The following is a 70981-nucleotide window of genomic DNA, read 5'->3' as shown; positions in this document are numbered from 1 at the left end:
CAGGAGTGGGGCACACTCCCTCTCTCTCTCCCCCCAGAGTGGGGCTCACTCTCTCTCTCTCCCCTGGAGCGGGGCTCACTCCCTCTCTCTCCCCCCAGGAGTGGGGCTCACTCCCTCTCTCTCCCCTGGAGCGAGGCTCACTCTCTCTCTCTCTCCCCCTAGGAGTGGGGCTCACTCTCTCTCCTCCGGAGCGGGGCTCATTTCCTCTCTCTCTCTCCCCCCAGGATTGAAGCTCACTCCCTCTCACTCCCCCGGAGCGGGGCTCACTCTCTCTCTCTCTCCCCAAAGCGGGGCTCAGTCCCTCTCTCCCCCACCGGAGCGGGGCTCACTCTCTCTCTCTCTCCCCAAAGCGGGGCTCAGTCCCTCTCTCCCCCCCAGAGCGGGGCTCACTCTCTCTCTCTCCGCAAAGCGGGGCTCACTCCCTCTCTCTCCCCACCCTGGAGCGGGGCTCATTCCCTCTCTCCCGTCCCCCCAGGAGCGGGGCTCACTCCTTCTCTCTCTCCCCCGGAGCAGGGCTCACTCCCTCTCTCCCCCACCCCCCCCCAATTGAGGCTCACTCCCTCTCTCCCCCAGAGCGGGGCTCACTCCCTCTCCCTCTCCCCCGGAGCAGGGCTCACTCCTTCTCTCTCCCCCACCCCCCCAATTGAGGCTCACTCCCTCTCTCCCCCGGAGCGGGGCTCACTCCCTCTCCCTCTCCCCTGGAGCAGGGCTCACCCCTTCTCTCTCCCCCACACCCCCACCAATTGAGGCTCACTCCCTCTCTCCCCCGAAGCGGGGCTCACTCCCTCTCTCTCTCCCCCGGAGCGGGGCTCACTCCCTCTCTCTCTCCCCCGGAGCGTGGCTCACTCCCTCTCTCCCCGGTGGGGCTCACTCCCTCTCTCTCCCCCGGAGTGGGTCTCACTCTCTCTCTCTCTCCCCAGGAGTGAGGCTCACTCCCTCTCTCTGCCCCAGAGTGGGTCTCACTCCCTCTCTCTCTCCCCCGGAGCGTGGCTCACTCCCTCTCTCCCCGGTGGGGCTCACTCCCTCTCTCCCCCGGAGCGGGGCTCACTCCCTCCCTCTCTCCCCCGGAGCGTGGCTCACTCCCTCTCTCCCCAGTGGGGCTCACTCCCTCTCTCTGCCCCGGAGTGGGTCTCACTCTCTCTCTCTCTCCCCAGGAGTGAGGCTCACTCTCTCTCTCTCTCCCCCAGGAGTGGGGCTCATTCCCTCTCTCTCTCTCCCCAGGAGTGGGGCTCATTCCCTCTCACTCTCTCCCCAGGAACGGGGCACTCTCCCTCTCACTCTCTGTCCCCGGAGCAGGTCTCACTCCCTCACTCCCTCTCCCTGGAGCGAGGCTCACTCCCTCTCTCTCCCCGGAGCAGGGCTCACTCCCTCTCTCTCTCTCTCTCTCTCTCTCCCCGGAGCGGGGCTCACTCCCTCTCTCTCTCCCCCGGAGCAGAGCTCTCTCCTTCTCTCTCCCCCGGAGTGAGGCTCACTCCCTCTCTCTCTCCCCAGGAGTGGGGCTCACTCCCTCTCTCTCTCCTTGGAGTGGGGCTCACTCCCTCTCTCTCTCCTTGGAGTGGGGCTCACTCGCTCTCTGTCTCCCTCCCAGGGGTGGGGCTCACTCCCGCTCTCTTCCCCAGGAGCGGGGCTCACTCTCTCTCTGTCTCCCTCCCAGGAGTGGGGCTCACTCTCGCTCTCCCCCAGGAGTGGGGCTCACTCCCTCTCACTCCCCCCACCCCCCTGGAGCGGGGCTCACTCCCTCTCTCTCTCCCAGGAGTGGGGCTCACTCTCTCTCTGTCTCCCTCCCAGGAGCGGGGCTCACTCCCTCTCACTACCCCCCCACCCTCCAGGAGCGGGGCTCACTCCCTCTCTCTTCCCCCAGGATTTGGGCTCACTCCCTCTCTCTCTCCCCAGGAGCGGGGCTCACTCCTTCTCTCTCTCTCCCAGGAGCGCGGCTCACTCTCTCTCTCTCCCAGAAGTGGGGCTCACTCCCTCTCTCTCTCAGGAGTGGGGCTCACTCCCTCTCTCTCTCTCCCCAGGAGTGGGGCTCACTCTCTCTCTCTCCCCAGGAGCGTGGCTCACTCCCTCTCTCTCTCCTTGGAGTGGGGCTCACTCCCTCTCTCTCTCCTTGGAGTGGGGCTCACTCACTCTCTGTCTCCCTCCCAGGAGTGGGGCTCACTCCCGCTCTCTTCCCCAAGAGTTGGGCTCACTCCCTCTCTGTCTCCCTCCCAGGAGTGGGGCTCACTCCCTCTCACTCCCCCCACCCCCCTGGAGTGGGGCTCACCCCCTCTCTCTCCCCCAGGAGTGGGGCTCATTCTCTCTCTCTCCCCCCAGGATCAGGGCTCACTCTCTCTCTCTCCCCAGGAGTGGGGCTCACTCCCTCTCTCTCCCCAGGAGTGGGGCACACTCTCTCTCTCTCTCTCTCTCCCCAGGAGTGGGGCTCATTCTCTCTCTCTCTCCCCAGGAGTGGGGCTCATTCTCTCTCTCTCTCTCCCCAGGAGCGGGGCTCACTCCTTCTCTCTCTCTCCCAGGAGCGGGGCTCACTCCCTCTCTCTCCTCAGGAGTGGGGCTCATTCTCTCTCTCTCTCTCCCAGGAGTGGGGCTCACTCCCTCTCTCTCCCCAGGAGTGGGGCTCACTCTCTCTCTCCCCCAGGAGCGGGGCTCACTCCCTCTCTCTCCCCAGGAGTGGGGCTCACTCCCTCTCTCTCCCCAGGAGTGGAGCTCACTCCCTCTCTCTCCCCAGGAGCGGGGCTCACTATCTCTCTCTCCCCAGGAGTGGGGCTCACTCTCTCTCTCTCCCCAGGAGTGGGGTCACTCCCTCCCTCTCCCCCGGAGTGGGGCTCACTCCCTCTCTCTCCCCCCAGGAGTGAGGCTCATTCTCTCTCTCTCACCCCAGGAGTGGGGCTCACTCTCTCTCTCTCCCCAGGAGTGGTGCTCACTCCCTATATCTCCCCCGGAGTGGGGCTCACTCCCTCTCTCTCCCCCCAGGAGTGAGGCTCATTCTCTCTCTCTCTCCCCAGGAGTGGGGCTCACTCCCTCGCTCTCTCCCCAGGAGCGGGGCTCACTCTCTCTCTCTCCCCCAGGAGCGGGGCTCACTCCCTCTCTCGCCCCAGGAGTGGGGCTCACTCCCTCTCTCTCCCCAGGAGCAGGGCTCACTCCCCCTCTCTCCCCAGGAGTGGGGCTCACTCTCTCTCTCTCCCCAGGAGTGGGGCTCACTCCCTCCCTCTCCCCCGGAGTGGGGCTCACTCCCGCTCTCTCCCCCCAGGAGTGGGGCTCACTCCCTCTCTCTCTCCCCCAGGAGTGGGGCTCACTCCCTCTCTCTCTCCCCCAGGTGCAGGGCTCACTCCCTCTCTCTCCCCCCCAGGAGCGAGGCTCCCTCCCTCTCTCTCTCCCCCAGGAGCGGGGCTCACTCCCTCTCTCTCTCCCCCAGGAGCGGGGCTCACTCTCTCTCTCTCCCCAGGAGCGGGGCTCACTCCCTCTCTCTCTCCCCCAGGAGCGGGGCTCACTCCCTCTCTCTCTCCCCTGGAGCGGGGCTCACTCCCTCTCTCTGCCCTGGAGCGGGGCTCACTCCCTCTCTCTCTCCCCCCAGGAATGGGGCTCACTCTCTCTCTCTCCCCCCAGGAGCAGGGCTCACTCCCTCTCTCTCTCTCCCCCCAGGAGCAGGGCTCACTCCCTCTCTCTCTCCCCTGGAGCAGGGCTCACTCTCTCTCTCTCCCCTGGAGCGGGGCTCACTCTCTCTCTCTCCTCTGGAGCGGAGCTCACTCCCTCTCTCCCCCCAGGAGTGGGGCTCACTCTCTCTCTCTCCCCTGGAGCGGGGCTCACTCCCTCTCTCCCCCCAGGAGTGGGGCTCACTCCCTCTCTCTCCCCTGGAGCGGGGCTCACTCCCTCTCACCCCAGGAGCGGGGCTCACTCCCTCTCTCCCCCCAGGAGTGGGGCACACTCCCTCTCTCTCCCCTGGAGCGAGGCTCACTCCCTCTCTCTCCCCCCAGGGGTGGGGCTCACTCCCTCTCTCTCCCCTGGAGCGAGGCTCACTCTCTCTCTCTCTCCCCCTAGGAGTGGGGCTCACTCTCTCTCCTCCGGAGCGGGGCTCATTCCCTCTCTCTCTCTCCCCCCAGGAGTGAGGCTCACTCCCTCTCTCTCCTCCGGAGTGGGGCTCACTGTCTCTCTCTCTCTCCCCAAAGCGGGGCTCAGTCCCTCTCTCCCCCACCGGAGCGGGGCTCACTCTCTCTCTCTCTCTCCCCAAAGCGGGGCTCAGTCCCTCTCTCCACCACCGGAGCGGGGCTCACTCTCTCTCTCTCCGCAAAGCGGGGCTCAGTCCCTCTCTCCCCCCCAGAGCAGGGCTCACTCTCTCTCTCTCCGCAAAGCGGGGTTCACTCCCTCTCTCTCCCCACCCAGGAGCGGGGCTCATTCCCTCTCTCCCGTCCCCCCAGGAGCGGGGCTCACTCCTTCTCTCTCCCTCGGAGCAGGGCTCACTCCCTCTCTCCCCCACCCCCCCCCGAATTGAGGCTCACTCCCTCTCTCTCTCCCCCGGAGCGGGACTCACTCTCTCTCTCTCTCCCCAGGAGTGAGGCTCACTCCGTCTCTCTGCCCCAGAGTGTGTCTCACTCCCTTTCTCTCTCTCCCGGAGCGTGGCTCACTCCCTCTCTCCCCGGTGGGGCTCACTCCCTCTCTCTCCCCCGGAGTGGGTCTCACTCCCTCTCTCTCTCCCCCGGAGCGTGGCTCACTCCCTCTCTCCCCGGTGGGGCTCACTCCCTCTCTCTGCCCCAGAGTGGGTCTCACTCTTTCTCTCTCTCCCCAGGAGTGAGGCTCACTCTCTCTCTCTCTCCCCCAGGAGTGGGGCTCATTCCCTCTCTCTCTCTCCCCAGGAGTGGGGCTCATTCCCTCTCTCTCTCTCCCCAGGAACGGGGCACTCTCCCTCTCACTCTCTCTCCCCGGAGCAGTTCTCACTCCCTCCCTCCCTCTCCCCGGAGCGAGGCTCACTCCCTCTCTCTCCCCGGAGCAGGGCTCACGCCCTCACTCCCTCTCCCTGGAGCAAGGCTCACTCCCTCTCTCTCCCCGGAGTAGGGCTCACTCCCTCTCTCTCTCATCCGGAGCGGAGCTCACTCCTTCTCTCTCCCCCAGAGTGAGGCTCACTCCCTCTCTCTCTCCCCAGGAGCGGGGCTCACTCCCTCTCTCTCTCCTTGGAGTGGGGCTCACTCCCTCTCTCTCCTTGGAGCGGGGCTCACTCTCTCTCTGTCTCCCTCCCAGGAGTGGGGCTCACTCCCGCTCTCCCCCAGGAGTGGGGCTCACTCCCTCTCACTCCCCCCACCCCCCTGGAGCGGGGCTCACTCCCTCTCACTCCCCCCACCCCCCTGGAGCGGGGCTCACTCCCTCTCTCTCTCCCAGGAGTGGGGCTCACTCTCTCTCTGTCTCCCTCCCAGGAGCGGGGCTCACTTCCTCTCACTACCCCCCCACCCCCCAGGAGCGGGGCTCACTCCCTCTCTCTCTCCCCAGGAGCGGGGCTCACTCCTTCTCTCTCTCTCCCAGGAGCGGGGCTCACTCCCTCTCACTCTCCCCAGGAGCGGGGCTCACTCCTTCTCTCTCTGTCCCAGGAGCGGGTCTCACTCTCTCTCTCTCCCAGGAGTGGGGCTCACTCCCTCTCTCTCTCCCCAAGACTGGGGCTCATTCTCTCTCTCTCTCTCCCCAATAGTGGGGCTCACTCTCTCTCTCTCCCCAAGAGTGGGGCTCATTCTCTCTCTCTCTCTCCCCAGTAGTGGGGCTCACTCTCTCTCTCTCCCCAAGAGTGGGGCTCATTCTCTCTCTCTCTCCCCCAGGAGCGGGGCTCACTCCCTCTCTCTCCCCAGGAGTGGGGCTCACTCCCTCTCTCTCCCCAGGAGTGGGGCTCACTCCCTCTCTCTCTCCCCAGGAGTGGGGCTCACTCCCTCTCTCTCTCTCCCCAAGAGTGGGGCTCATTCTCTCTATCCCTCCCCCAGGAGTGGGGCTCACTCCCTCTCTCAACCAGGAGTGGGGCTCACTCTCTCTCTCTCTCTCTCTCTCTCCCCAGGAGTGGGGCTCATTCTTTGTCTCTCTCCCCTGGAGTGGGGCTCACTCCCTCTCTCTCTCCCCAGGAGTGGGGCTCACTCCTTCTCTCTCTCTCCCAGGAGCGGGGCTCACTCTCACTCTCTCCCAGGAGTGGGGCTCACTCCCTCTCTCTCCCCAGGAGTGGGGCTCACTCCCTCTCTCTCCCCAGGAGTGGGGCTCACTCTCTCTCTCCCCCAGGAGCGGGACTCACTCCCTCTCTCTCCCCAGGAGTGGGGCTCACTCTCTCTCTCTCCCCAGGAGTGGGGCTCATTCTCTCTCTCTCTCCCCCAGGAGCGGGGCTCACTCCCTCTCTCTCCCCAGGAGTGGGGCTCACTCTCTCTCTCTCCCCTGGAGTGGGGCTCATTCTCTCTCTCTCTCCCCCAGGAGTGGGGCTCACTCCCTCTCTCTCCCCAGGAGCGGGTCTCACTCCCTCTCTCTCCCCAGGAGCGGGGCTCACTCCCTCTCTCTCCCCAGGAGTGGGGCTCACTCTCTCTCTCTCCCCAGGAGTGGGGCTCACTCCCTCCCTCTCCCCCGGAGCAGGGCTCACTCCCTCTCTCTCCCCCCAGGAGTGAGGCTCATTCTCACTCACTCTCCCCAGGAGTGGGGCTCACTCTCTCTCTCTCCGCAGGAGTGGGGCTCACTCTCTCTCTCTCCCCTGGAGCGGGGCTCACTCCCTCTCTCTCTCTCCCCAGGAGCGGGGCTCACTCTCACTCTCTCCCTGGAGTGGGGCTCACTCCCTCTCTCTCCCCAGGAGTGGGGCTCACTCCCTCTCTCTCCCCAGGAGTGAGGCTCACTCCGTCTCTCTCCCCAGGAGTGGGGCTCACTCCCTCTCTCTCCCCAGGAGTGGGGCTCACTCTCTCTCTCTCTCCCCCAGGTGCGGGGCTCACTCTCTCTCTCTCCCCTGGAGCGGGGCTCACTCCCTCTCTCTCTCCCCCAGGAGCGGGGCTCACTCCCTCTCTGTCCCCCCCAGGAGCAGGGCTCACTCCCTCTCTCTCTTTCCCAGAGCGGGGCACACTCCCTCTCTCTCCCCTGGAGCCGGGCTCACTCTCTTTCGTAGTTGGGTTTTTAGACCATTTATTTGCATTAATTACTGAGGATCCTGTATTGTAGGTTGTGAAAATATCGTTCCAGGTTCCCCTTCTTTGTCTCCCTGCGCCCATAGTGTGCTGAGCGTGTAATGTGTACAGCTCTGCTTTGTCTATGTTGGCAAAGTCGAATTTGTAGAATTTCCTAAACATTTCTTTTAGTAGGGCCTGGCATAGCTGTTCTGTCTCCTTAGGGCACCATTCAGGTAAGTGTACTTCGGTAAGGTTTAGGATAATTGAAGCTAATGCATAGTGTACCCCCGGTATAGTACCTTTTCGGTCGGCTCTAGCACTAACCCATTCCCTGGTCCCTTGGTGGTGGTAGGACAGGGTCGTGGGCAGGGGCTTTCGGGTGCGTGTTACGAGTTCGGTGGCGTTGACTGGGATCGGGGAGTGTGGGAGCGCGCACGCATGCAGGCTAGAATCCCACCCCATCCCCATCTTGCCATTGTCTGGAGAAGATGATGGATATGCCTATGGGGCAGGCTCTCTCTGATCCCCACATGCAGATATATAGAAACATATAAAATAGGAGCAGGAGTAGGCCATTCGGCCCCTTGAGCCTGCTCCGCCATTCAATGAGATCATGTCTGATCATCCAAATTCAGTACCCTGTCCCTGCTTTCTCCCCATATCCCTTGATCCCTTTAGCCTTAAGAAATATATCCAACTCCTTCTTGAATATATTTAATGAATTGACTTCAGCTGCCTTCTGTGGTAGAGAATTCCACAGGTTCACCACTCTCTGGGTGAAGAAATTCCTCCTCATCTCTTTCCTAAATGGCTTACCCCTTATCCTTAGACTGTGACCCCTGGTTCTGGACTCCCCGACCATCGGGAACATCCTTCCTGCATCTAGTCTGTCCAGTCCTGTCAGAATTTTATAAGTTTCAATGAGATCCCCTCTCATTCTTCTAAACTCCAATGAGTATAAGCCCAATCGACCCAATCTCTCCTCATACGTCATTCCTGCCATCCCAGGTATCAGCCTGGTGAATCTTCGCTGCACTCCCTCCATGACAAGAACATCTTTCCTCAGATAAGTCGACCAAAACTGCACACAATACTCAAGATGTGGTCTCACCAAGGCCTTGTACAACTGCAGCAAGACATCCTTGTTGCTGTACTCAAACCTTCTCGCTACGAAGGCCAACATACCATTTGCCTTCTTAACCGCCTGCTGCACCTGCATGCTTACCTTCAGCGACTGGTGCACAAGGACACCCAGGGCTCATTGCACTTCCCCTTCTCCCAATCTATTGCCATTCAGATAATAATCTGCCTTCCTGTTTTTGGCACTAAAGTAAATAACCTTGCATTTAACCACATTATATTGCATTTGCTATGCTTCTGCCCAATCACCCAACCTGTCCAAATCATACTGGAGTTTCTCGGCATCCTCCTCACAGCACACACGCCCACCCAGCTTTGTGTCGTCTGCAAACTTGGAGATATTACATCTAGTTCCCTCATCTAGATCATTAATATATATTGTGAATAGCTGGGGTCCAAGTACCGATCCCTGCGGTACCCCACTAGTCACTGCCTGCCACTCGGAAAACGAGCCGTTTATTCCAACTCTTTGCTTTCTGTCTGCCAACCAGTTCTCTATCCAAGTCAATACCTAGCCCCCAATCCCATGTGCCTTAACTTTAAACTTTAATTAAACACGCTAATCTCTTACGCGGGACCTTATCGAAAGCCTTTTGAAAGTCCAAATACACCACATCCACTGGTTCTCCCTTATCTATTTTACCAGTTACATCCTCAAAAAATTCCGGTAGATTAGTCAAGCACAATTTACCTTTTGTAAATCCATGTTGACTTTGTCTGATCCGGTCACTTTTTTCCAAGTGCTCTGCTCTTACATCCTTGGAAAGTGTGAGGTTATGCACTTTGGCAGAAAAAATCAAAGAGCAAGTTATTATCTAAATGGAGAGAAACTGCAAAGTGCTACAGTACAAAGGGATCTGGGGGTCCTGGTACATGAAACACAAAAGTTAGTATGCAGGTGCAGCAGGTGATCAGGAAGGCCAATGGAATCTTGGCTTTTATTGCAAGGGGGTTGGAGTATAAAAACAGGGAAGTCTTGCTGCAGTTATACAAGGTATTGGTGAGGCCACACCTGGAATACTGCGTGCAGCTTTGGTTTCCATATTTAAGAAAAGATATACTTGCTCTCGAGGCGGTTCAGAGAAGGTTCACTCAGTTGATTCCGGAGATGAGGGGGTTGACGTATGAGGAAAGGTTGAGTAGGTTGGGACTCTACTCATTGGAGTTCAGAAGAATGAGAGGTGATCTTATCGAAACATATAAGATTGTGAGGGGGCTTGATTGGGTGGATGCGGGGAGGATGTTTCCACTGATGGGTGAGACTAGAACTAGGGGGCATAATCTAAGAATAAGGGGCTGCCCTTTCAAAACTGAGATGAGGAGAAACTTCTTCACTCAGAGGGTAGTAAATCTATGGAATTTGCTACCCCAGAGAGCTGTGGAAGCTGCAACATTAAATAAATTTAAAATGGAGATAGACAGTTTCCTAGCAGATAAGGGAATTAGGGGTTACGAGGAGAGGGCAGGGAAGTGGACGTGAGTCTAGATTCGGATCAGCCATGATCCTATTGAATGGTGGAGCAGGCCTGAGGGGTCACCAATCCATGGGAACTGTTCCAGAGTCTACCGACTTTTGGAAGATGACCAGCAATGCATCTACTCTTTCTAGGGCCACTTCCTTAAGTACCCTAGGATGTAGATTATCAGGCCCTGGGGATTTATCGGCCTTCAATCCCATCAGTTTCCCTAACACCATTTCCCTACAAATACTGATTTCTATCAGTTCCTCCCTTTCATTAGACCCTATGCTCCCCGACATCTTTGGGAGGTTATTTGTGTCCTCCTTTGTGAAGACAGAACCATAAAATTGGAAGTAAGCCATTCAGGGGTGATGTCAGGAAGCACTTCTTCGAACACAGCGTAGTGGAAATCTGGAACTCTTTCTCCAAAGACCTGTTGAGGCTGTGGGTCAATTGAAAATGTCAAGAATGAGATTGATTGGTTTTTGTTGGGTAAGGGTATTAAGGGTTACAGAACCAAGGCGGGTAGATGGAGTTAAGACACAGATCAGCCACATTCTAATTGAATCGAGGGGCTGATTCAGATTCACTGTAAACTCTCAGCGACTGGAAAGGCTGCTCAAACTGCAGCATTGTGTTGGCGGTGCAGACCATTTAAAAAGTCGCAGCATACATTTTATTTCAGCTATTTCCATCCCTGTGTCCCCCCCTCTGCTAATAATTGGACCAATTGGTGCTTTAGCGCCCTCTATGGTACATCTACATCGGAACATCCTGCTTTCAACCCTTGAACCAGCATTGCCCACGATAGCTGGAGCACTCCTCCTTCAACATAGCATCTTACAGCACAGAGGGAGGCCATTCGGCCCATCATGATGCTGCTCTTTGAAAGAGCTATCCAATTAATCCCACTCCCCTGCTCTTTCAGTCTTGAAAGCTCCAATTGACCCCCGGCATCCCCAGTCTTTTGTGGGAGAGACTTCCAGATTTCCACTACCCTTTGTGTGAAGAAGTGCTTCCTGACATCAGCCCTGAACGAACGGCCTGACTCTAATTTTAAGATTAACTCCCTTGTTCTGGACTCCCCGCCCCCACCAGAGGAAATAGTTTCTCTCTATCTACATCATCGAATCCATTTAACATTGTAAACACCTCAATCAGACTGCCCCTCAATCTACTAAACTCAAGCGAATACAAATCGAGTCCATGCAACCTGCCCTTATAATTTAACCCTTTGAGCCCTGGTATCATTCTAGTGAATCTGCGCTGCTACCCCTCCAAGGCCAATATATCCTTGCTGAGGTGCGGTGCCCAGAACTGAACGCAGTGTCCAGGTGGGGTCTAACCAGAGCTTTATATAACGGCAGCATAACTTCCACCCCTTTATATACCAGCCCCCGAGATAAAGGCCAACATTCAATGAGCCTTTTCGAGCTTGTTCAGAAGCCCACACCTCCAGCTGCTGGACCCATGGGGTGTGGTTAGGAGGATATAGTAATCTGGGTTGTAATGTTTAAGTTATCCACCAGATGGAGACAAAGATTAAGGGATCATATTCACCAGTGTTTAAGGTAATGTCCTGGTACACCAGTTAGTATGGTAATGTGGCATTGCATTATGGGTATGACTCAGAGGGGTTCCTCCATCTTGCATCGTGCAGTTAGAAATACTGTGTTTTGCTTGCAGCCTGTAAGAGATGTCTCTTTGCTACACCGTGTAATAAACAGTTGGGTTTTCTGCCTAAGAACTCGCTTCTCTCAGTTTCGGACCTTACTACTCGGATATCACATATTGGCGATGAGGGTCAACAGATCGCATCTTGACGAAGAAGAAAAAATAACAGAGCGCTGAATAACCGATCATGGCTGCTATGGTAGGAAAGATCTCTGCTTTTGATGTTCAGACTCAGACCTGGGATGAGTACTGCAAGGTGCTGATGCATTTCTTTGAAGCAAATGATATAGATGATGCCGGTAAAAGGAGAGCTATTTTGCTCACTTCCATGGGAAGTCAGACGTATAGTTTAATGAGAAACTTATGCAGTCCTGCAAAGCCGGGAGACAGTACATTTGCTGAATTAGTGGCCTTGCTGAAGGAACATTTGAATCCCAGACCAAGTGAGATTGTACAGCGTTTCAAATTTAATTCACGGAACAGAAAACCGGGAGAGACTGTATTGGATTATGTAGTGGTGTTGCAAAAATTGGCACATGATTGCAATTACGGGAACAACCTGAAAGACATGCTGAGAAATAGGCTCGTTTGCGGGATAATGGATGATCGAATGCAGAGGAGATTATTGTCCGAGACTGGGCTTACGTATGAAAAAGCATTGGAACTTGCTCAAGCCATAGAGACAGCGAACCGAGATGTAAAAGAAATACAAGGTTCAGACTGGGCTGCGACAAAGCAAGTTGGAGGTCAAGTTAAATATGCGTCAGAAACCACAACGCGAGCATGTAAAGGGATGTTATAGATGCAATGGCGATCACCTAGCGAGGGAATGCAGGTTCCTGGAGGAAAAGTGCCACAAGTGTGGGAAAAAAGGACATATAAAACGTGCATGCAGGGCAAAGGCAACCGTGGAGGAATACAAACCAAAAGGGGGAGAAAAGCAAAACCTAGGAAGAGAAGTGAAAAAACAGGGAGCACATCACATCAGCGGAGAAGCTGAGAAAGAAGACGACATGTTCATAATGCATAGTATGCTAGAGAACATTCCAAAAGTGGATCCTATCACTTTGCAACTGACAGTAAATGATTCTAAGGTCAACTTTGAAGTGGATACAGGATGCGGAGTGACCATAATGAACAGGGAGGGGTACTCAAAATTGTGGAACCGTGCAAAAGTTCCAGAGTTAAAGTCTTGCTCTATGCAGCTTAAAACATATACCGGTGAATGAGTGGTGACATTGGGTACAGCTACTGTAACTGTGCAACACAGGGACACCGTGGAACAGCTACCTGTAGTTGTAGTATCGGGTTCCGGACCAAACTTGTTAGGTCGGGGCTGGATACAAGAACTTAAATTAGATTGGGGAGCAATAAATCAAATAGAGGGAGGCAAACAATTGTCTTTGCAAGAAGTGTTAATTGAGCATGAGAACGTGTTCAAGGGAGAACTTGGCACATTTAATGGCCCCCCAGCTAAGATTTATGTAGACAAGGAGGCACTGCCAAGGTTTTTTAAACAACGACCTGTGCCGTCTGCCATGAAGCCGAAGGTAGAGGCTGAGCTTAACCGTCTTTTGAGGGAGAACATTCTGGAACCCGTGAAATGTTCAGAATGGGCAGCTCCCATTGTACCTGTTTTAAAACCGAACAATTCGGTAAGACTCTGTGGAGATTATAAATTGACAGTAAATAGGGTGTCTAAACTAGAACAGTATCACAGAATCACAGAAACCTCACAGTGCAGAGAGGCCATTTCGGCCCATCGAGCCTGCACCGACACATATCCCACCCGATCCCTGTAACCCCTACACCAACACATATCCCACCCTACCCCTGTAACCCCACGTATTTAATCCCCCTAACACTAACGGTCAATTTATCATAGCCAATCAACCTAACCCGCACATCTTTGGACTGTGGGAGGAAACCGGAGCACCCGGAGAAAACCCACGCAAACACGGGGAGAATGTGCAAACTCCACACAGACAGTCGCCCGAGTTCGGATTCGAACCCGGGTCTCTGGCGCTGTGAGGCAACAGTGCTAACCACTATGCCACCGTGCTGCCCTATAGTATCCTATTCCTAAAACAGAGGATCTCTTTGCGAACCTGGCTGGAGGGAAGAAATTCACGAAGCTGGATATGAGTCAGCATACTTGCAGATTACACTAGATGAGGAATCCAAGAAGTATGTAACCATAAATACACACAAGGGTTTGTTTACCTATAACCGCTTACCATTCGGTGTCTCATCTAGTCCAGCTATTTTCCAGAGGACTATCGAGGGTGTACTGCAAGGGATTCCACATGTTTCAATCTATCTGGATGACATTCTGGTGATGGGAAGAACCGACCAGGAGCATCTGAGCACTCTGAGAGAGGTACTACAAAGATTGGATAAGGTTGGGTTACGGCTCAAGAGGAGTAAGTGCACTTTCCTGGGGAATGAGGCCGTGTTCCTGGGACACAGAGTGGACGCCACCGGGCTCCATCCAATCAAGGAGAAGGTACAAGCACTGCAGGAGGCCCCAGCTCCTACCAATGTGACTGAGTTAAAAGCTTACCTGGGACTGCTAATCTATTGTAACAGATTTTTACCAAACTTGTCAACAGTGTTAGCACCTCTTCACAAACTTCTGCGTAAGGAGACACATTGGCAGTGGGAAGAGGAACAGAGGGTTTCGTTTGAACAGTCCAAGAAACTGATGCTGTCCTCGGATGTGCTGGTTCACTACAATGCAGAGAAAGACATCATTCTCTCTTGTGACGCTTCACCTTACGGGGTGGGGGTGGTTCTTTCACACAGCTTGGAAGATGGAACAGAAAGACCAATAGGGTTTATGTCTCGAACTCTGACACCAGCGGAAAAAAACTATTCCCAGTTAGATAAAGAGGGGTTAGCAGTAATGTTTGGGTTACAGAGGTTTCACAAGTACATATATGGCAGGAAATTCACCATATGCACCGATCATAAACCACTTCTATCTCTTTTTAATGAAATGAAAGCAGTACCACAGATGGTGTCACCCCGGATCCAGAGGTGGGCAGTGACATTGAGGGCATATGAGTATGTCATCGTTTACAAGGCGGGCAAGTACCATGGGAACACAGATGCCTTGAGCCATCTTCCACTGCCAGGTACACCTATCCGTGCAGCTCCAGAGGACAGAGTTTTGATGTTGGAGGACACGGACACGGCAATTGTGACCGCTGAACAAGTAAGGACATGGATCGGTAAAGATCCAGTACTGTCTAGAGTCCGAGAATATGTGATGAGGGGTTGGCCACAGCATCTGGAAGGGACTGATTTCATACCTTACAGTGTCAGGAAGACAGAGCTGAGTGTGCAGGATGGTTGCGTGTTGTGGGGAGCACGAGTGATTATTCCACAGCCAGCACGAGTCTATCCTAGGGCAACTACATCAGTGTCATCCTGAAGTTTCGCGTATGAAAGCCTTGGCAAGGAGTTACTTGTGGTGGCCAAAGCTAGATGAGGAGATAGAAAATCTAGTCAAGACATGCAGCACTTGTCAAGTACACAGGAAGGCACCAGCAGCGGCTCCTGTCCACCCCTGGGAGTGGCCGGATAAACCATGGAGAAGATTACATGTAGATTATGCGGGTCCATACATGGGAAAGATGTTCCTCATAATCATTGATGCACATTCCATATGGATGGATGTGTATCCTGTAAATTCTGCTTCATCTACTGTTACTATAGACTGCCTGCGTAGGAGTTTTAGTAATCAAGGGCTACCGGAGATCGTAGTAAGTGACAATGCCACGTGTTTTGTGAGTACAGAAACAAAAGAGTTCATGAGAAACAATGGCATAGTGCACGTGACCTCAGCTCCATATCATCCGTCTTCAAATGGACCTGCGGAGAGAGCCGTACAAACATTTAAGGAGATGATGAAAAAAAGTGCGGAAGGGAGTTTGGCAACCAAGGTGTCACGAGTTCTGTTTAGCTACAGAATAACACCTCAATCTACCACAGGACTCTCTCCTGCTGAGCTGTTGTTAGGATGTCAACTACGCTCCACTCTTGACCTGGTTCACCCAGACCTAAAAAGGAAGGTGGAAAACCGACAAATCAAACAAAAGGAGAACCATGACAGAAGGACAAAGAGCCGCAGTTTTGGAGAAGGAGATGCGGTCCTTACCAGGAATTTCAGTTATGGTCCAAATTGGATTCCTGGCATCATAGACTCAATGACCGGTCCAGTATCATATACGGTCATGGTGGGAACTGGTCAGGTAGTACGCAGACATGTAGATCAGATACTGATCAGACAAGGGGAAATCGAACTGGAGGTTCCAGAGGAGATGTCGGAGGACAAGTTGGCCCCCAGTTATCCAAATGCATCGGTGGTACCACCACCACGAACAGAGCCAGTTCCACCTGGACCCCTTCATCAAGAGGAAACCATCATAGCAGAGTCAGATACTCTGAGTACTGCTCAGGAGCAGCAGGTGACTCTACCACAACCAAGCAGGGACTTGACTGTAAGACGTTCACCAAGGGCTCGCAAGCCACCAGAGAGATTGATAACGACCTGCTAGATTCGTTCAGTATGGACTATCATTAAAGGAGTTTCCTTATGGGACTTTTTAAGAATGTTGTTAAAAAATTAATGTAAACTTAAGAGGGGGGGATATACTAATCTGCATTGTAATGTTTAAGTTATCCACCAGATGGAGCCAAAGATTAAGGGATCATATTCACCAGTGTTTAAGGTAATGTCCTGGTACACCAGTTAGTATGGTAATGTGGCATTGCATTATGGGTATGACTCAGAGGGGTTCCTCCATCTTGCATCGTGCAGTTAGAAATACTGGCCTAGAAATTGGGTTTTGGCTTAGCCAGGGCTTTAGCGCCGGAAGTTAGTGCCGGCGCTAAGTCCCCCTGCGCGCGCCAAAAATTCAGTAGCGCCGCGCCCAAACGGCTGCCGGCGCTACTGAAGGGTCTTAGCGCCTGGAAAAGGGTGCTAACTGCCGTTTAGCGCCGCAATTCCGGCGCTGCGGCACCCGATGCGGTGCGGCAGGCTGGGGAAGTGCAGGCCTCCTCCTTCCGTTAAGGAGGAGCTGCCTGCACCCGGCCGCGGCCCGCGCAAATCTGTTTAAAAATGAGCCCGGCACCTCGGACAAGTGCCGGGCTTGCATCTGTTCCGGGGGGGGGGGGGAGAAGTCCGGGGAGGGAGCTGCGGGCAGGCGGCCGGCGGGAAAGCGGCCGGCTGCCGCGGGGCCTTTAATGCGCCGGCGCAAACACATGTTGGACTCTGTTGCCAGAGTCTTAGTTGCGGCTGCCACGGGCGAGGCGGCCGCAACTGAATTTCGGCGCTGGGGCCCGTCGGCATGGCAACCGGGACGCTGCGCACACCGATGACGTCATCGGTGCCGGCGCAGCGCTACCGGTGCAACGCCGCTTTAGGGCCCCAGGGAATTTTTCAACTGGCCATAACTCTGGCGCTAGTCCCTCTAGCGCCTCAAAAGCGGCGTTAAGGCTAGTGAATTTCTAGGCCACTGTGTTTTGCTTGCAGCTTGTAAGAGATGTCTCTCTGCTACACCATGTAATAAACAGTTGGGTTTTCTGCCTAAGAGCTCGCTTCTGTCAGTTTCGGACCTTACTACTCGGATATCACAGAGGATGATATCAAGGCACTGACACACCATGTTCTGAGCTGTGCTGTTCACCTGGTGAGGGCTCAATCCCACACTGAGCAACCACTGACTGTCCTGCTTGGAGTGAAGGGAGGTGGGTCTCTTTGGGGTTGAGGTGGCGCTAAGATGTCGCTGTATCGGACGGAAGACTGGACTCAGCCCTGGAAGACCAGCTCAATGACCCCGGTGTGTCGGCAGTCCTCCCAGTCACCGCCTCACCAGCCAGCCCAGGTCGCCATAGGAAGCTAGAGGGGTCCATCCTGTCCCTGCATGCTGGGATTCTTCCCATCCAGCTCCAAGACCCAGCAACCCAGTACTCGAACAGGATGCACAGTGGGAGCTCTACCACAGCTCTGTGCTGGTAGGCAGCGTGGCCTTGACAGGTTAAACTCCAGTGATACTGTCCTCAGCACACTCACTGATATTACAGAGTGTGAGACCGGGGCCCGTCGCCTGGTGTGAGACCAGGGCCCGTCGCCCAGTGTGAGACCCGGGGCCCAGTGTGAGACCGGCGCCCGTCGCCCGGTGTGAGGCCCGGGGCCCGTCGCCCGGTGTGAGGCCCGGGGCCCGTCGCCCGGTGTGAGACCGGGACCCGTCGCCCAGTGTGAGACCGGGACCCGTCGCCCAGTGTGAGACCGGGGCCTGTCGCCCAGTGTGAGACCAGGGCCCATCGCCCTGTGTGAAGCCCGGGGCCCGTCGCCCAGTGTGAGACCGGGGCCCATCGCCCGGTGTGAGACCCGGGGCCCGTCGCCCGGTGAGAGACCGGGGCCCGTCGCCCTGTGTGAGAGACCGGGGCCCGTTGCCCAGTGTGAGACCGGGGCCCGTCGCCCGGTGTGAGACCGGGGCCCGTCGCCCGGTGTGAGACCGGGGCCCGTCGCCCGGTGTGAGACCGGGGCCCGTAGCCCGGTCTGAGACCGGGGCCCGTCGCCCGGTGTGAGACCGGGGCCCGTCGCCTGGTGTGAGACCGGGGCCCGTCGCTCAGTGAGAGGCCGGGGCCTGTCGCCCAGTGTGAGACCGGGGCTCGTCGCCCGGTGAGAGGCCGGGGCCCGTCGCCCGGTGAGAGGCCGGGGCCTGTCGCCCAGTGTGAGACCGGGGCTCGTCGCCCGGTGAGAGGCCGGGGCCCGTCGCCCGGTGTGAGACCCGGGGGCTGTTGCACGGTGTGAGACCGGGGCCTATCTCTGAGTATTTAGTTGATAGTTAACAGTGTTTGCGTATTAGACCACACTCGTTGTACAATGGATGTCACAGTGTGGAGACAATACGATACAGGAGTGTGACATTCAGAGGCTGCCCAGCAGAGTCAGGCCCACTCCTACCTTCACCATCTCCAGCTCCTCCTTACTCGCAGCCTGCTGCTTCTCCAGACGCGTGCTCAACTGTGAACATAACTGATCAGAACAAGAGGAAGAATTACTGCTGGTCCTATTAATCAATGTGGTGACTGAACATTACACAGGAACGGGGGAGGGGGGAAAAGGGAGAGGGGGAGGTGAGTGGTGGGGAGAGGGGTGGGAGGGGGAGGAAGACGGGGAAGATTCCTCAGACCCTCCACTGTAAACAGAACCGAGACACTTACTGCCCCACACGATCTGCTCCGGGGAAGACGCCGGCTGGGAGGAGCCGCCTGCTCCGGGGAGACACCGGCTGGGAGGAGCCGTCTGTTCCAGGGAGACACCGGCTGGGAGGAGCCGTCTGTTCCGGGGAGACACCGGCTGGGAGGAGCTGTCTGTTCCGGGGAGACACCGGCTGGGAGGAGCCGTCTGTTCCGGGGAGACACCGGCTGGGAGGAGCCGTCTCTTCCGGGGAGACACCGGCTGGGAGGAGCCGCCTGTTCCGGGGAGACACCGGCTGGGAGGAGCCGTCTGTTCCGGGGAGACACTGGCTGGGAGGAGCCGCCAGCTCCGGGGAGACACCGGCTGGGAGGAGCCGTCTGTTCCGGGGAGACACCGGCTGGGAGGAGCCGTGCGACCTTGGCTTGGTTCCACTAGTTGTAACCAAGGTTTCTATGAGGCCTAACCCTGGGAGCTGGGCCCAGAACACCGGCTGACAGCAGGGTCTGGAGCCAACACTCGAAGGCTGGGCCAAGATTGCCATCCCCATTAAAATAAGGGAGGGAAGACAGACGCTCCACACTCTGGCCCTCACACACTCGCCCCATGCACCGACTCTCCAAACACAAGCTGCACTGAGCTTCAGTCTCTCAGCAGATGCAGCAGAGTATTTCAACCCAGCAGCCTGTAACAGCCTGTGTGTAAATACCTGTTTGTATTCCGAAATGATAGCACTCGTCTTCCTCACTTCAGATTCAGCTTTCTCCAACTCCCTGCGGAAAACTTCCTTAATCTGTGATGGACAAAGACAAGCAGCAAATCAAATATCATACCACTTGGTGAGAGACTAAGACATCTTCAAGCAATGATCACAGTGCCTGGGCCCCACTCCCAGGCTCGGAGCCCCGGGCCCCACTCCCAGACTCGGAGCCCCGGGCCCCACTCCCAGGCTCGGAGCCCCGGGCCCCACTCCCAGACTCGGAGCCCCGGGCCCCACTCCCAGGCTCGGAGCCCCGGGCCCCACTCCCAGGCTCGGAGCCCCGGGCCCCACTCCCATGCTCGGAGCCCCGGGCTCCACTCCCAGGCTCGGCGCCCCGGGCCCCACTCCCAGACTGGGAGCCCCGGGCCCCACTCCCAGACTCGGAGCCCCGGGCCCCACTCCCAGACTCGGAGCCCCGGGCCCCACTCCCAGACTCGGAGCCCCGGGCCCCACTCCCAGACTCGGAGCCCCGGGCCCCACTCCCAGACTCGGAGCCCCGGGCCGCACTCCCAGACTCGGAGCCCCGGGCCCCACTCCCAGACTCGGAGCCCCGGGACCCACTCCCGGAATCAGAGCCCCGGGCCCCACTCCCAGAATGGGAGCCCCGGGCCCCACTCCCAGACTGAGAGCCCCGGGCCCCTCTTCCAGACTCGGAGCACCAGGCCCCACTCCCAGACTCGGAGCCCCGGGTCCCTCTTCCAGACTCAGAGCCCCGGGTCTCACTCCCAGACTCGGAGCCCCGGGCCTCACTCCCACACTCGGAGCCCCGGGCCCCACTCCCAGACTCGGAGCCCCGGGCCCCACTCCCAGACTCCGAGCCCCGGGCCCCACTCCCAGACTCGGAGCCCCGGGCCCCACTCCCAGACTCGGAGCCCCGGGCCCCACACCCAGACTCGGAGCCCCCGGCCCCACTCCCAGACTCGGAGCCCCGGGCCCCACTCCCAGACTCGGAGCCCCGGGCCCCACTCCCAGACTCGGAGCCCCGGGCCCCACCCCCAGTCTCGGAGCCCCGGGCCCCACTCCCAGGCTCGGAGCCCCGGGCCCCACTCCCAGGCTCGGAGCCCCGGGCCCCACTCCCAGGCTCGGAGCCCCGGGCCCCACTCCCAGGCTCGGAGCCCCGGGCTCCACTCCCAGGCTCGGAGCCCCGGGCCCCACTCCCAGACTGGGAGCCCCGGGCCCCACTCCCAGATTCGGAGCCCCGGGCCCCACTCCCAGACACGGAGCCCCGGGCCCCACTCCCAGACTCGGAGCCCCGGGCCCCACTCCCAGACTCGGAGCCCCGGGCCCCACTCCCAGACTCGGAGCCCCGGGACCCACTCCCAGACTCGGAGCCCCGGGCCCCACTCCCAGACTGGGAGCCCCGGGCCCCACTCCCAGACTGAGAGCCCCGGGCCCCTCTTCCAGACTCGGAGCACCAGGCCCCACTCCCAGACTCGGAGCCCCGGGCCCCTCTTCCAGACTCGGAGCCCCGGGTCTCACTCCCAGACTCGGAGCCCCGGGCCTCACTCCCACACTCGGAGCCCCAGGCCCCACTCCCAGACTCGGAGCCCCGGGCCCCACTCCCAGATTCGGAGCCCCGGGCCCCACACCCAGACTCGGAGCCCCGGGCCCCACTCCCAGACTCGGAGCCCCGGGCCCCACTCCCAGACTCGGAGCTCCGGGCCCCACTCCCAGACTCGGAGCCCCGGGCCCCACTCCCAGACTCGGAGCCCCGGGCCCCACTTCCAGACTCGGAGCACCGGGCCCCACTCCCAGACTCAGAGCCCCGGGCCCCACTCCCAGACTCAGAACCCCAGGCTCCACTCCCAGACTCGGAGCCCCGGGTCTCACTACTAGACTCGGAGTCCCGGGTCTCACTCCCTCACACGGAGCCCCGGACCCCACTCCCAGACTCGGAGCCCCGGGCCCGACTCCCTCACTCGAAGCCCCGGGCCCAACTCCCAGACTGGGAGCCCCGGGCCCCACTCCCAGACTCAAAGCCCCTGGCCCCACTCCCAGACTCGGAGCCCTGGGCCCCACTCCCAGACTGAGAGCCCCGGGCCCCACACCCAGACTCGGAGCCCCAGGCCCCACTCCAAGACTGAGAGCCCCGGGCCCCACTCCCGGACTCGGAGCCCCGGGCCCCACTCCCAGACTCGGAGCCCCGGGCCCCACTCCCAGACTGATAGCACCGAGCCCCACTCCCAGACTCGGAGCCCCGGGCCCCACTCCCAGACTCAGAGCCCCGCGCCCCACTCCCTGACTCGGAGCCCCGGGCCCCACTCCCAGACTCGGAGCCCCGGGCCCCACTCCCAGATTCGGAGCCCCGGGTCTCACTCCCAGACTCGGAGCCCCGGGCCCCACTCCCAGACTCGAAGCCCCGGGCCCCACTCCCTCACTCGGAGCCCCGGGCCCAACTCCCAGACTGGGAGCCCCGGACCCCACTCCCAGACTCGGAGCCCTGGGCCCCACTCCCAGACTGAGAGCCCCGGGCCCCACTCCTGGACTCGGAGCCCCGGGCCCCACTCCCAGACTCGGAGCCCCGGGCCCCACTCCCAGACTCGGAGCCCCCGGCCCCACACCCAGACTCGGAGCCCCGGGCCCCACTCCCAGACTGAGAGCACCGAGCCCCACTCCCAGACTCGGAGCCCCGGGCCCCACTCCCAGACTCGGAGCCTCGGGCCCCACTCCCAGACTCAGAGCCCCGGGCCCCATTCCCAGACTCAGAGCCCCGGGCCCCACTCCCAGATTCGGAGCCCCAGGCCGCTCTCCCAGACTGGGAGCCCCGGGCCCCTCTCCCAGACTGGGAGCCCCCGGCCCCACTCCCAGACTCGGAGCCCCGGGCCCCACTCCCAGACTCGGAGCCCCGGGCCCCACTCCCAGACTCAGAGCCCCGGGCCCAACTCCCAGACTGAGAGCCCCGGGCCCAACACCCAGACTGGGAGACCCGGGCCCCACTCCCAGACTCGGAGCCCTGGGCCCCACTCCCAGACTCGGAGCCCCGGGCCCAACTCCCAGACTGAGAGCCCCGGGCCCAACACCCAGACTGGGAGACCCGGGCCCCACTCCCAGACTCGGAGCCCTGGGCCCCACTAGAGTCATAGAGTCATAGAGTTACACAGCACGGATAGAGGCCCTTCGGCCCATCGTGTCCGCGCCGGCCATCAAGCCCTGTCTAATCTAATCCCATATTCCAGCATTTGGTCCGTAGCCTTGTATGCTATGGCATTTCAAGTGCTCATCCAAATGCTTCTTAAATGTCGTGAGGGTTCCTGCCTCCACAACCCTTTCAGGCAGTGAGTTCCAGACTCCAACCACCCTCTGGGTGAAAAAGTTCTTTCTCAAATCCCCTCTAAACCTCCCGCCCTTTACCTTGAATCTATGCCCCCTTGTTATTGACCCTTCTACTAAGGGAAAAAGCTCCTTAGTATCCATCCTATCTATGCCCCTCATAATTTTGTACACCTCAATCATGTCCCTCCTCAGCCTCCTCTGCTCCAAGGAAAACAAACCCAATCTGCCCAGTCTCTCTTCATAGCTGAAGTGCTCCAGCCCTGGTAACATCCTGGTGAATCTCCTCTGCACCCTCTCCAAAGCGATCACATCCTTCCTGTAGTGTGGCGACCAGAACTGCACACAGTATTCCAGCTGTGGCCTAACCAGTGTTTTATACAGCTCCATCATAACCTCCTTGCTCTTATATTCTATGCCTCGGCTAATGAAGGCAAGTATCCCATATGCCTTTTTTACCACCTTATCCACCTGTTCCGCCGCCTTCAGGGATCTGTGTACTTGCACACCCAGATCCCTCTGACCCTCCGTCTTGCCTAGGGTCTTACCATTCATTGTGTATTCCCTTGCCTTGTTAGTCCCCCCAAAGTGCATCACCTCGCACTTTTCCGGGTTAAATTCCATTTGCCACTGTTCCGCCCATCTGACCAACCCATCTATATCGTCCTGCAGACTGAGACTACCCTCCTCGCTATTTACCACCCTACCAATTTTTGTATCATCCGCGAACTTACTGATCATACCTTTTACATTCATATCCAAGTCATTAATGTAGACCACAAACAGCAAGGGACCCAGCACCGATCCCTGTGGTACCCCACTGGCCACAGGCTTCCAGTCACAAAAACAACCTTCGACCATCACCCTCTGCCTTCTGCCACTAAGCCAGTTTTGTATCCAATGTGCCAAGGCACCCTGGATTCCATGGGCTCTTACCTTCTTGACCAGTCTCCTGTGCAGAACTTTATCGAAGGCCTTACTGAAATCCATGTATACCACATCCACTGCGTCACCCTCATCCACACACCTAGTCACCCCCTCAAAAAATTCAATCAAATTAGTCAGACATGATCTTCCCTTGACAAAGCCATGTTGACTATCCCTGATTAATCCTTGCCTCTCCAAGTGGAGACTAATTTTGTCCCTCAGAATTTTTTCCAATAATTTACCTACCACTGATGTTAGGCTCACTGGCCTGTAGTTCCCCGGTTTTTCCCTGCTCCCCTTCTTGAATAATGGTACTACATTAGCGGTTCTCCAGTCCTCTGGCACATACCCTGTGGCCAGAGAGGTTCTGAATATATGTGTTAGAGCCCCCGCAATCTCTTCCTTTGCCTCATACAGCAGCCTGGGATACATTTCGTCTGGGCCTGGGGATTTATCCATTTTTACCCTGCTAAAACTGCCAATACCTCCTCCCTCTCGATGTTAATATGTTCGAGCATATCACAGTCCCCCTGCCCTATTTCTATGTCTACATCGTCCTTCTCCATAGTGAAAACAGATGCAAAAAATTCATTTAGAACCCCTCCTACATCTTCCGGCTCCACACACAGATTGCCACTTTTGTCCCTAATGGGCCCTATTTTTTCCCTAGTTATCCTCTTACCCTTAATATACTTATAAAACATCTTAGGATTTTCCTTTATTTTGCTCGCCAGTGTTATTTCATGGCCCCTCCTTGATCTCCTAATTTCTTTTTTAAGTATTCCCCTGCACTTTTTGTACTCCCCTAGGGCTTCCTCCGTCTTTAGCCTTTTGTATCTGCCAAAAGCCCTCCTTTTTTTCCTAATCCATTCTCGTATATCCCCTGACATCCAAGGTTCCCTGTGGTTTTTGGAACCACCCTTGACCTTTACGGGAACATGTTGCCATTGTATGATCTCAATCTCCCTTCTGAAAGCCTCCCATTGCTCCGATGCGGATTTTCCTACAAGTAGCTGATCCCAGTCCATTTTGGCCAGATCCTGCCTTATCTTATTAAAATTGGCCTTCCCCCAATTTAGAACCTTTATTTCCGGCCCATCCCTGTCCTTTTCCATGACCACCTTAAATCTCACCATATTATGGTCACTGTCACCAAAGTGCTCACCTACTAGCACTTCTTCCACTTGGCCGGCCACATTCCCTAGAATTAGGTCCAGTACCGCCCCCTCTCTTGTAGGACTTTCTACATGCTGGCTCAAAAAGCTCTCCTGGATGCACTTTAAGAATTCTACACCCTCTGAGCCTTTCACACTCTGACTATCCCAGTTAATATTGGGGAAGTTGAAATCCCCCATTATTATTACCTTATTATTTGCACATTTCTCTGAGATTTGCCTACATATCTGTTCCTCTATCTCCCCCTGACTGTTTGGAGGCCTATAGTACACTCCCAGCAAAGTGCTTGCCCCCTTTTTGTTTTTAAGCTCCACCCATATGGCCTCATTAGAGGAACCTGCTAATATATCATCCCTCCTTACTGCAGTAATTGACTCCTTAATTAATATTGCGACACCCCCTCCTCTTATACCTCCCCCTCTGTCTCGCCTGAAGATTCTGTACCCCAGAATATTGAGCTGCCAGTCTTGCCCCTCCCTCAACCATGTCTCCGTGATAGCAACAATATCATACTCCCATGTGTTTATCAACACCTTCAGTTCATCCACCTTATTTGCAAGACTCCTTGCATTAAAATAGATGCCATCCAGCCTTGCCCTTATATATTTGCCCTGTCTACCAAGCTGACTTGTTTTTTTCTCTATAATTGGCAGCACATCACCCCCTATTTCAGCTCCCCTCTGTATCCCATCCCCCTGCCAAGTTAGTTTAAACCCCCCCTAACAGTGCTAGCAAACCTCCCTGCAAGGATATTTGTCCCACTCTGGTTCAGGTGCAACCCGTCCGACTTGTACAAGTCCCACCTTTCCCAGAAGCAGGCCCAGTGATCCAGGAAACTAAAACCCTCCCTCCTGCACCAACTCTTTAGCCACGCATTCATCTGTTCTATCCTCCTATTCCTATACTCACTAGCACGTGGCACTGGGAGTAATCCAGAGATTACAACCTTTGAGGTCCTGCTCTTTAATCTGCTACCTAGCTCCCTAAATTCTTGATGCAGGACCTCATCCCCCTTCCAATGTGGACCACGACCTCTGCCTGCTCACCCTCCCCCTTAAGAATGCCCTGTAGCCGCTCAGTGACATCCATGACCCTGGCCCCAGGGAGGCAACAAACCATCCTGGAGTCACGTTTGCGGCCACAGAAACGCCTATCTGTTCCCCTTACAATAGAATCCCCTACCACTATTGCTCTCCCACTCTTTTTCCTCCCTTTCTGAGCAGCAGAAGCGTCCCTGGTGCCAGGAAGTTGGCTGCTGCTGCTTTCCCCTGGTGAGTCATCCCCCTCAACAGTATTCAACTTGGTATACCTGTTTGAAAGGGGGATGACCACAGGGGTCCCCTGCACTTCCTGCCTGCCTCTGTTGCTCCGCCTGATGGTCACCCAATTCCTTTCTGCCTGTGCAGCCCTACCCTGCGGCGTGAACAACTCGCTAAACGTGCTATCCACGACCCTCTCAGCATCGCGCATGCTCCAAAACTCATCCACCCGCAGCTCAATTGCTGCAATGCGGTCGACAAGTAGCTGCAGCTGGATGCATTTCTTGCACACATGGTCGTCAGGGATACTGGCAGTGTCCCTGACTTCCCACATGGAGCAAGAGGAGCAGAACACGGGGCTGAGCTCTCCTGCCATGACTTACTCCTTTAATTAATTAAAAAATGTATTCAGTACCCCAGTTACAGGTATACTCTAGGGCGCTTTATTTACCAACTGTCCCCACTACACCACAGAGACCCTAGAAATTTAACACCACAGAATTCAAGCTTGTATTGAAAAGAGAGAAATACTCACCAACCAATCACTTACCTGCTTCCTGCTGATGTCACACTTGGATTACTATTTACCTCTCTCCCGGAACCTGGATTGGTATGCCTCTGGTGATCCCGCTCAGGTCCGCTGCCTCGGGCTGCTCCCGCGCAGGTCCGCTGCTTCTCCGGTCTCGGGGCTGTGGGCCTCGGTGCCTCGGGTTGCTCCCTTTTATCCTCCGCCGCCTCGGGCTGCTCCCGCGCAGGTCCGCTGCTTCACTGGTCTCGGGGCTCTGGGCCTCGCTGCCTCGGGTTGCTCCCTTTTATCCTCCGCCGCCTCGGGTTGCTCCCGCGCAGATCCGCTGCTTCTCTGGTCTCGGGGCTCTGGGCCTCGCTGCCTCGGGTTGCTCCCTTTTATCCTCCGCCGCCTCGGGCTGCTCCCGCGCAGGTCCGCTGCTTCTCCGGTCTCGGGGCTCCGGGCCGACTCAGAATCAGAGCCCCAGGCCCCACTACCAGACTCGGAGCCCCGGGCCCCATTCCCAGACTGAAAGCCCTGGGCCCCACTCCCAGACTCGGAGCCCCAGGCCCCACTCCCAGACTGAGAGCCCCGGGCCCCTCTTCCAGACTCGGAGCACCGGGCCCCACTCCCAGGCTCGGAGCCCCGGTCCCCACTCCCAGACTCAGAGCCTCAGGCCCCACTCCCAGACTCGGAGCCCCGGGCCCCACTCCCAGACTCAGAGCCCCAGGCCCCACTCCCAGACTCAGAGCCCCAGGCTCCACTCCCAGACTCGGAGCCCCGGGTTTCACTACCAGACTCGGAGCCCCGGGTCTCACTCTCAGACACGGAGCCCCGGGCCACACTCCCTCACTCGGAGCCCCGGGCCCCACTCCCAGACTCAGAGCCCCGGGCACCACTCCCTCACTTGGAGCCCCGGGCCCCACTCCCAGACTCAGAGCCCCAGGCCACACTCCCTCACTCGGAGCCTCGGGCCCCTCTTCCAGACTCAGAGCCCCGGGCCCCACTACCAGACTGGGAGCCCCGGAACCCACTCCCAGACTCGGAGCCACGGGTCCCTCTCCCAGACTGGGAGCCCCGGGCCCCTCTCCCAGACTGGGAGCCCCGGGCCCCACTCCCAGACTCGGTGCCCCGGGCCCCACTCCCAGACTGACAGCCCCGGGCCCCACTCCCAGACTGGGAGCCCCGGGCCTCACTCCCAGACTCGGAGCCCCGGGCCTCACTCCCAGACTCAGAGCCCCGGGCCCCACTCCCTCACTCGGAGCCCCGGGCCCCACACCCAGACTCAAAGCCCCGGGCCCCAATCCCAGACTCGGAGCCCCGGGCCTCACTCCCAGACTCGGAGCCCCGGGCCCCACACCCAGACTGGGAGCCCTGGGCCCCACTCCCAGACTCGGAGCCCTGGGCCCCACTCCCAGACTCGGAGCCCCGGGCCCCACTCCCAGACTCGGAGCCCCGGGCACCACTCCGAGACTGACAGCCCCGGGCCCCACTCCCAGACTCAGAGCCCCGGGCCCCTCTTCCAGACTCAGAGCCCAGGACCCCACTCCCAGACTCGGAGCCCCGGTCCCCTCTTCCAGACTCGGAGCCCCAGGCCCCACTCCCAGACTGAGAGCCCCGGGCCCCACTCCCAGACTCGGAGCCCCAGGCCCCACTCCCAGACTGAGAGCCCCGGGCCCCTCTTCCAGACTCAGAGCCCCAGGCCCCACTCCCAGACTCGGAGCCCCGGGCATCACTCCCAGACACGAAGCCCCGGGCCCCACTCCCAGACTCGGAGCCCCGGGCCCCACTCCCAGACTCAGAGCCCCGGGCCCCACTCCCAGACTCGGAGCCCCGGGCCCCACTCCCAGACTCAGAGCCCCGGGCCCCACTCCCAGACTCGGAGCCCCTGGCCCCACTCCCAGACTGAGAGCCCCGGGCCCCACTCCCAGACTCAGAGCCCCGGGCCCAACTCCCAGACTCGGAGCCCCGGGCCCAACTCCCAGACTGAGAACCCCGGGCCCCACTCCCAGACTCGGAGCCCTGGGCCCCACTCCCAGACTCGGAGCCCTGGGCCCCACTCCCAGACTGAGAGCCCCGGGCCCCACTCCCAGACTGAGAGCCCCGGGCCCCTCTTCCAGACTCGGAGCACCGGGCCCCACTCCCAGACTCAGAGCCCCGGGCCCCTCTTCCAGACTCGGAGCCCCGGGTCTCACTCCCAGACTCGGAGCCCCGGACCCCACTCCCAGACTCGGAGCCCCGGGCCCCACTCCCAGACTCGGAGCCCCGGGCCCCACTCCCAGACTCGGAGCCCTGGGCATCACTCCCAGACTCGGAGCCCCGGGCCCCACTCTCAGACTCGGAGCCCCGGGCCCCACTCCCAGACTCGGAGCCCCGGGACCCACTCCCGGACTCGGAGCCACGGGCCCCACTCCCAGACTCAGAGGCCTGGGCCTCACTCCCAGACTCGGAGCACCGGGCCCCACTCCCAGACTCAGAGCCCCGGGCCCCACTCCCAGACTCAGAGCCCTGGGCCCCACTCCCAGACTCGTAGCCCCGGGCCCCACTCCCAGACTCGGAGCCCCGGGCCCCACTCCCAGACTGAGAGCACCGGGCCCCACTCCCAGACTCGGAGCCCCGGGCCCCACTCCCAGACTCGGAGCCCCAGGCCCCACTCCCACACTCGGAGCCCCGGGCCCCACTCCCAGACTCAGAGCCCCGGGCCCCACTCCCAGACTGGGAGCACTGGGAGCACCGGACCCCACTTCCAGACTCGGAGCCCCGGGCCCCACTCCCAGACTCGGAGCCCCGGGCCCCTCTCCCAGACTGGGAGCCCCGGGCCCCTCTCCCAGACTGGGAGCCCCCGGCCCCACCCCCAGCCTCGGAGCCCCGTGCCCCACTCCCAGACTCGGAGCCCCGGGCATCACTCCCAGACTCGAAGCCCCGGGCCCCACTCTCAGACTCAGAGCCCCAGGCCCCACACCCAGATTCAGAGCCCCGGGCCCCACTCACAGACTCAGAGCCCCGGGCCCCACTCCCAGACTGAGAGCCCCGGGCCCCACTCCCAGACTGAGAGCCCTGGGCATCACTCCCAGACTCGTAGCCCCGGGCCCCACTCCCAGACTCGGAGCCCCGGGCCCCATTCCCAGACTGAGAGCACCGGGCCCCACTCCCAGACTCGGAGCCCCGGGCCCCACTCCCAGACTCGGAGCCCCGGGCCCCACTCCCACACTCGGAGCCCCGGGCCCCACTCCCAGACTCAGAGCCCCGGGCCGCACTCCCAGACTGGGAGCCCTGGGAGCCCCGGACCCCACTCCCAGACTCGGAGCCCCGGGCCCCACTCCCAGACTCGGAGCCCCGGGCCCCTGTCCCAGACTGGGAGCCCTGGGCCCCTCTCCCAGACTGGGAGCCCCCGGCCCCACTCCCAGCCTCGGAGCCCCGTGCCCCACTCCCAGACTCGGAGCCCCGGGCATCACCCCCAGACTCGAAGCCCCGGGCCCCACTCCCAGACTCGGAGCCCCGGGCCCCACTCCCAAACTCGGAGCCCCGGGCCCCACTCCCAGACTCAGAGCCCCGGGCACCACTCCCAGTCTGGGAGCCCTGGGAGCCCCGGACCCCACTCCCAGACTCGGAGCCCCGGGCCCCACTCCCAGACTCGGAGCCCCGGGCCCCTCTCCCAGACTGGGAGCCCCGGGCCCCTCTCCCAGACTGGGAGCCCCCGGCTCCACTCCCAGCCTCGGAGCCCCGTGCCCCACTCCCAGACTCGGAGCCCCGGGCATCACTCCCAGACTCGAAGCCCCGGGCCCCACTCCCAGACTCAGAGCCCCGGGCCCCACTCCCAGATTCGGAGCCCCGGGCCCCACTCCCAGACTCAGAGCCCCGGGCCCCACTCCCAGACTGAGAGCCCCGGGCCCCACTCCCAGACTCGGAGCCCTGGGCATCACTCCCAGACTCGGAGCCCCGGGCCCCTCTCCCAGACTGGGAGCCCCCGGCCCCTCTCCCAGACTGGGAGCCCCGGGCCCCTCTCCCAGACTGGGAGCCCCCGGCCCCACTCCCAGCCTCGGAGCCCCGTGCCCCACTCCCAGACTCGGAGCCCCGGGCATCACCCCCAGACTCGAAGCCCCGGGCCCCACTCCCAGACTCGGAGCCCCGGGCCCCACTCCCAGATTCAGAGCCCCGGGCCCCACTCCCAGACTCAGAGCCCCGGGCCCCACTCCCAGACTGAGAGCCCCGGGCCCCACTCCCAAACTCGGAGCCCCGGGCCCCACTCCCAGACTCAGAGACCCGGGCCCCACTCCCAGACTCGGAGCCCCGGGCCCCACTCCCAGACTCGGAGCCCCGGGCCCCACTCCCAGACTCGGAGCCCCGGGCCCCACTCCCGGACTCGGAGCCCCGGGCCCCACTCCCGGACTCGGAGCCCCGGGCCCCACTCCCGGACTCGGAGCCCCGGGCCCCACTCCCGGACTCGGAGCACCGGGCCCCACTCCCAGACTCGGAGCCCCGGGCCCCACTCCCAGACTCGGAGCACCGGACCCTACTCCCAGACTCGGAGTCCCGGCCCCACTCCCAGACTCGGAGCCCCGGGCCCCACTCCCAGACTGAAAGCCCCGGGTTTCCTCCCACTATCTGACTCGGCGCCCCGGGCCCCACTCTCACTCCCAGTCCTGGGCCCTGTAATGTATATACCTTTAAGGGGGGAACTACTTTTTGCAGCTCATGTATGCTGTAGTACTGGCAGTGACCACACCTGTATATAGCACTGAGTAGTAATCTGTACAGTTCAGTTCCAGAGTGAGCCACGTTGAGTAAACATCTGTTGTACCGTTCTCCTGCAGTCTGTGTCTTACTCCTGACGGACACAACATTGGCGACGAGGCAAATTCGATCCTACCTGCAACTCTGCATCACCTCCCAGGGATTCATTCCTGGAGGCCAGTAGATTGGAGGTCAAGGCCAGAGACACGGGCGTCGACCACAGGCAACCGCCCAGTCATCCAGCAGAGACTCGAGAATTGCGGGGGAGGCTGTTGAGAGCCAGGCTTGGCTTTCCAGTTGCGGTGGTCCAGCGAAACGGGCTGGCAACGGGTAGTGCGCAGACCCTTCCCGGACAGCGGCGGGCTAGAGCCCGACCGAGCGGCACAGCAAAGGGCCGAGCAGCGTCGACGGGAGAGAGAGAGAGAGGGCAGAGCGCACAGGGCGCAGCCAGTGTTCAGGGGCCGAGCAGCGTCGAGGAGAGGGAGAGAGACGCGCAGAAACCCGCGAGGCGCCGCCATTGCCACGAGGACCGCCGAGAGTGGCGTTGGCAGCAGCGCAGGAGAAGCGCGCGAAACCTACAGGGCGCCGCTATTGCCACGAGGACCACCGAGAGCGGCGTTGGCAGCAGCGCAGGAGAAGCGCGCGAAACCTACAGGGCGCCACCATTGCCACGAGGACCACCGAGAGCGGCGTTGGCAGCAGCGGGGGAGGAAGGAAAGCGCAGGAGACGCCATTTTAAGCCATTTTAAACCACATCCAAAATTCCAAAGAGTGGCAGTATCACCGCATTTGACAATGAAGTCGAAGATTGGACTACATATGTCGAACAAATACATAGAAACAAAGAAGATAGGAGCAGGAGTAGGCCATTCGGCCCTTCCAGCCTGCTCCGCCATTCAATGAGATCATGGCTGATCATCCAAATTCAGTACCCTGTCCCTGCCTTCTCCCCATATCCCTTGATCCCTTCAGCCTCAAGAAATATATCCAACTCTTTTTTGAATATATTTAATGAACTGGCCTCCACTGCCCTCTGTGGCAGAGAATTCCACAGGTTCACCACTCTCTGGGTGAAGAAATTCCTCCTCATTTCAGTCCTAACTGGCTTACCCCTTATCCTTAGACTATGACCCCTGGTTCTGGACTCCCCGGCCATCATAAACATCCTTCCTGCATCTAGTCTGTCCAGGCCTGACAGATTTTTATAAGTTTCGATGAGATCCCCTCTCAATCTTCTAAACTCCAGTGAGTATAAGCCCAATCGACACAATCTCTCCTCATACGTCATTCCTGCCATCCCAGGTATCAGCCTGGTGAATCTTCGCTGCACTCCTTCCATGGCAAGAACGTCCTTCCTCAGGTAAGGCGACCAAAACTGCACACAATAATCAAGGTGTGGTCTCACCAAGGCCCTGTACAACTGTAGCAAGACATCCTTGTTCCTCTACTCGAACCCTCTTGCTACGAAGGCCAACATACCATTTGCCTTCTTAACCGCCTGCTGCACCTGCATGCTTAGCTTCAGCGACTGGTGCACAAGGACACACAGGTCTCTTTGCACTTCCCCTTCTCCCAATCTATTGCCATTCAAATAATAGTCTGCCTTCCTGTTTTTGCCACCAAAGTGGATAACCTCACATTTATCCACATTATAGTGCATTTGCCATGTTTCTGCCCAATCACAGAATAGAGGTATACTGCAAGGCAAATGAGGTGTCAGATGACAAGAAAGCGCAGGTATTGTTAAATTTAATGGGTGCAAAGACGTATGGCTTATTACAAAATCTAGTAACCCCAGCGAAGCCAGTGGAAAAGAGTTTTGGAGACATAGTGATGATACTACAGGAACATTTAAACCCCACACCGCTGCTGATAGCAGAAAGATTGAAGTTTCACAAACGGAATCAGCATAAGGATGAAAGCAATGCTGAATATTTAACAGAACTGCGCAAACTATTGAAACACTGCCAGTTTGGAACGGGACTGGCAGATACCTTAAGGAACAAGTTTGTGTGTGGGCTTCGAAGTGAAGGAACCCAGAAACGGCTTTTATCTGAAAAGGACCTTACGCTGGAAAAGGCTTTCAGCATTGCGGTATCATATGAAGCAGCAGCACGGGGCGCTGCAGAGATACAACAGAGACCGCAAGAATATGGCACAAATGAAATGTCATACAGAACAGAAAAGTGCTATCGCTGCGGCAGAACAACACACAACCACAATGATTGCTGGTTCAAAGACAAAGTGTGCAGACAGTGTGGAAAAGTAGGACACATAGCACGAGTCTGCAGGTCGGGAAAGAAAACCAGCAATAAGAAATCTCCAAAAGAAAAGTACAAGAAGGTACATAAGGTGACGGAGAATAGTTCAGACGAACAAAAGAGTGATACCGACTCCGAAAGCAGGGAGCTGAGTTGTCTGAAACTACATAATGTGATCAAAACGGAGGATCACCGAACCATTTGGGTCACTCTCAAGATAGCAGGAGTCCAGGTAAAAATGGAATTGGACACAGGATCAGCCCTAACAGTCATAAACCGATGGGACTATGAGCGGCTATTCTCACACATACCCTTGAGAGACACAAAAATTATTTTGAAGACGTGCACGGGGCAAAAAGTCTGCCCCAAAGGAAAAATAAGGGTGACCGTTATATATAACGGTAAGGAAACACCGAAACTAGACCTGTATGTATTGCAAGATGGAGGACCACCATTACTGGGACGTGAATGGATCCGGAAAATACAGCTGGATTGACATTCCATACAAGCACTGACTGTGGCTGCCAAAAAGGATGACGACGTCACACCTGGGCGACTGTCAAAGATCCTAACCGGCGCGCAAGAAGTGTTCCAGCAAGGACTCGGAACACTAAAAGGCATGAGAGCAACAATTAAAATCGAAGAAAACGCAAGCCCAAAATTTTTTAATGCCAGACCGGTACCTTATGCGATCCGCCCAGGTGTCGAAGCAGAGCTGGAGAGTTTCGAATGTTCAGGAGTACTGTCCAAGGTAGATTGGAGCGAGTGGGCTACACCCATCGTCCCTGTGATGAAAAAGTCGTTGAGCAGCATGCCTGGGGAACCAAGGAAGGTTTGCATCTGTGGGGACTTTAAGGTAACAGTGAACCCAGTCCTTCACACCGTGCAATATCCACTTCCGCGGATTGAAGATATTTTTGCCTCGCTATCTGGAGGGAAACGCTTCACTAAGATTGATCTGGCCCAGGCGTATCTGCAAATGGAGGTAGAAGAAGCATCAAAAAAATACCTCACAATCAACACCCATAAAGGTCTCTACCAATACAATCGGCTGGTATTCGGGGTAGCATCAGCTCCGGCTATTTGGCAGAGGGCAATGGAACAAGTCCTGCAAGGGATCCCAGGGACCCAGTGTTATTTGGACGACATCCTGGTCACAGGCGAAAATGACAGTGATCACCTCGCCAACCTGGAGCAGGTGCTCACTAGATTGAAGGAATATGGGCTCCGAGCTAACCGCCCCAAATGCGAGTTTTTTAAAAAACAGATCTCGTATTGTGGCCACATTATCGATAAAGAGGGGTTACATAAGTCCCCAGAAAAGATTGAGGCAGTAGTCAAGGCTCCAGCACCGGAAAACGTGTCACAACTGAGGTCGTTCCTCGGGCTGGTAAACTGCTACCATAAGTTCTTGCCAAATTTGTCTACAATACTACACCCACTGAACACCCTACTGCAAACTGGAGTGCCATGGAAGTGGAGTGACTAATGTAAACGAGCTTTCCAGAAGAGCAAAACACTAATCACATCGAAAGAGGTATTGGCCCATTTCAACCCAGCACTACCAATTCGGTTGGCGTGTGATGCGTCACCCTACTGCATTGGAGCGGTGCTGTCGCACAAATTCTCGGACGGCTCAGAGAGGCCAATAGCCTTTGCGTCACGATCACTAACCTCAGCCGAGCGTAACTATGCCCAGATTGACAGGGAGGCCCTCAGCCTAGTGTGGGGAGTGAAAAAGTTCAATCACTATCTGCACGGGCAGAAATTCACCTTGCTGACTGACCACCAGCCTCTTGTCTCCATTTTTAATCCGAAGAAGGGTGTTCCGGTGATGACTGCGCAACGAGTACAAAGCTGGTCACTCTTTCTAGGGGCGCACCACTATGAGATTGAATATAAGGGCACGAAGCAGCATGGAAATGCTGATGGGCTATCACGCCTGCCACTGCCTACTGCAGAGGAAGCACCAGCAGTGGATCCTGTCGAAATATTTCATTCGACTATAGTTGAATACCTACCGGTAACTAACGCTCGTATAGAAAAGGAGACCCGAAATGACCCGACACTGTCTCGGGTATATGATTTGACGGTGAAGGGCTGGCCAGCACATGGCGACTCACTGTTGCCAGCATTCTCGACAAGAAGAGAACAGCTGTCAGTGTGCCGGGGGACCTTGATGTGTGGATCCCGAGTGGTAATTCCACTCAAGTTAAGGGATAGAGTGCTAAATGAGCTTCATGAGGGTCATCTGGGAGGGGTAAAAATGAAAAGCCTTGCCAGGGCTTATGTGTGGTGGCCGGGAATCGATAAACAAATCGAGGACCTGACCAAGAGCTGCTCAGGATGCCAGAAAGTCCAAAATGCACCACCACATGCCCCTCTACACCCATGGGAGTGGCCCTCATCCCCATGGCAACGGGTGCATATTGATTTTGCTGGTCCATTCATGGACTCAATGTTTTTAATAGCCGTGGATGCGCACTCGAAATGGCCTGAGACCATCAAAATGTCCTCCACCACCACGGAGAAAACTATTGCAGTCCTACGGACCATTTTTGCCAGGAACAGCTTGCCGGAACAGATTTGCTCCGATAACGGACCACAGTTTGTGTCCGAAGAGTTCCGGAGGTTTACGAAGAAGAATGGGGTAAGGCATTACACATACGCCCCGTATCATCCAGCCACAAATGGATTGGCTGAGAGGTTCGTACAAACCTTTAAGAAGGCAATAAAGGCTATGTACAATGACAACATTCCGCTGCAGCATAAGGTGGACAATTTCCTGTTCGCCTACCAGAATGCGACACATGCAGTCCCCAACCAGGCCCCGGCCATGATGTTCTTTAACCGAAGGTTAAGATCTCGCCTGGATTTGCTCAGACCAAACGTACGAAGAGATGTTGAGAGTAAGCAATTCCAGCACATCCATGAGAAGCCAACAAGGAGCTTCAATGTAGGGCAACCAGTCTTGGCCCGCGACTACCGAACAGAAAAATGGCAGCCAGGAACGATATGCACGCGGCAGGGCCCACTAATGTACACAGTGGACGTTGGGGAGAACATCATGAGACGCCATGCTGACCAGATCCTAGAGTCACAGGAACAAGTCAACCCCATGCCTCGCCCATACGTACCTGGTGAGGAACCCGATGTACAGGTCGCATCTGCCCCAGAAACAGTAGCATCGGAAGCTGATGACCCAACCGACGACAGGGTGCCAGAATCACCTCCGCCCCAAGAGCGAGACACTCGGGAAAGGCGCTTTCCAGAAAGGATCAGAAAGCCTCCCCAAAGACTGAATATATAAATAGACTATTTTCAGCTAACGTTGTATGTTAGAAGTGTTAATTGTAATTAGTTTGATATTTAATTGTTAAATGAGTGTTATGGTACTGTTAATCTAAAAGGGGAGGAATTGTAATGTATATACCTTTAAGGGGGGAACTACTTTTTACAGCTCATGTATACTGTAGTACCGGCAGTGACCACACCTGTATATAGCACTGAGTAGTAATCTGTACAGTTCAGTTCCAGAGGGAGCCACGTTGAGTAAACACCTGTTGTACCGTTCTCCTGCAGTCTGTGTCTTACTACTGACGGACACAACAGGCCCAGAGCCTGGGCCTTCCTCTCACTCCCAGACGCCTCTTCTTTCCATACCTGTGCTGACTCTACTTCCTGTCTCCTCTTCTCATCTTCGGTCTCCACCAACTTCTGTTTGGTCTCCAAGAGTTCCTTGTTGAGAACATCAGCTTTGTCTTCAATCTGTGTGGGTAGAACACGGTGTCAGTGTACCGAGTGGGGACATGCACCAAGCAACACGTCAGATCTGACATCGGTACTCCACCTGCTGTGAACACGCCTTGCTGCAACGGTAGATTTTCAATCGATCCCAGCCCTCTCTCTGCCATTACTGGCCATACCATGGATTATAACTTAAGCACGTGTCATTCTACTGATGTTGCAGCACTGCTCAGCACTGTCAGCCGTGGCTCAGAGGGCAGAACTCTCGCCTCTGAGTCAGAAGGTCGTGGGTTCAAGGACCCATTCCAGAGACTTGAGCATACAATCCAGGCAGACATTCCCTGTGCAGTACTGAGGGAGCACTGCACTGTCAGAGGGGCAGTACTGAGGGAGCGCTGCACTGTCGGAGGGGCAGTACTGAGGGAGCGCTGCACTGCCGGAGGGGCAGTACTGAGGGAGTGCTGCACTGTCGGAGGGGCAGTACTGAGGGAGCGCTGCACTGCCGGAGGGGCAGTACTGAGGGAGTGCTGCACTGTCGGAGGGGCAGTACTGAGGGAGCGCTGCACTGTCGGAGGGGCAGTACTGAGGGAGCGCTGCACTGTTGGAGGGGCTGTACTGAGGGAGTGCTACACTGTCGGTGGGGCAGTACTGAGGGAGCGTTGCACTGTCGGAGGGGCCGTGCTGAGGGAGCGCTGCACTGTCGGAAGGGCAGTACTGAGGGAGCGCTTCACTGTGGGAGGGGCAGTACTGAGGGAGCGCTGCACTGTCGGAGGGGCAGTACTGAGGGAGCACTTCACTGTCGGAGGGGCAGTACTGAGGGAGCGCTTCACTGTCGGAGGGGCAGTACTGAGGGAGCGCTGCACTGTTGGAGGGGCTGTACTGAGGGAGCGCTGCACTGTCGGAGGGGTAGTACTGAGGGAGTGCTGCACTGTCGGAGGGGCAGTACTGAGGGAGTGCTGAACTGTCGGAGGGGCAGTACTGAGGGAGTGCTACACTGTCGGAGGGGCAGTACTGAGGGAGCGCTGCACTGTTGGAGGGGCTGTACTGAGGGAGCGCTGCACTGTCGGAGGGGTAGTACTGAGGGAGCGCTGCACTGTTGGAGGGGCTGTACTGAGGAAGCGCTGCACTGTCGGTGGGGCAGTACTGAAGGAGTGCTGCACTGTCGGTGGGGCAGTACTGAGGGAGTGCTGCACTGTCGGAGGGGTAGTACTGAAGGAGTGCTGCACTGTCGGTGGGGCAGTACTGAGGGAGCGCTGCACTGTCGGAGGGGCAGTACTGAGGGAGCGCTGCACTGTCAGAATGGTAGTACTGAGGGAGTGCTGCACTGTCGGAGGGGCAGTACTGAAGCAGTGCTGCACTGTCGGAGGGGTAGTACTGAAGGAGTGCTGCACTGTCGGAGGGGCAGTACTGAGGGAGTGCTGCACTGTCGGAGGGGCAGTACTGAGGGAGTGCTGCACTGTCGAAGGGGCAGTACTGAAGGAGTGCTGCACTGTCGGAGGTGCTGCCTTTCGTTAAACCGAGGTCCCGCCTGCCCTCTCAGGTGGATGTAAAAGATCCCGTGGCACTATTCGAAAAAGTGCAGGGAATTCTCCCCGGTGTCCCGGGCCAATATTTACCTCTCAACGAAAATCACGAAAACAGATGATCTAGTCATTATCACATTGCTGTTTGTGGGAGCTTGCTGTGCGCAAATTGGCTGCTGCATTTCCCACATTGCAACAGTGACTACACTTCAAAAAGTACTTCATTGGCTGTAAAGCGCTTTGGGACGTCCTGAGGTTGTGAAAGGCGCGATATAAATGCAAGTCCTTCTTTCTATTTCTGGCCTTTGTACAAAGGGACATTCTGCACTCCGTGTGGCCCGGTTATTTCCCTCACCTGATCCAGGTCATTCCTCAGGGCGATCTTGCTCGTCACAAGTTCATGAGCCAAATCATCGTTCTCCTGCTCCAGGCGTAAGCTGGCTTCTTGCAGCCGCCGATTCTCTCGCTGTAGGGAACAAATCGTCAGAGGTTCGGTCACTCAACCAGAGGCAAAGGCTTCATCAGGAGAGTGCTGCAGCACACTCGGTCAAAGGGCCTGGGCCTCACTCCCAGGGCCTGGGCCTAACACTAACTCCCAGTCACAGGCCCTGGGCCTCACTCCCGCCCCCAGTCACAGGCCCCGGGCCTCACTCCCACTCCCAGTCACAGGCCCTGGGCCTCACTCCCGCCCCCAGTCACAGGGCCTGGGCCTCACTCCCGCCCCCAGTCACAGGCCCCGGGCCTCACTCCCACTCCCAGTCACAGGCCCTGGGCCTCACTCCCGCCCCCAGTCACAGGCCCTGTGCCTCAGTCCCGCCCCCAGTCACAGGCCCTGGGCCTCAGTCCCGCCCCCAGTCACAGGGCCTGGGCCTCACTCCCGCCCCCAGTCACAGGGCCTGGGCCTCACTCCCGCCCCCAGTCACAGGCCCCGGGCCTCACTCCCACTCCCAGTCACAGGCCCTGGGCCTCACTCCCACTCCCACTCCCAGGCCCCGGGCCTCACTCCCGCCCCCAGTCACAGGCCCTGGGCCTCACTCCCACTCCCACTCCCAGGCCCCGGGCCTCACTCCCGCCCCCAGTCACAGGCCCTGGGCCTCACTCCCACTCCCACTCCCAGGCCCCGGGCCTCACTCCCGCCCCCAGTCACAGGCCCTGGGCCTCACTCCCACTCCCAGTCACAGGCCCCGGGCCTCACTCCCACTCCCAGTCACAGGCCCTGGGCCTCACTCCCACTCCCAGTCACAGGCCCTGGGCCTCAATCCCACTCCCACTCCCAGGCCCCGGGCCTCACTCCCGCCCCCAGTCACAGGCCCCTGGCCTCACTCCCACTCCCAGTCACAGGCCCTGGGCCTCACTCCCACTCCCAGTCACAGGCCCCGGGCCTCACTCTCACTCCCAGTCACAGGCCCCGGGCCTCACTCCCACTGCCAGTCACAGGCCCTGGGCCTCACTCCCGCCCCCAGTCACAGGGCCTGGGCCTCACTCCCACTCCCAGTCACAGGCCCTGGGCCTCACTCCCTCCCCCAGTCACAGGCCCCGGGCCTGACTCCCACTCCCAGTCACAGGCCCTGGGCCTCACTCCCGCCCCCAGTCACAGGGCCTGGGCCTCACTCCCACCCCCAGTCACAGGGCCTGGGCCTCACTCCCTCCCCCAGTCACAGGCCCCGGGCCTCACTCCCGCCCCCAGTCACAGGGCCTGGGCCTCATTCCCACCCCCAATCACAGGGCCTGGGCCTCACTCCCACCCCCAGTCACAGGGCCTGGGCCTCACTCCCTCCCCCAGTCACAGGGCCAAGGCCTCACTCCCACCCCCAGTCACAGGCCCCGGGCCTCACACCCAGTCACAGGCCCCGGGCCTCACTCCCACTCCCAGGCCCTGGGCCTCACTCCCACTCCCAGTCACAGGCCCCGGGCCTCACTCCCACTCCCAGTCACAGGCCCTGGGCCTCACTCCCGCCCCCAGTCACAGGGCCTGGGCCTCACTCCCGCCCCCAGTCACAGGGCCTGGGCCTCACTCCCGCCCCCAGTCACAGGCCCCGGGCCTCACTCCCGCCCCCAGTCACAGGCCCCGGGCCTCACTCCCGCTCCCAGTCACAGGCCCCGGGCCTCACTCCCGCTCCCAGTCACAGGCCCTGGGCCTCACTCCCGCCCCCAGTCACAGGCCCTGGGCCTCACTCCCGCTCCCAGTCACAGGGCCTGGGCCTCACTCCCACTCCCAGTCACAGGCCCTGGGCCTCACTCCCACTCCCAGTCACAGGCCCCGGGCCTCACTCCCGCTCCCAGTCACAGGCCTTGGGCCTCACTCCCGCCCCCAGTCACAGGGCCTGGGCCTCACTCCCAGTCACAGTCACAGGCCCTGGGCCTCACTCCCACCCCCAGTCACAGGCCCTGGGCCTCACTCCCACTCCCAGTCACCGGCCCTGGGCCTCACTCCCGCCCCCAGTCACAGGCCCCGGGCCTCACTCCCACTCCCAGTCACAGGCCCCGGGCCTCACTCCCGCTCCCAGTCACAGGCCCCGGGCCTCACTCCCACTCCCATTCACAGGCCCTGGGCCTCACTCCCAGTCACAGGCCCCGGGCCTCACTCCCGCTCCCAGTCACAGGCCCCGGGCCTCACTCCCACTCCCAGTCACAGGCCCTGGGCCTCACTCCCACTCCCAGTCACAGGCCCCGGGCCTCACTCCCAGTCACAGGCCCTGGGCCTCACTCCCAGTCACAGTCACAGGCCCTGGGCCTCACTCCCGCCCCCAGTCACAGGCCCCGGGCCTCACTCCCACTCCCAGTCACAGGCCCCGGGCCTCACTCCCGCTCCCAGTCACAGGCCCCGGGCCCCACTCCCACTCCCAGTCACAGGCCCTGGGCCTCACTCCCAGTCACAGGCCCCGGGCCTCACTCCCGCTCCCAGTCACAGGCCCCGGGCCTCACTCCCACTCCCAGTCACAGGCCCTGGGCCTCACTCCCGCTCCCAGTCACAGGCCCCGGGCCTCACTCCCAGTCACAGGCCCTGGGCCTCACTCCCAGTCACAGTCACAGGCCCTGGGCCTCACTCCCACCCCCAGTCACAGGCCCTGGGCCTCACTCCCACTCCCAGTCACAGGCCCCGGGCCTCACTCCCACCCCCAGTCACAGGCCCTGGGCCTCACTCCCACCCCCAGTCACAGGCCCTGGGCCTCACTCCCACTCCCAGTCACAGGCCCTGGGCCTCACTCCCGCCCCCAGTCACAGGCCCTGGGCCTCACTCCCAGTCACAGGGCCTGGGCCTCACTCCCACTCCCCGGGCCTCACTCCCACTCCCAGTCACAGGCCCTGGGCCTCACTGCCACTCCCAGTCACAGGCCCTGTGCCTCACTCCCAGTCACAGGCCCTGGGCCTCACTGCCAGTCCCAGGGCCTGGAAGCGAGAAGTGGGAAGAAAATGTAACTTTGAAGTAGTAAAATAAACCAGACTCTGATGCCGAAGGACATGGAGGTGTGAAGAAGCAGTGATTTAGGGCACCGGAATTGATGGCACTGTCAGTTATGTGGTCTGCAGGAAGCTGTTTAAAGTAGATTGGAATCATCAGCAAAGTCCTGGTTAATGAGGTATTGCAGCACCATGATATGGAGGCACAGTATTAGTGGACACAGGAAGCATGGTGCCACAGACAGTGACACAGGCAAACTGTAATGGGACACGGAGACACGCAGATGAAGACAGCGAGAGACGGAGGCAAAGAGAGACGGAGGCAAAGAGACGGAGGCAGAGAGACGTGTACTGATCAGTAACATGTCAGTCTAGAATGGTACACTAGGTGAAGCTGTATGTTTAGTAGTGGGCTACCCACGAGGCAGTAGTCAAGATGGATGCCTGTACACTAGTCCACATGGCTGAATAAATGACTAGCTCAAGCTAGCTGTTCATAATGAAAACGTCTATTTATTTGTGAACATAACATGGTACCAGGATTGGTGATATCTGCTGAATATTGTGAAACGCGACATGGAGAATTTGAAGCCACCGGAGGGTTTGAAACTCACGGGGAATGTCGACTGCAATTGGCGGACTTTCAAACAACAATTCGAACTCTACATTGCCGCCATCGGGTTCGGTACGATGCTAGACACAAGGAAAATAGTGTTACTGCTCACGGTTGCAGGCCCGCAGGCGATAGAGGTATTTAATGCATTTGTCTTTGATCAAGAGGAGGACAGAGAAAAAATGGACGATGTGCTAAAGAAGTTTGATACACATTGTTCTCCAAAAAAGAACGAGACCTATGAAAGGTACGTGTTCCGTTCATGGACACAGCAGCAAAATGAGACTTTTGATAGCTTTGTGACCAATCTGAAACTGAAAGCACAGACATGTAATTTCTCCGAACTGAAATCATCCATGATTCGTGACCAGATTGTGTTTGGTATTCATGATAAAAAAGTCAGGGAACGTTTGTTGAGAGAAACCGAACTAACATTGGAGAATGCTGTGAAAATATGCCATGCCAGTGAGCTAGCTCGGCAGCACGCAAAGACTTTCAGTGAAATTAATAATGATGCGACTGTAATGAGTGACTGTGCTGCTGTCGGTGCTGTGTCCTACAAGGGGAAGAAACGTGGGCAGAACAGAAATGCAAAGCAATCAGAGGATGGAACTTTTAATTGTAAACGCTGTGGTTACCAGCACCAGTCAAGACAATGCCCAGCGTTTGGAAAAATGTGCACAAAATGTAATGGAAAGAATCACTTTGCCAAACAATGCTTTTCAAAAGTAAAAACAAAGAAAGGGCAACAAGTCAATGTGATAGAGGACACTGATTTAAGTGAGACATTTTTTGTAGGAATGCTATCGAAAAGGATACAGAAAATGTGCAGCCCTCAGGAATGGACAATGCTGAACATAAAGTTAATGCAGTAAAAGAGGACAAATGGATAATGCCACTGCAGGTAAATGGAGCATTAGTTACATTGAAACTAGACACTGGGGCAAAAGCAAACTTAATCAGTATGAGTGACATTAAAAATATGAAAGAAAAGCCCAAAATGCAGAAAAAGTCAGTACCACTGAAGAACTATAATGGACAGAAAATAAATAGCTTAGGTGTATGCACACTTAAAGTGACAGTCAAAGGCAAAGTGCATCATCTCATGTTTTCTGTTGTGGCTGAAGGACTTGATTCACTACTAGGTGACAAAGCTTGTGAGGACTTAGAACTGGTCAAGAGAGTCTACCGTATAAACTGTGCCATAAGCAGACCAGATGACTCAGTGGATTCTGTAGTGAGTAATTTCCAGGATGTGCTCAAAGAATTTGGAGTTCTACCATTCACTTACAAGATCCAGCTAAAGGAGGATGCTCAGCCAGTGGTACATGCTCCACGGAGAGTTACAGCACCCCTGCGTGACCGGCTCAAGAAAGAACTGGACAGAATGACCACACTAGGAGTCATCAGGAAGGTCGAAGAGCCAACAGACTGGGTTAACTCCATGGTATGTGTAAAGAAAAAGAACAATGATCTAAGAGTATGCATGGATCCAAAGGATTTAAATGCAAACATAAAACGTGAACACTACCAGATTCCCAAGCGAAAAATAAAATCACCAGTGAAATGTCAGGTGCCAGATACTTCACAAAGCTCGATGCCTCACAAGGATTTTGGCAACTAAAACTGGATGAAGAGAGCACCAAATACTGTACCTTCAACACACCATTTGGCAGGTATTGTTTCCTCAGAATACCTTTCGGGATAATATCTGCATCTGAAATCTTTCATAGAGCGATGGAACACATAATTGAAGGTCTGGAAGGAGTTCGGGTCTATGTTGATGACATCATCATCTGGGGCTCCACACTGAAAGAACACAATGAGAGACTGACTAAAGTGCTACAGAGCATACGCCAGAATGGACTGAAGCTCAACAAAGCCAAGTGTCAGTTTGGCATCCAGGAAGTCACTTTCCTAGGAGATAATCTATCTGGTAAAGGAATAGAGCCAGATATGGAAAAAGTAAATGCCATACTCAAAATGCCCCGACCCACTGACAAAAAAGGAGTGCTACACATCATGGGGATGATAAACTTCATTGGAAAGTTCATTCCTAACTTGTCAGCCAAGACAGCCTGTCTGCGAGACCTGCTACATAAAACAAATGAGTTCGCATGGGCAGAAAGACATGAACAAGAGTGGATGAACCTCAAAACAGTGCTGACAACCACACCTGTACTCACCTTCTTTGACCCAACAAAGAGAATCAAAGTGTCAATGGATGCATCAAAAGATGGCCTAGGCGCGGTCTTGCTACAAGCAGAGGGTGAAGATTGGAAGCCTGTTGTCTATGCCTCCAGGTCTATGATTGATTCTGAGTGTCGATACGCCCAGATTGAAAAGGAATGTCTAGGCTTGGTAGTTGGACTAGAAAAGTTCCATGGCAACATATATGGACTTCCCACCTTCACAGTTGAGACAGACCACTGCCCACTGGTTGCCATCATTAAAAAAAATCTGAATGAGATGTCTCCAAGGATTCAATGACTCATGATGAAGCTGCAAAGATATGACTTTGAACTGATCTACACACCAGGCAAACACATAGTGTTAGCAGATGCACTATCCTGAGCACCCATAATGAGTCATGTGAGCTCTACTGAGGAAGACGTGGATGTTCATGTGAGTATGGTCACTGCTGCGCTGCCCATGTCGCAAGTGGACTGTTACTAAAACAGAACAGAATAGTCATTCCACAGGCTCTACGTCGAGACATGCTCAAAAGGATTCATGAGGGACACCTCGGAATTGAAAAATGCAAAAGGAGAGCAAGAGACACTGTTTATTGGCCTGGCATAAATAAGGACATTGAGAACATGATAGGCATATGTGAGACATGTCAGAAACACCAAAACAAACAAGCAAAGGAACCAATGATAGTAGCTGACTTACCAACAGCACCATGGCAAAAGGTTGGTCTGGACCTCTTTGATTTGAATGGTAAAGACTATCTAATAGTGATTGACTACCATTCTAACTATCCTGAGATGGCGCTGCTCTCAAGCACATCAGCAAGCAGTGTCATAATGCATGTTAAATTCATCTTCGCCAGACATGGAATTCCCAGGATTGCCGTTAGCGACAATGGTCCGTGCTTCAACTGTAAGGAGTGGCAACAGTTTGCAGCACATTATAACTTTCAACACATCACATCCAGTCCTCTGTATGCTCAGTCGAATGGTAAGGCAGAGAAAGGTGTTCAAGTTCTCAAACAGCTACTGAAGAAAGCAACAGAAAGCAAGTTTGATCCTTATCTCGCCCTGCTGAGCTACCAAGCCTCCCCTTTAGACTCTGGTTCTTCACCTGCTGAACTCCTAATGGGTCGCAAGTTGCGCACCACGCTACCCTGCTGTGCAAAAGAAAAGCAGAGTAAGGAACTGAGACAGAGACTTCAACTGTTAAAGCTGAAACGGAAATCACACTATGACAAGTCATCCAAAACACTGAAACCATTGTAAGAAATCACACAACACCAGGTTATAGTCCAACAGCTTTATTTGAAATCACAAGCTTTCGGAGCGCTGCTCCTTCTTCAGGTGAAGTGGAGAAATGCATAAAGACACAGCTTATATAGTCAGAGAATCATGTCAGATGTTTACAGGTAACCTTTCCAACTGCCATTTATCGAACCTCGGCAGAGAGATAATCACAGCAGTCAAAGGTGTGAATGGTGTCCAAACAGGTCAGTCAGGGAAACATTACATCAAAGAACAATGAGGTGGGGTCACAAGGGGTCAAATATTGCAGATGCTGGGGTCTGTATGAAAAACAAAAAAACAGACAAAAAACATTTTTTTTGGCTGGAAATCACAGCAGGTCCAGCCGCATCTGTGTAGAGAGAACAAGCCAATGTCGACTCGAGTCTGGATGACCCTGCATCAGGTGGGGTTACATGTAGCGTGACATGAACCCAAGATCTCGGTTAAGGCCGTCCTCATGGGTGCGGAGCTTGGCTATCAGTTTCTGCTCGACGATTTTGCGTTGTCGTGTGTCTCGAAGGCCACCTTGGAGAATGCTTACCCGAAGATCGGAGGCTGAATGTCCTTGACTGCTGAAGTGTTCCCCGACTGGGAGGGAACACTCCTGCCTGGTGATTGTTGCGCGGTGTCCGTTCATCCGTTGTCGCAGTGTCTGCATGGTCTCGCCGATGTACCATGCTCCGGGGCATCCTTTCCTGCAACGTATGAGGTAGACAACGTTGGCCGAGTCACATGAGTATGTACCATGTACCTGGTGGGTGGTGTCCTCACGTGTGATGATGGTATCTGTGTTGATGATCTGGCATGTCTTGCAGAGGTTGCTGTGGCAGGGTTGTGTGTTGTCGTGGTCGCTGTTCTCCTGGAAGCTGGGTAATTTGCTGCGAACGATGGTCTGTTTGAGGTTAGGTGGCTGTTTGAAAGCGAGTAGTGGAGGCGTGGGGATGGCCTTAGCGAGGTGTTCGTCGTCATCGATGACATGTTGAAGGCTGCGAAGAACATGGCGTAGTTTCTCCGCTCCGGGGAAGTACTGGACGACGAAGGGTACTCTGTTGGTTGTGTCCCATGTTTGTCTTCTGAGGAGGTCTATGCGATTTTTCGCTGTGGCCCGTCGGAACTGTCGATCGACGATCCACACCATTGAAACCATTGACAAGGGATGATGTTGTCAGGATTGAGGATCCAGATGCATGGAACAGGAAAGCTACAGTTCTTGAGGAAGTAGGACCAAGGTCATACACTATTAGAACTGAGGAAGGACAGATTCTCAGGAGGAACCGCCGTTCCCTCCTGAAAACACAAGAAACTATCCAAGAGCAAATCGATGACAATGCCGCAACTGAATCTTGTCACTCACCACCAGAACAATCTAACACAAACACACATACAGGCCCTCATGCAAACACATCAGACTTACCTGTGCTGAGAAGATCCACACGTGAAGTAAAAACGCCTGATAGACTTAATCTTTGAGTGCAAAGAAAACTATAATAAAAGAATGAAAAGCTTAGAGTTCATAAAGTAAAGCTTTGAAAATGTGTTGACTGTTGTGAAGATGTTTATGTCATTATGATTGATTGATATTGATTGATATTGATTTTGTTTAACCTCTAAGGAAGGGGGACGTAATGATCAGTAACATGTCATTCTAGAATGGTACACTAGGTGGAGCTGTATGTTTAGTAGTGGGCTACCCACAAGGCAGTAGTCAAGATGGATGCCTGTACACTAGTCCACATGGCTGAATAAATGACTAGCTCAAGCTAGCTGTTCATAATGAAAACGTCTATTTATTTATGAACATAACAAGACGGAGGCAGGCAATCAGAGACAAACATAAAACAGAGACAAATACATAGACAACAATAGAGAAACAGTCAGCTGATGCTGTAAAAAGGTAAAACATGGGCACTGGAAGACAGACAGGGTCACCGAGGGCAATTTCCACTGTTAGATCTGAACACAGGAGTCACCACCTCTTGCTGCACAGCAGGTATAGTCAAAAGCTCAGAGACTGGCAGTGAGAGAGACACTAAAACAAAACAACAAGGAGGTATGGGGATAGACAGAGTGATAAGAAATGAGCAACGCGAGATAATGAGTCACCAAACCACAGTAACACTAAGATACAGAGACCCTCGTCGGGGAGAGAGAATAGCACAGAGAGTTACGGAGACACCGAGGAGATAGAAACAGGGACAGAGAGATCGCAGACAAGTAGAGGCCAAGACACAGAGAGAACAGGAGAGAGGGGCAGAAAAAGCATCTTCAATCTATGCTTCATTGCTCCACCGCTACGATTACGCTGGTTTTATCGCTGCCATGCCTATCTAACCTTCCACTCTCTGTACTTCGATGAAATCCTGATGGTCTCTTTTAGGTTTTGAGTCTTTCTAACCTTGTAACCCTAGATTATTTCAGCTGTACGTTAGACCACCCATGCAGGCAAGTCTCCAATCCTTGTGTTGACCCTTGCTACGAGAGCTTGGTAATCTTTCGACAATGCCTTGCAGGTTAAAGGCACGGCAAACCCCGTTTGTTCATTGCTGGTAGACACCAGACTACCTTATAGCTCCGTAAGATCTCATCCTTATGTTTCAAATATCAAACAATATTTTGCAACAATGAACCAGTGAATAATTTTGAGTAACACAGTTATATATTTACAGTAGATTAGTCATCTAACTCTGAGTAGACAAAATTAAGAGAGCACAACCATAACTGATCTAACCTTTTAGAAATTATTTTAATTAGACATAATATTTCTTCTTAATCTTTCAAGATTATACGAATGTCTCCGCTGAGGTTTTCAAACAGTTTCTTATGAGATTGTTCAACTAACGGCCTTTCTCCTGAGATCTCCCTAATGCAAACAGAATTTTCTCCTTAATATTCCAGAAAATCATTACCAAGATATCCTGGATTTTGAGTATCAAGCCACTGGAATATAAAAAGGAGCCGTCAGTCAAACACAAACCGAACCAGTCATGAAGCGTTTGCATCTAAATAGTTAGTGCAATTGGTAGCACCTTCCCCTCTGTACATTCCTAGTGCAGTGCTGAGAGAATGCTGCACTGTCGGAGGGGCAGTACTGAGGGAGTGCTGCACTGTCGGAGGGGCAGTACTGAGGGAATGCTGCATTGTCGGAGGGGCAGTACTGAGGGAATTCTGCATTGTCGGAGGGGCAGTACTGAGATAGTGCTGCTCTGCCGGAGGGGCAGTACTGAGGGAACGCTGCACTGTCGGAGGGGCAGTGCTGAGGGAGTGCTGCAATGTCGGAGGGGCGGTGCTAGGGGCAGTGCTGAGGGAGTGTTGCACTGTCGGACGAGCAGTACTGACGAAGTGCTGCACTGTCGGAGGGGCAGTGCTGAGGGAGCGCTGCAATGTCGGAGGGGCAGTGCTGAGGGAGTGCTGCACTGTCAGAGGGGCAGTACTGAGGGTGCGCTGCACTGTCTAGGGGCAGTACTGAGGGAGAGCTGCACTGTCGGAGGGGCAGTACTGAGGGAGCACTGCACTCTCTAGGGGCAGTACTGGGGGAGTGCTGCACTGTCGGAGGGTCAGTACTGAAGGACTGCTGCACTGTCGGAGGGGCAGTACTGAGGGAGTGCTGCACTGTCGGAGGGGCAGTGCTGAGGGAGTGTTGCACTGTCGGAGGGGCCGTACTGACGGAGTGCTGCACTGTCGGAGGGGCAGTGCTGAGGGAGTGCTGCACTGTTGGAGGGGCAGTACTGAGGGAGTGCTGTGGCAACACTGCACTGTCGGTGAGTCAGTACTGAGGGAGTGCTACACAGTCGGAGGGGCAGTACTGAGGGAGTGCTGCACTGTCGGAGGGGCAGTACTGAGGGAGTGCTGCACTGTCGGAGGGGCAGTGCTGAGGGAGCGCTGCAATGTCGGAGGGGCAGTGCTGAGGGAGTGCTGCACTGTCAGAGGGGCAGTGCTGAGGGAGCGCTGCACTGTCAGAGGGGCAGTACTGATGGAGCGCTGCACTGTCTAGGGGCAGTACTGAGGGAGAGCTGCATTGTTGGAGGGGTAGTACTGAGGGAGTGCTGCACTGTCTGAGAGGCAGTGCTGAGGGAGTGCTGCGCTGTCGGAGGAGCAGTACTGAGGGAGTGCTGCACTGTCGGAGGGTCAGTGCTGAGGGAGTGCTGCACTGTCGGAGGGTCAGTGCTGAGGGAGCGCTGCACTGTCGGAGGTACCGTCTTTCGGATGTGACTTTAAACCAAGGCCCCGTCTACTCTCTCAGGTGGACGTAAAAGATCCCATGGCCACTATTTCGAAGAAGAGCAGGGGAGCTCCCCCCAGTGTCCTGGCCAATATTTATCCCTCAACCAACATCACTAAAACAGATGATCTGCTCATTATCTCATTGCTGTTTGTGGGAGCTTGTTGTGCTCAAATTGTTTGCCACGTTTCCTACATCACAACAGTGACTACACTTCAAAAGTACTTCATTGGTTGTGAAGCACCTTGGGACATCCTGAGGTCATGAATGGCGCGATATAAATCTTAAACAGTTTTTATGTGGATTTCAATGTTAACTGTGCTCACACTGTTGTCATGGCCTGTGATGCCTGTCACTGACTCTGTAACTAGGCTTTCCCTGTTTGGTAGATTTGGGTCAGATTTTGGCTGTTGCTCCACCTCACTCTGTGCAGTTCCCCAATTACATGAACTTGGTTTGAGTATGCATGCAATAGGAGGCACTGGCCACTGGGTGGTGCTGCCAAAAGATTTGCAACCCTTCCCTCCCCAACTAATTTCACAAAGCACGGTCTTCACCAGCAGGAGGATCATTTGATTGCTTCAATTTCCTCCATGGCCTCGCCCTGCCCTATCTCTTCCCAATCTCTGCGCTCCTCCAATTCTGGCCTCTTGAGCATCCCTGATTTCCCTCACCCCCCACTATTAGTGGCCGTGTCTTCAGCTGCCAAGGACCTGAGCTCTGGAATTCCCTCCCTAAACCTCTCCGCCTCTCTTCCCTCCTTTAAGACGCTCCTTCAAACCTACCTCTTTGACCAAGCTTTTTGTCACCTGTCCTAATATCTCATGTGGCTCAGTGTCAATACTACATTAAAGGCGCTATATAAATGCAAGTTGTTGATTAATATTACTTACTACAAAAGGTTTTATTTATTTACAGATCTCATCTTTATAAAGAAAGGAAATGACTACTGGCTGTGGACAGGTGCCCATTTTCAGCTGGCTATACTCCCCACTGCCTACCCTTTCCTGGACACCTAGCCCGGCCTGATACTCGGTCCTCAACTGCTGTTTGGGTTCAATTTGCCAGCCTGTTCTGTTCCCCACTCCTGTTTCTTGCCCGTTGACTTCCCCTCCCCGCTCTCTCCCTCCGCCCCCTCCAACACCCTCCCCGTGTTCAAATCAAGAATCAACAACCCGCCTCTTGGAGAACTTATTCTATGACGAGGCTGCAGACTGTAGAACTCCTCTCACCCTCAGTCTTGAGTGCAAAGGCCAATTTAACTCCATCATTCGATCACTGCGACCTGATTTACCTCGCGTGGGCTGTCACCAGGCACGGTCTCTGTACTGGGCCCCATACATTACTGAGAAGATCTCTCAGCCCGTGGCTCGATTGAGTTTGAAGTGTGAGCCACCTCTGGACTTACCGCACTGCTCCGTACAGAATCCGTGGGGGCAATGGAGCTTTGCACACACGTGACGATAGCCTTCCAGAATGTAAATGGATGTAACGCCAAGTGCTGGATAACAGGCTGCCAATCACACAGTGTTGCAATTGTCAAGGATAAACACGGCTCCATTCTAACTTGGTGAAGCCAGAGAGGAGCTGGTATCAATGAAACCCAGAGGGACATTTAAATACTTCCTAAAAACTAGCTGTATTAATTGCAATAGTTTTATCAATCAGGGCACAGTGCATTGAAGGTTAAAATCGGCTTGGTTTCAATTTGTGCCCATTATACTTTGAGGAATAGCTGCGACAGTAATTGTGGTGAATTGTTCTGGTTCCAGAAATGGCAAAACTAAGTGTCAGCAATAAAGTGACTGCAACTAAATTAGGCAAAATACAAGGCTGCAACTTTGAAAGCTGCCCGTGAGCAAGACTGGGGGTGACACATGATGGCCAACAACGCCCACCATTAGACTTTGCCATAATCCCAGGCGATTAACCCGCTCGTGCTCTCCCAACTGCTGTCAACCCTGATGAAATTCTCCGTCACAGGCCCCGGTGGCATCTCCCATCAGTAACACCCTCAGACAATGAGGGGTCATTAACAGCAGTGACACCCTCAGAGAGTGAGGGGACATTAACAGGAGAGACACTCTCAGATAATGAGGGGACATTAACAGGAGTGACACCCTCAAAGAGTGAGGGATCATTAACAGGAGAGACACTCTCAGATAATGAGGGGACATTAACAGGAGTGACACCCTCAGAGTGAGGGGGCATTAACAGCAGTGACACCCTCAGATAACGAGGAGTGATTAACAGGAGTGACACCCTCAGAGTGAGGGGACATTAACAGCTGCGACACCCTCAGAGTGAGGGGCATTAACAGCAGTGACACCCTCAGATAATGAGGGGTCATTAACAGCAATGACACCCTCAGAGAGTGAGGGAACATTAACAGGAGTGACACCCTCAAAGTGAGGGGACATTAACAGCAGTGACACCCTCAGAGAGTGAGGGGCATTAACAGCAGTGACACCCTCAGATAATGAGGGGACATTAACAGCAGTGACACCCTGAGAGAGTGAGGGGACATTAACAGGAGTGACACCCTGAGAGAGTGAGGGACATTAACAAGAGTGACACCCTCAGAGTGAGGGGACATTAACAGGAGTGACACCCTCAGAGTGAGGGGACATTAACAGGAGTGACACCCTCAGAGTGAGGGGACATTAAGAGCAGCAACACCCTCAGAGTGAGGGATCATTAACAGCAGCGACACCCTGAGAGAGTGAGGGACATTAACAGGAGTGACACCTGAGAGAGTGAGGGACATTAACAGGAGTGACACCCTCAGAGTGAGGGGACATTAACAGGAGTGACACCCTCAGAGTGAGGGGACATTAACAGGAGTGACACCCTCAGAGTGAGGGACATTAACAGGAGTGACACCCTCAGAGTGAGGGGACCTTAACAGGAGTGACTCCCTCAGAGTGAGGGGACATTAACAGCAGTGACACCCTCAGAATGAAGGACATTAACAGGAGTGACACCCTCAGAGTGAGGGACATTAACAGGAGTGACACCCTCAGAGTGAGGGACATTAACAGGAGTGACACCCTGAGAGAGTGAGGGACATTAACAGGAGTGACACCCTCAGAGTGGCGGGACATTAACAGGAGTGATACCCTCAGTTCACGAGGGGACATTAACAGGAGTGACACCCTCAGAGTGAGGGGATGTTAATAGGAGTGACACCTTCAGAGTGAGGGGTCATTAACAGGAGTGACACCCTCAGAGAGTGAGGGGATATTAACAGGAGAAACACCCTCAGAGGGTGAGGGGACATTAACAGGAGTGATACCCTCAGATAATGAGGGCACATTAACAGCAGCGACACCCTCAGAGAGTGAGGGGATATTAACAGGAGTAACACCCTCATAAATTAGGGGAGATAAACAGGAGTGACACCCTCAGAGAGTGAGGCGACGTTAACAGGAGTGACACCCTCAGAGTGCGGGGACATTAACAGGAGTGACACCCTCAGAGTGAGGGGACAATAACAGGAGTGACACCCTCAGATAATAAGGGGTCAGCAACAGGAGTGACACCCTCAGAGTGAGGGGACATTAACAGCAGTGACACCCTCAGACAGAGTGACGTTAATGGCAGTAAGCTCCAGGATAGGTAGATTGTTCATTGTGTGTGTACAAAGATTAAATGGGTGGGTAGAGTGCATGATAGGGTGGAGTGGACATGGTGTGTGGAAGGAAATTAAATGGGTGGGTAGAGTCCATGATCGGGTAGGTTGTACATGATGTGTGGAAGGAGATTAAATACGTGGGTAGAGTCCATGATAGAGTGGAGTGTACATGGTGTGTGGAAGGAGATTAAATGGGTGGGTAGAGTCCATGATAGGGTGGAGTGTACATGGTGTGTGGAAGGAGATTAAATGGGTGGGTAGAGTCCATGATAGGGTGAAGTGTACATGGTGTGTGGAAGGAGATTAAATGGGTGGGTAGAGTCCATGATAGGGTAGAGTGTACATGGTGTGTGGAAGGAGATTAAATGGGTGGGTAGAGTCCATGATAGGGTGGAGTGTACATGGTGTGTGGAAGGAGATTAAATGGGTGGGTAGAGTCCATGATAGGGTGGAGTGGACATGGTGTGTGGAAGGAGATTAAATGGGTGGGTAGAGTCCCTGATAGTGTAGAGTGGACATGGTGTGTGGAAGGAGATTAAATGGGTGGGTAGAGTCCATGATAGGGTGGAGTGGACATGGTGTGTGGAAGGAGATTAAATGGGTGGGTAGAGTCCATGATAGGGTGGAGTGTACATGGTGTGTGGAAGGAGATTAAATGGGTGGGTAGAGTCTGTGATAGGGTGGAGTGGACATGGTGTGTGGAAGGAGATTAAATGGGTGGGTGGAGTCCATGATAGGGTGGAGTGTACATGGTGTGTGGGAGGAGATTAAATGGGTGGGTAGAGTCCATGATAGGGTGGAGTGGACATGGTGTGTGAAAGGAGATTAAATGGGTGGGTAGAGTCCATGATAGGGTGGAGTGGACATGGTGTGTGAAAGGAGATTAAATGGGTGGGTAGAGTCCATGATAGGGTGGAGTATACATGGTATGTGGAAGGAGATTAAATGGGTGGGTAGAGTCCATGGTAGGGTAGAGTGTACATGGTGTGTGGAAGATTAAATGGGTGGATAGAATCCGTGCTAAGGTAGAGTGGACATGGTGTGTGGGAGGAGATTAAATGGGTGGGTAGAGTCCATGATAGGGTAGAGTGGACATGGTGTGTGGAAGGAGATTATATGGGTGGATAGAATCCATGATAAGGTAGAGTGGACATGGTGTGTGGAAGGAGATTAAAATGGGTGGGTAGAGTCCCTATTAGGGTGGAGTGGACATGGTGTGTGGAAGGAGATTAAATGGACTAATGGTTAAATGGCCTTTTCTCATTGCAGTTTCTTGATATTTTGATGTAAATAAAACAAGCGAGAGTTCAGATCGTTCCTCCATGACCTTGGAAGTTACGGTTGGGTGAAAGTGGAAACTGTGTCCCACTCTCCTGAACTGTTTCCGCCCACTTCTGGCGTGGTCCGTGGCAGCCGCCATTTTGGGCAGGTCGGCAGTGCGGCCGTTACCTGTGTTCACTAGAAAAATGGTAATGAGGCAGATCGTGCTGTCAATCAGTGTGCATCGCTGAATTGACGCACAACCTGCTATTTTGGACATCACCCCTCGAATGTACACCTCGCCAAAGCACGCACAGGTGAAAGTTCATTCAGCTGCATAACGGACCCCCCACCAGCAATACTTAAAGGGACACACGCAACTTTCAGGTAAGTTTTGATTTTTGCTTTTGTACTGGGTCCTGTACAGCTTATTGGAGTAGTGACTTTGTGTAAGACATTTAAAAAGTTGTTACAGTGTGCAGGGAGTGCTGCTGGACATTTGCAAGGCTTTGGCTCCTAAAGGAAGGCCTCTGAGAACACCACTTGCTCCCAGTCCCGGGGGCTCTAGTTGCAGTCCCCCTTGGGCTGCAGCATGACATGGAGATGGACCAGAGGCAGCAAAGGGGACAAGCTGCTCGCAGAGGGAGGAGGAAGCAGAAGAGGAGGAAGCAGGCGAGGAGGAGGAGGAAACGGAAAGAAGGAGGCACCCGGGATATCTGGGATTGAATCATCCGCCTGTGGTACCAGTGACCACAGCCCCAATTCCCCTTTCAACATTTGTCCCACACCTTACCTTCCCTCTGTTACTGACCATCACAGCGTAATCTTTGCCACAATGCTGAAATAAAAGCCACCACAAAGCAAACCGAACACAAATTTATCCATATATGCATCCAATATTACATCAAAAAATCAACTAATCGCTCTTGTATATTCCCTCATTAACTGTCTGGTGTGTACCATTCCCTATCCTAATGCTCCTACGCAGTGCTACCCCAGTGGCTGCAGCATGGTTGGTGGAAGGCTGCTGACTTTCAGTGGGGGAGATTTTAAAATGGCCTTGCTGGTTGACCTCGAGAAGCTGGTGGCTGGAGTGTGAAATCGAGTGACGGTGTTTCTTCTTCTTTACTCTCCTCTCCTTCTTCTTGTTCAACCACTGGCTGGGCGGTCTGGGTTTGTTGGGTCTCTGAAATGAGGAAGGCACAAGGGTAGAGTTGTGGTGAAGGAAGGTGGGTAAAGCAAGAGCTGCATGCTTACACCATGTGCAGCTGGTAAATCAGAAGTGATTGTGGAATGAGGGGGAAGTGGGATGTGAGAAGGAGGATAATGTTGGAGGATACCGGCACCTTGTATTCTTTCAGCCCCGTCGCTGGCCACCGGCTCAGTCATGCCCCTGCCAAGAATAGCCAGCACCGTCTCCTCCAAGGGGGTGAGGTGATGCAGGCGAGTCTATCCCTCGCCAGTTAAGGTCTGCTGGCCCCAGTTATGCACCACCTTTTCCTGCAAGAGAAAGAGAAGTGTGTCAGTCAGTGTGGTGTAATGTGTTTGGGTGATGTGGCTGTCATGGTTGAATAACTGACTGTGTTCAAGCTGTGAGATGTGGGTGTGAGGCTTGCATCAGTGTTAAGTGTGTGAGGGTGAGGTGAAGGTAGGAATGTGAGGTGTGCCTCATCATTGCTCGAGATTGTTGGTAGGTGAGTGATGGGGGGGCCGTGCAGTGTGTGAGGCTTGTGCTGCAGTTGGCAGGAGACGGCTTTTGAAGATGCATTCACTGACCTTGACCACTCGTCTGAGGTCATTAAACTTCTTTGGGTAGTGGAGCCAGGTGGTGGGGGCATCACTGCTGGCAGTGACCGCCTCAGCGATTTGGTCCCACATCCTTTTACTGGAGGGCCTCCTGGTCCCCTGGACCCTAATGATAGAGGACCTCTCTTCGAGTGCTCACCCCCTGCATAAAGTCCTTGAGCGCTGCGTCGAAGAAGCTGAGTGCCCTTTCCCTGGCCTGTTGAGCCATTTGGGTTTGTGCTGACGTACATTTAACATTTTTCATCACCAGAAGGCAGCTCAGCTTTAAGATGTGCAGACTGCCTTTAAGAAGTGCAGGTTAGCGCAAAGTAAAGCTAGCCTCGCGTGAACATCGCAAACTTCAGCCCCCTGCTAAGCACACAGCCAGTCAGCAGCACCTTCAGCGCTGGGCTGCCCTGTAGTCATGTACAGTAACAGGCAGCTTGAATTTTATGTGCTGCCTGAACTCCTTTCAATGGGCCCGGGCAGATCACGCATCGCAATCCCCGCGCCCGTTTTTGAGCTTAATTGAATTTCACCCCCTGCCCCCCAGAATCTCAGCACCGGCTCTTCTTCAAATGGGCTCCTGTTTAGGGGTTCACAGGGGTGGGCGTGGGTATCGGTCACCGGTGAGCCTGGGTCCGCAGTCCTAGCTGGTCCTAGCTGCTGTTATTCTGGCTGATTGGACGGTTATTATTAGAGGCTCAGACCACAGCAGAAATCCCCAGTGCAAAAAATAACTGAAAAGACTGTCAGATCGGAAGAATGAAGCTTCATCAACAGAGGAAGTGAAAGAGGGGGGCCGGTGCAGCTGTACATTTGCTAATTGAACCGCGCTCTCAGCCTAGAATCTTACAGCACAGAAGGAGGCCATTCGGCCCATCATGCCTGTGCCAGCTCCTTGAAAGAGCTTCCCAATTAGTCCCACTCCCCCTCTCTTTCCCCGTAACCCAGCAAATTGTTCCTTTTCAAGTATATATCCAATTCCCTCTTGTGAACATGGGCCCACAACACTAGACTGCCCCTAACTTGGGTACGAAGTCAGCATCTCATTCATTCACTGGAACAAGAAAAGCCTGTTGTGGGAAATGGAGCTCAGGGCTGCAAACATTCCCTCTCCTCTCCTGAGGAAGGCTTCATGCTGGGGGACAGTTCCATGGGCCCCGACAGCACATTCCGACCTCACCCACTTCCCCATTCCACATGTGTAAAACTGGAGCCTGCCAGCAGCATATCTGACTGCAGAGGGCATCACCACTGTGTCTAATTCTGTCCTCACCCCAAATCCACACACAACTTGCATTTATCTCGTGTCTTTAATGTACAAAAGGTCTCGAGGCGCTTCACATAGCTGCTGCAAGAACGGGGTGTGGGGGGACGTTAGGAAGGGTGATTGAAGGCTTGGGTGAAAGGATAGCGTTTAATGGAGGAGAGAGAACTGGAGAGGGGGAGGGATTAAGGCCGGGAGTTCAGAGAGCAGGGCCTAGGTGCCTGAAGGCTCTGCCATCAATGGTGGGATGAAGGAAGCAGCGATGGGCAGGAGGCCAGAGTCAGAGAGAGAAGGGTGTGGCAGGGAATGTAGCTCAGCAGGACGCAGACGTACGGTGGAGCCAGGCCATGAGGGGAATCAGAGAGAAGGCTTTCAAATTCGATGTGTTGGGGGATGAGGGAGGCAGTGTACGGGGTGGCGGGTGGCGCGTGCGCCCAGTCAGTTATGCCCCTGACTGTCTGTGAGTGGTTCGAATTGCTCCCACACCCCTGGGTTCTAGACACCGGACTTAGGTACAGGCGGCGATACAGAAAGACTCGAGTAGACAAGTGGTTTGGTGTAAGAAAACCAAGATTTTATTAAAACAGAAATTAAAACAGTCTTATGAGAAGTCACTAGTATAAAATACAGGCAAACACAAAATAACTATACTTATACAGGAAATGGGGAACACACGGCACATCGAGGGAAAAACAATTACATTAACAATCCCCTTAATCCTTATCCCACCCCTATTCCCAACTAGATTAAGCTATGAGGGGCCAGAATTCATGCTCACCAATCCAAAGCAAAGCCAGCTGTTTTAACGGATGAGGGTTTTGAGGTTTGGTCTTCTGTCCTTTTAGGTACCCTGTCGCCACATGGTCTCAGGGTGCGGTGGTGGAGCTGCTGCTGCGACACACCTTTCTTCTCCTCAGCTGCCGCCGTCATCGCGTCACGATGGGTTCTCTTCTTCTTCTCCCTCGGGCGGTCGTCGGCGGTAACGTTGCGTCAATGAGACGATTAGCAGTTTTTACTGCTTAGATTTTATTACCCATCCTTAGAATGCCAACATATTCGTCATGGCGTGGACACCTGCGTTACAGTGTTCAACAAGAGGCTTGCCAGCTTAGTTGCAGGGTTCGCCCAACCAACTTAGTCTCACTGTCCTCAGATACTTTCTTCCCCGAGCGTCAGCTTGTAACTCGGCGCTTGGTTTTTTAAATTAATACGTCTTCTGCTGCTCTTCTCTGCTCTTTGTCGGGTCTACCTTACTCTTCGTCTCGATTCGTCTCGTCATGTATGGCTACCATACAAGTCCTGGGCTAGCGGCTCAGTTTCGTCTCGCCCCTTTATGCGGCCTGGGTGTCCTGGATGACTATGGACTCGGGTCTCGTTCCCCTCCCCTGCGGTTGGTATGGTCGTCCTTGACTGCTGGAATCTTACTGCGGGGAGCGAGGAGAGACCCGCCACAAGGCCAGGGCACGAGTGCGAGCGGCAGCAGTCCCAAGCCTGACAAGAGTCAAGAGACAAGAGAGCAGAGTGACCAGAGAGAAGAGAGGCCCGATTGGTACTAAGGGCCTACAGTTATACTCTTTTCGATGGCCCCTTATCTGCGCGCCAAATCAGGTTAGTTCATTGTTTTAATTTTGGCGGGCTGTTTTAAATGATTGTACCAATCTAAAATAACTGTTTTTAGATGGCCGTTTATCGCACCTAATGGCCTGACGTCCGGGCTGTATTGTCATTAATGCATTTTAATCAGCCTGTCCAGCCTTGATGGCTCCCATAAGCTGTTTCCGATTATTTATGCAGACAACCTAATGACCTCAAGTATAGGTCCAACTGGTTTTGATCTGTCTACGATCTGACGTAATGCATATTCCATATTTGCTGTCTGGCTTCCCAAACACAAAGTCCTTTTCACAGAAACTGCATTTTAAGTTTCGATTTTCCAAAGCTGCTTGTTCTGAGCTGCAGAGTCCAAGCTTTTAAAATCTTACAGGCTTTTGGTCACGAGGTGCGGACGCCATCTTTGGGTACCCTTTTTAAATTGTCCATAGGGTCCCTTTTATTAATAACCTTGGGAGAATGTGGAAATTTTGCGAATCCTACACTTCCCCCTGTGATACTAAAACTTGCTTGAAGTATCATCCTTACAAGGTGAGCAAAATTTTATGACCCTCCATAGTCAACCTTCCCCTGTAATTACCTATCTAACATACCCACGACACATTCACTTCCCATTCCGTGAGAATGTAGTGTACATAAGGATACATAGAATAATTACAGTCATTTACAGACATCCAAGCATGGAGGGGGTCCAACACCCCTGCACCACTTGGTACACATACATCTTTATTAACAACTCATCGCAAGAATCTTTATTAAAAACAACAAACAAAAAAACAATCTTTAATTGAAAATACAAGGAAAAATACTCAAACAGGCGTATCTCTCTCCACCTTCACATAATGTTCCTTCCAGATCTTCTGGTTTCAGAACTCTAACAACTGACCCTTTCCCTTGCACTGGATGCAAACTAGATACAACACTATCCCTAACTGGCAAACCACGAGAATATGAGAAGCCAGTCTGATCCACGAAGGGACCTCTATGTTATTGAAAATGTCCCACCAGGGTGGAATCACAATATCCAATATCTTAGTCCCTATCGCTACTGTTTTCTGCTCTAGAGTGTAAAAATGTTTCTGCGAAACTATAACGGCCTTGAGTATTTTGGTAAGGTGTTCAGGGAGAGGGGGAATTTTGTAGCCGAAATGCGCTACGTACTTCTGCAAATTGGTAAAATTCTCCTTCACTGTGAGGTGAACAGTGGAGGGTTCAGGAATGGGGACAATTTGCTCCTGGGCCACTTGAACTTCTGCCTCGGGTTTAAAACAGAAACTGCTGTCACTAACCGGACACCAGCTATGCTGTCCATGCTGGCAGTGGGACGCACCGGTGGTGGCACAATATGTCCCACCTCCTATATATGCTACCTGCAGGGGAACATGGCCTTGTGCCATTGCCTCCATGGTACAATTTATAGGCTTCGCGCCAGCAGCTCTGAGCCCACACTGCAGTTTTGAATAGGCATTCAAATGCTGGGGACACAGGATTATGTGTGCTCCCCGGCTCCGGCACCCTGAGAGGTCAATACCTGTCATAGCGTGCTCCCACTTTATGATGTAAGGTGGGACCGCTGTGAAACGAATGTGTGCACCCCCTTGAATGACTCCAATGTTCTCTACCCTGTATACTGGCGTGGGTCGGGCTGCCCTACCCATGACCGGCATCTTAACTACTACTCCCATGATTGTGTGGTTGGGCCGTCCACAATCCATGGGGACTGGGTAGGCTTCAGAAGCTAGCCAGAGTTGGCACGGGCTTAATGCATTCTCAAACGGGTGGAGGGCTATGAGGTGTTTGTTGCTGATCCAGGAGGGGACTAAACCCTGTTTTAAATCCTCCAGATTATCACAGAAATCACAGAAATCACAGAAACCCCACAGTGCAGATAGAGGCCATTTCGGCCCATCGAGCCTGCACCGACACATAACGCACCCGATCCCCGTAACCCCTACACCAACACATATCCCACCCTATCCCCGTAACCCCATGTATTTAATCCTCCCTAACACTAAGGGTCAATTTTTTTCATCATAGCTAATCATCCTAACCCGCACATCTTTGGACTGTGGGAGGAAACCGGAGCACCCGGAGGAAACCCACGCAAACACGGGGAGAATGAGCAAACTCCACACAGACAGTCACCCGAGGCCGGATTCGAACCCGGGTCCCTGGCGCTGTGAGGCAACAGTGCTAACCACTATGCCACCGTGCTCCCCTACTGCGGCCCTCGCCCAGCAACCACGCCCCATACAGCACGCACACCTCATTCTGCGCAGCCTGGTCAGAAGCATTTCTGTCCTCCCTTATGAGGGCATTTACCGTCCTTGCGTTCTTCTCTAACTCCACTATAATCTCCTTTAAATGGATCGTTATGGCCTGGTCCTCATGCAACTCCGAGCCCACTACCTTGTTCTCATCCATTAATATCTTCCTTAACTGCATTTTTAAACCGTTTATCTGGGTCTGCAGCTCTATGTCATCCAAACTGTTGATGACAGCGGGCCCAGTGTTAAACGCAGTAAAAACATCATTCCATACTCCCCTTCTTTGTCTCCCTGCATTACCCAAAAACTCGCGGTGTGTGGTGTACAGTTCGGTTTTGTCAACATTGGCGAAATCGAACTCATAAAACTTCCTGAACATGTCCTTTAATAGGGCCTGGTATAGCTGCTCTGTTTCCTTGGGACACCACTCTGGCAAATGTACCTCGGTGAGATTTAAAATCACGGAGGCTACCGCGTAGTGTACCCCCTGGTACAGCACCTGATCAGTAGGTACTAGTACCAACCCATTCCCTGGTCCCTTGGTGATGGTGGGGCACCCTTCCCTGGGTAACCTCGCTGCCGGCACCATGGGCGGGGCACAAGCTCAGTGGCGTTGACTGGGATCGGGGTGTATGGGATCGCACACACCTTCAGGCTGGTATCCCACTTCATCTCCTCCCCGGCGTCTTGCCACTGCCGGTGGAAAACAATGGCTATGCCTACGGGGCAGACTCTCTCTGACCCCCACATACAGATATAAATCCCTTGATCCGGTTCCCACCGCTTGTCCCAACACACACTTAATCCTCCTTGAGTCCCTGTAATCGTGCAGTGGGTATTGTTCCCCAACCGTTCCCACTCGACAGCGGGGTTCCTCATACCTTTGCTCAGCTTCCTGAGCCACCACCACCTATCCAGAGGAATGTGTCCCTTGCACGTTAAACATATACGCTTTCCTACGGTGACGCTGACCCTTGTGGTAACGACCCGTACCCTGAGGCAGAGGAGGGAGGCCTCCCCGTACGTGAATCCGGTTTGGCTGGAGTACTGAGACGAGTTGGACCCCAACCATCCTGGCCACCTTCCTTCATGGACGTAGACGGTGGTCTCCTCCATCTCCCGTTCACTGCTTCCATCGGTCGCTACAGACGCTCTATCTCCCGAGCACCCGTAGATGTGGGAGTCTTGCACATTACCCCTCTTTCCCCGGCTCAGTCCCATCAGGGCGAGTAGGATTATGATCCCCTTCATCCCAACAGTCTTTCTGTAACAGATACAAAACATGCAACCAGGTCCCCAAGAGATTCTCTGGCTTGGGTGAAGCATGGCCGGGTCTCGCGACCTCGACCCAAAATACACACTCTTAGCAGATTACTTACTTAACTAAAACTACCCATCACCTTATTTAACTTAAGCTAAAACACCCAAACTTAAGCTAAATACTTAAACTTAACAATATAAACTTACATTACTTAAACTATATACATCCGCCGCCCGTCTCCGGGCGGCCAGGCTAATTCCTGGTTGGACTGCGGCACACCGCTTCCCCCGGCGTGGCTGCACCGTCCTGCGCTGTTGGTCCCTCGCCGCCCCTGGCGACTAGCTGGGGACCTCTGTCCTTTGACTTCCCCCTGACTCGGGAGGCTGTCCCTTTGAACTGGGGAGCTGGTGACCATGGCTTTCTCGGCTGGGGCGTCCGTGGGGACCTTCTAGGGACTTTGGCGGGTGGGGCTTTCTTGGCCGATGGGCCTTTAACCCGGACCGCTGTCCCCTCCGGTGTGGCCTGTGGGCTACCCACTGCCGCTGGCCGGGGATCTTCCCCCTTAGGCTTGACCTCTCCCGAACCTGGGCTAGGGGCAGGCAACTCTTCGCAGCCTGTTGCTACAGGCGGAAAGTCTCCGCCCCCAGGTCCCAAAACTGGGTCCGGGGCGGGGTCTTCACCCTCAGGCCCCCCCTCGTCTGGATCCCAGAAGAGTGGGGGAGTGTCCCAATTGATGGGCGGGATGGCCCCTCCCTTTAAGCAAGCTACAGCGCCTGCCTGCGCTGTCTGTGAACTCGCTCCTGCTGCAGGCTGAGGATTTTTATCCTCAGACCTTACCCCAACTGGCTATTTTCCCCTTTCAGGGTTAAACAGTTTGCACTGGTTGATATAATCAGCAGCCTGTTTTAAAACCTCGTTCGCTGCCCTGAACGGGCCTTCTAGAGACTCCCCATGCTCTTTACTTACCGGGACGGCCTTACAGACTGGATCTTGGGCTTGGACCTGCCTTAGGTCCGGGGCCAAAGCTACCCCCTGTGTGCCTCCCTTGTCCCGGACTGCGGCTACCGGGCCTGTTCTACAGGGATCCCAGAACTCTCCTTCCCTAACCCTCTGCTCGGCCACCTTGTTGGTCCTTTGGTTACCCTCCCACGTGATAGGGAGGGATCCCAAATCTATGGCCAAAGGTTTGGCCATTCCCCCAGCCTGCTCGTTCCCTGCGGCTACCATTGGGTTAAATGGGACCTTGTTAGACCTGGGTGGATTGGTCGGGTCTTCCGAATGGACCACCGTGCTGGAAGCTCCAGTGTCCACCGAATATCTCCCCGGCACCGTCTCCACACGCATCTTAACACAGGGCCTGCTCCCCTCATCGTTTTCAAGGGGACACAGGTCGACAGGCTGCGCTGGTTCTAATCAGGGCTGTGGGTTGGGTGGGGCTGATGGGGTCAGAGCACCGGTAGCGGCTGCTACTCTCCCCTGGCCAGTCAATAAGGACCTCATGGTGTCCAAAAGTGACTCGACCTCTGCGGGAGGGATTCCTGTCCCCGCCCTTTGGGCTGGGGCTGTGGAATTCTTTCCCATGTTATCTTTCCAAGGGTTTTTGCACTCCTTCCACCAGTGACCATCCTTCCCACACCCGTAACAATTTGTCTTTGTGTTGGGGGGGTTATTCCCTTCCTGATGCCACTCTTTCCTACCCGGTCCGGGTTTTACCTCATGCACCTTCCCCTTGGGTGGGTGTGCATCGGTTCCCCTACCGTTTTTATAGGCCAGAGTGAGCTGCCTGATCACCATAAGTTCGGTGGTCTGGGGATTTTTGGGGTCGAACCAGATTTCTGCCTTGGCCCAGACCTGTGGCAAGCTGTTCGCCACCAGGCAACGGAGCCAATGGGCCAGGGGAGCCCCGTTCAGGAACCCCCGGTTCGGCGCCCCCAGGCAGGCCCACCGGTACACCGGCCATAGCCGGTCCGCGAAAGCCTGCGGGGTTTCCCCTGCGAGCAGGACCGTCTTCTCCACACGGGAGAAAGGACTTCCCTCATTCATCCCCATGGCCTCCAGAACTGCATCTTTGAGCTCCTCACACCCGCTCTGCCCCCTCTTACACTCATCAGAGAGGGATTGGAGGAGACTACTCTCCAGGGAGAATAGCAGCATCTTGGCCTGCTCAGCGCCATCGCAGTCGTTGATGCTGGCTGTCTGCTCTATGTCCCTGAAGTGGACCGAGGGGTCTCCCTTTTCGGACAGCTTCGGGATATGGTTGACCATAGCCCTGAGCTGTTGGGTGCTATAGGGTAATATGAACTGGTTTTGGAGGGGTCCCTCATCGTCGCCATTGACGGGTGGGCCGAACCTCCGATGCCGTGCTGGGCACATTGGTCCTGGCTCCGACCTCTCTGGCGGGGGTTGCTCCACCTCTGCTCCCACCTCTGGCTCCACCCCCCCTTGCTGCCAAACCTTGCTGAAACTTGGCGCTACGGGTGGTGGTCGTGAGATCTCCTCTCCCTCAACCGGGTCGTCCCTGGGCACTACCGGTGACATTGGAACTGTCGTCCCCTCGTTCCCCATAAAATCCGCCTGACCTGCCTTTGGGCTTATGAGGCATACCATGCCTTTTGCCTTCCGGAGGGCCCGGCTCAGATTTTCTATCTGCTCTTTACAGGGGCCGTGGTCTGCCTCCTCAAACCCCTGTTCGCTCGCTAGCTTGTAAGCTACCTTTACCTCCTGTACTTTCTCTTCCTGTTCCCTAATCTGCCTTGCCAAGTGAGCGTTCTTCTCCCGCAACCTTAACTCATTTCCCTTGGCCTCGGTGACTTGGCACTGTAGGTATTCCAAGTGGGCCTTGTGTTCTCCCATTAAATGCACTCTCTCCTGATTCAAGGCCTGCAAAGCTACTAATAACTTCTCCCCTGCCAGAGCCTTATCCTGGATCTCCAGGGCTGACTCCCTTAACTCGACTGCCTGTGCTGCAATGAGCCTGTCCAAAAGCTGGACCTGCTTTTTGAAACACATCAGCCAAACTGCCTTCTCTAAGGACTTCTTGTGTTCCTTTCCCTCTGTCCACTTAGCTGCTGCATCGACCGGATGCCCAGCCCTTAACAGAGTGGTGATCCACTTCTTAGTGATATTCACCTTGCTAAACACATAATCAGAAATCCTTTCCTCCATCATGGTTTGCTCATCCAAACTATTGTCTATCGTATCACAACCCTGTTGCCGGTGTCCTGCCGTGGTCGCCATTTTCTGTAGGGGGTGGTGGGTGGCGCGTGCGCCCAGTCAGTTATGCCCCTGACTGTCTGTGAGTGGTTCGAATTGCTCCCACGCCCCTGGGTTCTAGACACCGGACTTAGGTACAGGCGGTGATACAGAAAGATTCGAGTAGACAGGTGGTTCGGTGTAAGAAAACCAAGATTTTATTAAAACAGAAACGAAAACACAGTCTTATGAGAAAATTACTGGTAGAGAAAACAATTACAGGCATATAACACTATGGCCTAGAAATTCGGTTGGTAGCGCCGGCGCTGAGCGCCTAAAGAGACCTAGAATTGGGGCGATACCCTATGTTGGGGCGTTCGCTATGAAGATAGCGACAACTCAGATATTGACTATACATTTTGCGCCTGCGCTAAGTGTTTGCGCGCGCCCGCGAGCGCAAGCAGATCATGATGTCATTTCAGTGTGCAACGCCTTTTAGGAGCGCCTGAGCGCATATTGGGTGGCGCCCGGAGCCTTAGCTCCCAGCGCTATTAGTGACAGTTCGAGGGAGGGCTAACAGGCCCTTCTCGGAGTAGGGGGGCACTATTTAAAGGGGACAGCTTTAGTGCTGAATCTTCTGCCACTTGGCCTGCTCATTACGATCATTGCTAGAGAGAGTTGGCGAGCTAATGTGGAGCGGAGTTCTGGGAATTTAGCTTTACAGTACTTGGGACCTTCAACCCTCTCCGAAGCACTTGCAGCACTACACCTAAAAGCCTTTTGACCAACTGGCATCGGAATGAGAGCTTGTTTGGAGGGCGACGGCCTCATCGCCCAACACTGTGAAGGGGCAGAGAGACGGCGGGAGAGAGGGCCGGGATTGGCCAGAAGGAGGAGGGGCAATGGAGGTCGGCCATCCGACGGGAAGCTGCGAGGGTCTTTAGGCAGCAGGTGACAAGCCTTGACATGTCGGAGGAGCAGTGTTTGCGAAGGCTCCGATTCTGGAGGGACATTGTTACTGATCTGTGTCACCTGCTTGGTCAGGATCTGCAGCCGCGTGAACGCTGCAGAACCTCTCTGTCCGTGATGGCTAAACTGACTGATGGCCTCCATTTTTATGCCAACGGATCCTTTCAGTCAGCCACTGGGGACATTGCGACTGTCGCTCAGGTTGCAGTCCACTGTTGCATCCGGCAAGTTACAGATGCCCTTTATAGACGAAGGCGTCAATTCATTACCTTCCCTTGGACCCTGCACAAGCAGGCGGAGGGCGCGCAGGGTGTTGCTTCTATTGCGGGCTTCCCCATGGTGCAGGGGGCGAGTGACAGCACACACGTGGCTTTGAGGGCGCCATGCCATCATCCTTAGGACTTCCGCAACCGCAAGGGGTTCTACTCCCTCAACATGCAGCTGGTCTGTGACTACCGCCAAATCATCATGGCAGTCACCGCGCATTTCCCAGGGTGCAGCCATGATGCCTTTATCCTGCGGTTGACCTCAGTTTGTTACCTTTTTGAGGGGCTGCCTCGAAGACGAGGCTGGCTTACTGGGGACAAGGGCTATCCTCTCTGGCCATGGCTGATGACAACACTCCATGTGGCCGACACCCCAGCAGAAGAGCTGATCAGCAGCGGCCATCAGGCGACCAGGCACAGTAAACAGCACACTATTGGTGTTGTCAAAAAGCGTTTCCAATGTCTGGAAGATTCGGGGGGATCCCTGCAGTACTCGCCGCAGCAAGTGGGACACATCGTCGTCGTCTGCTGCATGATCCACAACTTGGCGAATCGACGCACCCAGCCAATTCCAGCTGTCCCTCAACGACCAGCAGAGCAGGCGGAGGAGGAGGAGTATGAGGAGGAGGAGGAGGAGGAGGAGGAAGAGCAGGTGGAGGAGGAGGAGGAGGAGGAGGAGGAAGAGCAGGCGGAGGAGGAGGAGGCGGAGGAGGAGGAGGAGGAGGAGGAGGAAGAGCAGGTGGAGGAGGAGGAGGAGTAGGAGGAAGAGCAGGCGGCGGAGGAGGAGGAGGAGGAGGAGGAAGAGCAGGTGGAGGAGGAGGAGGAGGAGCAGGAGGAGGAGGAGGAGGAGCAGGCGGAGGAGGAGGAGGAGGAGGAGCAGGAGGAGGAGGAGGAGGAGCAGGCGGAGGAGGAGGAGGAGGAGGAGGATGAGGAGGAGGAGGAAGAGCAGGCGGAGGAGGAGGAGGCGGAGAAGGAGGAGGAGGAGGAGGAGGAAGAGCAGGTGGAGGAGGAGGAGGAGGAGGAGGAAGATGGAAGGGCTGCTGAAAGTGGAAGGGCCATACGTCAGAGGCTCATCTGGACTCGTGTCGAGACCCCTGTGGCGGAATGATGAGAGTCTTAACTCATGCGCACTTTGGATGTTTGAGGGCCTCTGAATGCCAGCATCACTGAAACTAGTCACATGCACCATGCCACATTGAAACTTCTGTTTATTGGCACAAAAGTCTTTCATTACAGCTAAACAACGTAATGTCAACAGAAACCATAACTTTCAAAATAACTGTGAACTGTTCGGCCAAGCCGCAAAACTCAACAAACCTTCTGCAAATATAACAACAGGTGAGGGTGTCCTTGAATTTGGACAAACAAACGTCTCAGCACCTCCCTCTACAACTGGCCCCTTGAGGGAGAACGACTTCTCTTTCGCGCCCGGCCCCTTCCCTCCCTGCTGCTCCTATGTAATTGGACCCCAGTGGCGGCCTCAAGGCTGGGGGACGCCTGCCGACTGTCTGGAAGCGCAGAAGCCCCTGAGGGACGGCCTGGCCGACCTCTGGGCTTGGAGGGTGCGGACGCAGGATGCTTGCTTTGAGCATAGCTGGAAGCAGTGTGGCCTGCAGGTGGTGGCAGCTGCAATGCAGGCGTCCCAGCGCTGGCATGTGCAATGGTCTCCTGCCGAGAGAGGACACCTGCACCATGGTCGGACGACACACTGGCTATCTGAGGGGAGCGGCTCGGCTCATCCGCCACAATCGCATGCTCCACTGATTCCTGGCCTTGTATGGGACTGGAAGGGCCCGGGGTGATCCTAACTGGTGCAGAGAGGGTGGCTACAGTGAGAGATCGCGTTGCATCAATCTGGCTGTGGAGGAGCCCAGCAAGTGACTGCGTGGCAACAGTGAGGACCTGTGTGCCAGGTGCCAGTGCTTCGGAGAAGGCCTGGACAGTTCTTCCATTGCTTCGGACAAGGCAGGTGCCGACCGCTCCACTGCCTCGGACAAGCCCTGCACAGATCTTTCCAGGGATTGCCCGAAGCCCTGAACAGTCCTTTCCATAGCCGACTCAAAGCCGTGGACAGTCCTCTCCATTGTTGGGCCGAAGCCCTGGATAGTCCTGTCCATTGTTGCCCCGAAGCCCTGGATAGACCTGTCCATTGTTGCCCCGAACACCTGGAGAGTCCTGTCCATTGTTGCCCCAAAGCCCTGGAGAGTCCTCTCCATTGTTGCCCCGAAGTCCAACATACTCTTAGCCAATGAATCTATTGACTCAGGCATCTTCTCGACTGCAGCCATCAGCTCCATGTGTCTGACCCGGGCCTGTTTGCTCATCTCAGCCAGGCGACGCACCTCATCTGCACTCTGTGCAGCAGTCATCACGACCTGCCTTGCCCTCCAGGGAGACGGTGGCCGAACTTGCCTATCCCCCGTGCATTGCTGCACGCCGCTTGGTCCGGCAACTGGTTCATCCTCAGAGCCCCCCCCCCTCCCCTCCAGGGGACTACTATCCCCAGTCTGCAGATGTCTCAGCTCCCCGGATTCTGCAACCGCTGGTCCAGATTCCTCCTGGTCCTCGCCTCCGGTGGCACTGGCACTGGCAGCTTCAGCGCGTTGAGCCCGAGTTGGTGCTGCTTCATCTGAAAGTGGGAGGTGGAAGAGTGGCTTTAGCAAAAGGACAGCTTTGCTGAAAGGCATGCCAGATTGCGGCAAGGCTCTGACATGGCTGCACACTGAGGATGCATGCTGGCGGGGGGACCAAGTGGAAGGCAACAGGTGGAAAAGGTGAGAGTCTTACCCTCGCTGTCGGTAATGGGGTCGGCAGATGCAGTGGTCACTGGACCAGCCAGACGTCCTCCAAGTATCTGGTGCACTCTCTCCTCCAGATCCGTGAGAGTGACCACTTGTGGAGGTCCGCCACCGGTTCGACGCTGCTCCTTTCGGATCACCGCCAGCTTGGACTGCAGGGGAAAGAAGGGGAAGTTCTGTAACATGATGCCTTGAGAGATCATCGCATG

At 55.3% G+C, this 70981-nt stretch overlaps 1 protein-coding gene across 1 annotated transcript; it reads right to left on the bottom strand.

Annotated features, from left to right (window-relative positions):
- Positions 1–18311: 18311 nt before the first annotated feature.
- On the bottom strand, positions 18312–57367 carry LOC147121702 (rab GTPase-activating protein 1-like). The gene is made up of 5 exons (XM_085977987.1): positions 57299–57367; positions 39099–39209; positions 37137–37241; positions 19291–19374; positions 18312–18419 (listed from the first exon to the last, which is right to left on the bottom strand). Exons 1-5 carry the CDS (start codon positions 57365–57367, stop codon positions 18312–18314), a joined length of 477 nt encoding a protein of 158 aa, XP_085834113.1.
- Between the last annotated feature and the right edge of the window lie 13614 nt (positions 57368–70981).

Source organism: Somniosus microcephalus, chromosome 3 (genome assembly GCF_052327205.1).
Source record: "Somniosus microcephalus isolate GS21.2 chromosome 3, FLI_Smic_1.0, whole genome shotgun sequence".
Lineage (NCBI taxonomy): Eukaryota > Metazoa > Chordata > Chondrichthyes > Squaliformes > Somniosidae > Somniosus > Somniosus microcephalus.
This window is presented reverse-complemented; position numbering and strand designations above follow the sequence as displayed.

Excerpts from the sequence above, each read along its gene's own strand:
- LOC147121702 (XM_085977987.1), bottom strand. The coding sequence starts at position 57,367 with ATGGCTCAACAGGCCAGGGAAAGGGCACTCAGCTTCTTCGACGCAGCG. Across the intron at positions 37,242-39,098 it reads TGAGGAATGACCTGGATCAG|ATTGAAGACAAAGCTGATGT; the intron begins GTGAGGGAAATA and ends CTACCCACACAG. Across the intron at positions 18,420-19,290 it reads TCATTTCGGAATACAAACAG|TTATGTTCACAGTTGAGCAC; the intron begins GTATTTACACAC and ends TGTTCTGATCAG.